The following is a 72,089-nucleotide window of genomic DNA, read 5'->3' as shown; positions in this document are numbered from 1 at the left end:
CCTCTGGTAAATCTTGTAAATACTTATATGGATTCTCAGTATGCCTTTGGCAATGTGCATGACTATGGTCTGCTTTGGAGGATTTCTTCATGACAGGAGTTTCTGCAAAGATTTTCCTTAATGCTCTGCAACCTTTTGCTATTGCTCTTATTAGATGGTAACCCTACAGGTTACCAGTAAGCATGTCTTGACAGCTACAAAGATCTCTTCCTCAACTCAGGACACACCTTTGTTTGCTTCTCTTATTAAGAGCCAGCCTCCTGTAGCAAGTCTTGAGGATATTGCTATTCTCTAAGAACAGGTCTGAGAAAGATACTTGAAGACTGATATGGTAACCATTTTCCAGAATAAGTTGTAAAGTAAATCTGCAAGGCATTCAGTATCTTCAGTGCCCATGTCTCCAAGTCTGCAGGAGCAGAAAGATAAAACTGAATTCTTAAAAATAAAATAGCTCTGATTTGTGTTGAACCTGGACTTAGGTGCTTTTTGCCCACAGCTCTTGAGGTACATGAAGTTTACCAGAAGTCTGAACTAAAATCCCGTTTTCTACAAGAAGCTACTTCCAACCTCTCTTAATTCTAGTGTCTTCCCTCTCTCAATTCCCATTCATCCTGTGTGTAGCTTGTTTTTACATATTTATTTGCTTGTTGTCTCCCCCATTAAATTGTGAGCTCCTTGAGGACTGACTTTGCTTCTGTTTCTACTTATTGTAACAACAATGCTGCTTGCAGCTGCTGTGGAGCTGTAAGGACAATAACACCAGCACACAGGAGGGCTGCTAGCACAGGTTCTTTGATCTGCTTTTCTAAGGAAAGCAACTTTAAGGGGTTTACAATCTCACTTTAATTAAACATACATATATGATTCACTTAGCTCAGGGGAAAAAAATCAGCACCCTGAACTTCAGAAAAAAAAAACAAGCAGAAATTATATGAACAGAGAAAATAACACAAATCAGCAGACAAGGCTTCTAACTATCTGTCCAGAGTAATACAAATATAGTTATCAGATAGAGAAGCACCAATATCTGGGTTTTCAAAGCTGGGGAAGTCCTTAATGGCTACCCAGAGTCTGGCCAAATTACACAAACACTCTTCCACTGAGTGAGCCCCAAAGCAAAATGCTAACCTCAGAATATATATATATATATATATATATATATATATATATATATATATATATATATGCTTCTTTAGTGTCAGAGGTCATCACAACCATGTGACTCAAACTCACGTGACTTAGGCTTTCGTGACTTAAGCAAGTCATCAAAGATTCTTGATTCAATCAAAGGCAAGGCTCAATCAAAGGCACTTGGTTGCCTTAGTGCTGAGAAGCACACCGAAAGAAAAAACAGTGAAAAGTCTCACTTTGCTTGCCATTACACTTATATCCCCATCACAGATGCCTGCAACTTTCTATATCACTGGTGTCAACCATATTTTCTAACCTGGATCTTGTTGATGACATTGTTTTGAATCATTGAAAGGTACCAATGAAAGGTGTCAAAGCTTTCTGTAACACAGGCCAAGCCCAGAGAATGAAAGGAATCCTGCCATTCCACCCCACTCAGTGAGATGATGTGATGATACACTAATAAAACCCTCTCTGGAAGAGCCTATACAAAATTCTCCTGACACTGAAAAAAAAGTGCCAAGTCCTTCTAACTTGGAAATGCTTCCTACTGCAAAGCAACGATTCTGCTAGACTCCAAACAACCATCATTGATCTCATTTGAAAGAGTCCTGTGCCAATGGACAGCAAAACTGTATTAGCCTATTCCAAATCTAGTGATGAGCCAAGAACCCACTGGAGAAGAGGACTCGCCACTCCACAGCAAAGGGAAATGCCATCTGGGAAAGTAAATTCTCTGCCAAAACTAGTTCCTAGAATGGTCAACTTTTGACCTTCCCTACCAGGATTAGCATGAACTATAGATCACAGACTAACCAGAATGACTCCTACTGCCTCAAGCAGATCATGTATTCTGAACACATTCTTCCAATTATTACATCAGTATGCTTGACTTGAATATATAAATATGAAATGTTTTCATGTCCTTCATTGTTCCAAAAGCAGTACTCCAATGCTAGCTTGGTCATACTTGGATTTTTATGCCTTTGCAAAATACATGAACTTTAACTTGACTGAAATTTCTCTGAATAGAAACTTCACTGACTAATATCATTCAAACTCAAAACAAAAAACTGCCAGCGCCCTTTCTGATTTGTCTAGACAGGCCATTGATCCTTCCTATCATGCTCAAAATAAGTTGATCCCACTGGGTCATAGTAATTACAATCATAGTGTAACCCAGAGGTTATTAAATATGAAATTTTAAAATATTTTGATAACTATATTGCAATATGACTAGTTTCTTTTACAATGCTATGTATTTTATGCATTTAAAAAGCATTATTCTGAGAAGGGGTCCATAGGTTTCACCAGATTGTGAATGAGGTCCATGACACAAAAAAAGATTAAGAACCCCTGCTCTAACCTGTTTTCAATCTGTTAATATCATGGGATTGAATTGTTCTCTGAATTCACCAGCAAAGTTCTTTCCGACCCTTAAGGGTACCTAAATCTGTAATTGTTACCTGCAAAATGACTGAGATCCTGTTATATTTGGCATATGAGCCAATTATGTGACACCTTCCCAAATGACTATCATTGAACATTCCCAATAAGAGTCTTCACTGAGTTGGCCACTTCAAGGGCATAATGGTTCCAATATATGGGTTTGGCATTAAAGAAGTACGATTCTTGGGGAGAAGGCAGTGGTAAGAACAGAGATAAAATAGCGATGAAACATTTAAGAAATACAGAGCAGAAGGCAGTTCAGAAGGAGTTATAGAAAATAGGGCAACATTGGTACTACCATCTTAAATTTAATCTACATTTTTTAAAAACTAAAGCATGTAACAAGAGATTCTTCACCATAACCCTAGCACAAGCTCAAAGTCAAAATGGTGGCTATCAGAAAAAGAGTCTTCCAGAACTGGAAGGTACTAGACTTTATCTTAACTACCAATGGGGAGAGGGGCATATGTCATTATCAGAAAAGCATTGTACCTACTTAAGACTCCTGACAAACCTGAGAATCTCATGTTTTGATAGAACATATTAGAAATTCGATGACCAAACTCCATCAGGACAACTTGTGCAATTTAAGATTTTGGTTAAGTTCTATTTTGGGATCCCTTGATTCTACCATCAAACATCGAGTCTTAATAATGATTATTGTACTTCCTGGGAAGTATATCTGCATGTTAATAATTTTATGATACTATTCAAATTATGTTATACATCAAGTATCAGTGGATTTTAACCAGGAATAAAGGATAGTATGTAGACTGATTTAAAAAAAAAATACAAACTAAGAAAAAAATAATCTGATGTATATTAGGTTGGAGGAAAGCTTGTGCCAAGTAGTCACAAGAGGGGAAAATGTGGAAGGTATGGAACATACTTCAAATTTCAATGTGTATTTGACAATAGAAAAGAAGGGGGAAGCTGCATTTTATTTGAAAAGTTGAAGTTAAAGGAAGAGCTATAGCTGTTTGATTAGAATTTCAACAGCCAAGGATTTACAAAGGGCACTTCAGATAACTGTACCCTTTAATATATACTGTATATTAAAAAGGTTCCTTGAATTTTTAAACAATCATTTAAGGGCTTATGCCAAGCACTGAGCTAAAAGCTGGGTATACTAAGAACAAAAAATTAGTCTCTCCTCTCAAGGAACTTACATGTAAAAATGTAGACAACATGTAAGTAAATAGGTATGTATAAGATAGGTTTGAAGGGAATGACATTTGAAGAAAAAACACTAGTGGGATAAACAAAGACCCCTGCAAAAGGTGGCATTTTAAATGAGTCTTGAAAGAAGCCAGGTTCTAAGAGGTGCAGGTTAAGAGGGAGAGAGTATTCCAGGCATGGGTAAGTCAATGCGAAGTCAAAAAAAATAGGAAATGGACCATCATGTGGGAGGAAGAGCATATATGATAATATGGTTGGACTGCAGAGAACACAGAGAGGGAGCAATGTTTAAGACTAGAGGTAGCAAGGGGCCAATTTGTAAAGTGCTTTAAATGTCAAACAAGAGGAGTTAATATTTGATCCAAGAGATAATGGTGAGGCATTGAAGTTTCTGTCTTGATCTGTAACATTCTACACATTGGTGTTTATCCAAAATAATCCACTTCAACTAATCTTATGTAAAAGAGCTGTCTGAGCCTGTCTTTCTCAGTTGAGGGGATTGGGTAACCTGAAAATTTTCCTTGCTGCTGCATGAAAATAGGATGAGCTTCATTGATTATGAGCTTCATAATTACCACATTAAGCTGTTTCTTCAACACTCCTCGCCTAGCTCCACCTTTTCACTGAAAACTCTTATCAAATTACATGTGATTTAACTTGGGAGTCTTAATGAGTTCTTCATAGAATTCTTTACTTCCTCTGATAATAAATAGGCTGTCCTTATTTTCATGATCTTTTTGCAACTTCATCATGAGCGCTGCAATACTAGATGACCAAATATCCTAAGAAATATCTTTGAACCCAGGACAAAACCAACTCTGCCAACTCCTTTAGTCCATGAACCACCTTTCCATTTAGCTGCAATTTCTATCTTTAGGCTTCATGAGAATATAGCAGAACTGATACAATTCAGTTCCAGGCTTGTCTCTGCACAAATATTTCACATTTAAAGTACCAATAGTTGTTTATAGAAGGACTAAAATTAATTTAGGGAACTTATGCCCCTTCCCGCTTTTCTGCCTCAGCTACCACCACTGAAGAATCAGAAGGGAGCCACACAAGACCGAAGCCATTTTGCATTTTTCTGTTTCATGGATTTCCACGTCAACAGTCTACTATTGATGAGCCTCTCCACTTACCCTGGCTAGTCTTTGAACAGTAGAGTCCAAGGACTCTACTCCAAGCCATTTTCCAGCATGGTAGAATCTGCCAGAACTTGAGCTCCACTGGAATAGCCTTACAGAACCCAGCAGCAGGCATAGCTAGTAGTTTACAGATCATCATCTCTAAACATAGGATAAGTACCTATATACACACATATATATATACATACGTGCATCTAATTATACACATACATATGCCTGTGTATATATAGATTTCCTGCTAAATGATACATGTAAGTTTGTACATACTTAAGATTTGTTGAGTTCAGTAATTTAAGACATCTTAGTCATATCTATGATGTATTTGATTTAGAGCCCTCATCAGAAATGGATTCTTCCTCTTCCTCCAAAGTTCCTCTGGACGAGTGTATTCTTACTGATAGGTTCCGAACTTTGAGACAGCAGGCAACACCAATCGGCAATGCAAAAGCCCAAGATGCAAAGTGCTCATGCTGGAACCCAGACATGAAAGCTGATGATTCATCACCATTACCAGTGGGGGTCTATAAGCAAGTAATGTAGGACAATGAGCACATAGTAGGGATATTCCAGGAGCTCAATATGAGTCCTTTTACAGCAGATGCCTCATTTCACTCAAACTCAGTGTTAGATGAACTTCTGCAGCCTTAGATCCACACCACAGTCATCATCAACAATTGATCACAGAGGGCAAAGCCAAGATGGCAGCTTGAAAACAGGGACTCAGGGGCAGCCAGGTGGCGCAGTGAATACAGCACTGGCCCTGCAGTCAGGAGGACCCGAGTTCAAATCTGGCCTCAGACACTTGACACACCTACTAGCTGTGTGACCTTGGGCAAGTCACTTAACCCAATTGCCCTGCCTTCCCCCCTCAAAAAAAAAAAAAACAGGGACTCACTCAAGCTCTCCCCCAAATCCCTCCAAACACCTGACTCTAAACAAATTCTAGAGCGACAGAACCTACAAAATAACAGAGGCAAAAAAGTTCTCAGCCCAAGATGGCCTAGGTGGTCTCTGGGAAGGGTCTATCACACCATGCTGGGAGCAGAGCACAGCCCAGTGTGGGCCACACCAGGACAGACCAGTCTGGGAGTAGACCCAGTGGAGCAGGCCTCGAGGCCCTGAAACACTGAGATATGGCAGTTACCACACTTCTCAACCCACAAACACCAAAGACAACAGAGCAGGTCAGTGGGAAAACTGCTGGAGCTGGGTGAGGGACGTGCATGATCCAGCCTCAGCAGGAACAGCAGTGGCGGCTGCTTCTGGAGCCCCAGGCCCACAATCAATCAGCTGATCGAACAGGAGTGCAGAAATCGCTTGGCTGGCACTGAGGCAAGGTTGTGGTCCTGGTTGGCAGTTCTTGGGGGAGGAGGAGCTTTGTGGTAGCTGTGGAGAGAGTCCTCCTGGTGGTTACATGGCAGAAAGCAGTGACTGTGCTCACAGACCAGAGCACAGTCCAGGAAAGGAGCATCATACCACCTCAGAATAGAAGTAGCTCTGAAAACAGTAGCGCAAAACCCCTGAAGCTTGGGACAAAGCACTCTCCACTCTAAAAGCAGTCCTACTCTGACAAAAAGCTCAAAAGTCAAGTAATTGGCTGGGAAAATGAGCAAGCACTGTGAAAGGACTCGGACTATAGAATCTTTCTTTGGTGACAAAGATCAAAACATAGTCAGAAGTCAACAAAGTCAAAGATCCTACATCAAAAGCCTCCAAGAAAAATATGAATTGGGATGTGGAAAATCAAGTAAGAGAAGTAGAGGAAAAGTTGGGAAGAGAAATGAGAGTGATGCAAGAAAATCAGAAAAAACAAGTCAATGACTTGCTAAAGGAGACCCAAAAAAATACTGAAGAAAACAACACCTTAAAAAATAGACTAACCCAAATGACAAAAGAGCTCCAAAAAGCCAATGAGGAGAAGAATGCCTTGAAAGGCAGAATTAGCCAAGTGGAAAAGGAGGTCCAAAAGATCACTGAAGAAAATACCACCTTAAAAATTAGATTAGAGCAAGTGAAAGCTAGTGACTTTACAAGAAATCAAGAATAAAACAGAACGAAAAGAATGAAAAAATGGAAAACAATGTGAAATGTCTCATTGGAAAAACCACTAATCTAGAGAATAGATCCAGGAGGGACAATTTAAAAAAAAATTATTGGACTACCTGAAAGCCATGATCAAAAAGAGCCTAGACATCATCTTTGAAGAAATTATCAATGAAAACTGCCCTGAGATTCTAGAATCAGAGATAAAATAGAAATTGAAAGAATCCACAGATCACCTCCTCAAAAAGATCCCAAAAAGAAAACTCCTAAGAATATTGTAGCCAAATTCCATTGTTCCCAAGTCAAGGAGAAAATACTGCAAGCGGCCAGAAAGAAACAATTTGAGTATTGTGGAAACACAATCAGGATAACACAAGACCTAGCAGCTTCTACATTAAGGGATCAAAGGGCATGGAATAGGGTATTCCAGAGGTCAAAGAAGCTAGGATTAAAACCAAGAATCACCTACCCAGCAAAACTGAGCATAATACTCCAGGGCAAAATACAGACTTTTAATAAAATATAGGACTTTCAAGTATTCTCGATGAAAAGACCAGAGCTGAACAGAAAATCTGACTTTCAAATACAAGAATCAAGAGAAGCATGAAAAGGTAAACAGGAAAGAGAAATCATAAGGGACTTACTAAAGTTGAACTGTTTACATTCCTACATAGAAAGATATTTGTAACTCATGAGACCTTTCTCAGTATAAGGGTAGTTGAAAGAATATACATATATGTAGAGGACACAGGGTGAGTTGAATATGAAGGGATATCTAAAAAAAAATAAAATTAAGAGGTGAAAGACGAATATACTGGGAGGAGAGAGAGAGAGAATGGGGCAAAATATCTCAAATAAAAGTGGCAAGAAAAAGCAGTTATAATGGAAGGGAAGAGGGGGCAGGTGAAGGGGAATGAGTGAATCTTGCTCTCATCGGATTTGATTTGAGGGAATAACATATACACTCAGTTGGGTATCTTACCCTACAGGAAAGTAGGGGGGAAGGGGATTAGGGGTGGGACGATAGAAGGGAGGGCAGATTGGGGGAAAAAATTTTTTTTCACAAATTTTTCAAAAAATCAACGATTACAAATTTTCCAAATAACAGGTCAACACGTGAATCCCAAAAACTCCCCAGTGAACTATTACTGGATGGAAAAGTACTGAGAGATCATACTTGGTTCACTGAACCATGTAGGATCCTGAAGTTATCTCCTGATCCAAAGGTCAAATCACTTCCAAGGATTTGGAACCCAGAGTCTGGCCAATGGGCAAATGACCTGCCTCTAGATGACAAATTAGAATTGTGTTACCTAGTGTCCAGCAGTAATTGCATTACCTAGTGAACAGCACAGCGCATATCCAAACCAGGGCATTCTATACACCCTTGATTTGCCTTTTGGCATTTGCCCTCCAAGGTGAGATATCTCCTCAGAAATTAGAAAAATTGAAGAGCTGAAATGATTACTTCTGATTCTGACTTCAATACTTAATGCTGATGAATTCGATCTCACTGAAGAAACTGAACACCTGATCAATGATGGCCTCTATCCTACTTCTCATCCAAAGATGGACATTTTACCTGCCAGCTCCTGCCATCAGGCTCTATGTCATTATTAAAGCACAAGCTACAGGACCAGGACTAAGAAGTCTGGACGTGAGTGCTAAAGTAATCCGTGAACATCCACAATTCCATTGGCATTACTATCAGAGACTTTATCTCCAAGAGTAGAAAAATGCAGTTAGCCCTTCAGAAAACAGGATACAACCTATATTGTGGGGATCTACAACTAGTTATATCCACCAGGTTTAAGAAATTATCATGGGCATGAGGCCAACTTCTCACACAATGTAGAGACCAAACACTGGGAAATTACCATGGATTTGTCCTGGATGTAGTCAATGAAGAAAGGGTGAAAATAATCATTCAGTATTAACTTAAATCCAACATGGACCAGACTTATATGTTGATCCTACTGAAGATGAGCTAAAGGGAATGCCTGCCTTAAAAGAGCTTACTGCTCAACATCCTGCAGTTGTTTGACTTTCAATGTTACCAAATGGGAAGTTAGCTGCAACATGAAGTGATGACATCAGTGGGGACAGGTCCAATCAAACCTGCCGAATTTGCGATTGGCACTGGAACCCCCTTAATTCCAATTTTTAGAAATTTGAAGTCACTGTAGAAATTTTCATAATAGATGTTCTTAATATATACCCTGGACTAATTTTAACTCTTTATTTGGATCCAGGATCCCCACTGCCCAGATGCAGAATGCTGCAGGTTCCAAGTAACATCCTAGTACCATTCCCTAGAGAAAAAGATAACAGGGAAGGTATGCAATAATGGCGAAAAGGAACCATTATTTCTTCTAAAGGCCTAAGTGTCTGAGAAATAGATTTAAGGTTTCTCTGTAACTGGTAAAATGTCTGTTGAACCAACAGGTCAGGACATAACTTATACCAGGTCCAAACATGAACCTCCTCCATTAGCTCCAAAGCAACAAGTGAATGTTGAATGTCAATCAACAAATATTGAAAATCAATTGGTTGTCATGGGAAAGAGCACAGAAGAATACTTGACCTATCTCTGCAATGCCCATACAGCAAGGATTAGGATGAAAACCCACAAACATCAAATCAGAGTAGGGACAAAAAAAACCTAAATTCTTTGAAAATAATCTAAAGAGCATTTATGTAATATATATGTATATGTGTATCTGTGTATACCCACACATACAGTTTCCATAAGTATATTAACATGCCTTTCAAAACCTGTAAAATGTATAACTAAAATTTGGCTCGTTATTTTAGCCTGTTAAGATTTTTTCCAGTTTTAGATGTCATCCATGTTGGATATCTTTCCAAGCTTAGTTTCACAGGATCATAGGAAATCAAATTTGACCACTGCACATATTTTATGTCACTATCCAAGTCATTGCTCAAAATTGTTAAAATAGCATAAGGTCTTAACAGATCTCTAGGGCACACTACTAGAGAACTCCAAGTTGGCATCAAGTCCTTGATGTCTTAGTCTTTGGAATCTATCATCCAACCCATTCCAAATCTACCTAATTGCTATCATCCAAGGGCCTACCACTTGGTAGCACTTATGTTCCCTTACTGTATTTCTGGGCATATTTATGGAGCAAAGTGAGATGAGAGAAATGTGATTTGTATCTTCTATGATGCTGGGAAAATTACTTAACCCTTCTATCTTAACTTTCCCTTTAAAATGAGATAATAAATTGAAAGCACTTTGCAAACCAGAGCATCATATAAATGTCAGCTATTATCACCTAGGCCACATGCTTCACATTTTCTACAAGCACGGCAGTATGACAGTTTGGTAAACAAGGACAGAATACATTTTGGCATAGAGAAGATAGAAGGTAATTATAGGCTAATAAAGATTCCAAAGTAAAAATATGTCAGGGAAAGGGAAGGTTAAATAGATTTGCTTTCAGAATATGGACTAATTGAAGATGTTTGAAATCCACATATAGAATAATGATGGTAAGTGGCTATGAAAATGAATTGGGGGGTGGAGCCAAGATGGCGGCTGGTAAGCAGGGACTAGAGTGAGCTCTGTACCCGAGTCCCTCCAAAAACCTATAAAAAAATGGCTCTGAACCAATTCTAGAACGGCAGAACCCACAGAACAGCAGAGGGAAGCAGGGGTCCAGCCCAGGACAGCCTGGATGGTCTCTGGGTGAAGTTTATTCCACACGGAGCTGGGAGCTGGGAACGAAGTGGAGCAGAGCCCAGCCTGAGCGGCGTGGACCATCCAGACCAGAAGCCGGGCGGAGGAGGTCCTAGCGCCCTGAATATGTGAGCTGCGGCAGTTACGAGACCCCTCAACCCACAAACACCAAAGACTGCGGAGAAGGTTAGTGGGAAAAGCTGCGGGAGTGGAAGGAGTTCGCGGTTCGGCTTCCAGCCCCGGGGGTAGCGGAGGTGGGGCAGCTACAGCTGTTGTTACTTCCCGCTCCAGGCCCACCTGGTGGGAGGAATTAAGTGGCGGATCAGAGCAGGAGTGCAACAGCCTGCTGAAGGTCTAAGCCCGGTCTGGACTGGGGGTTCTTGGGGAAGGAGCAGTGCGGGTCTGACAGAGCTGGCACCTCCCCCCCCAAACATGGAACATAGAACTCGTTAGTCTACAAGCAGTCATACCCCACTGAAAAACTCAAGGGTCAAGTTAGTTGGTTGGGAATATGGCCAGGCAGCGAAAACACGCCCAGATTCAGTCTCAGACTTTGGATTCTTTCTTTGGTGACAAAGAAGACCAAAACATACAGCCTAAAGAAGACAACAAAGTCATAGAGCCTACAACAAAAGCCTCCAAGAAAAACATGAACTGGCCCCAAGCCATAGAAGAACTCAAAAAGGATTTGGAAAAGCAAGTTAGAGAAGTAGAGGAAAAATTGGGAAGAGAAATGAGAAGGTTGCAAGAAAACCATGAAAAACAAGTCAATGACTTGCTAAAGGAGACCCAAAAAAATACTGAAAAATACACTGAAGCAAACAACACCTTAAAAAACAGACTAACTCAAATGGCAAAAGAGCTCCAAAAAGCCAATGAGAAGAATGCCTTGAAAGGCAGAATTAGCCAAATGGAAAAGGAGGTCAAAAAGACCACTGAAGAAAATACTACTTTAAAAATTAGATTGGAGCAAGTGGAAGCTAGTGACTTTATGAGAAATCAGGATATTATAAAACAGAACCAAAGGAATGAAAAAATGGAAGACAATGTGAAATATCTCCTTGGAAAAACCACTGACCTGGAAAATAGATCCAGGAGAGATAATTTAAAAATTATTGGACTACCTGAAAGCCATGATCAAAAGAAGAGCCTAGATACCATCTTTCAAGAAATTATCAAGGAGAACTGCCCTGATATTCTAGAGCCACAGGGCAAAATAGAAATTGAAAGAATCCATCGATCGCCACCTCAAATAGATCCCAAAATCTCCTAGGAATATTGTTGACAAATTCCAGAGCTCCCAGATCAAGGAGAAAATACTGCAAGCTGCCAGAAAGAAACAATTTGAGTTTTGTGGAAACCCAATCAGAATAACCCAAGATCTGGCAGCTTCTACATTAAGAGATCGAAGGGCTTGGAATGCGATATTCCGGAGGTCAATGGAGCTAGGATTAAAACCTAGAATCACCTACCCAGCAAAACTGAGTATCATGTTCCAAGGCAAAATATGGATTTTCAGTAAAATAGAGGACTTCCAAGCTTTCTCAGTGAAAAGACCGGAACTGAATAGAAAATTTGACTTTCAAACACAAGAATCAAGAGAAGCATGAAAAGGTAATCAAGAAACGGAAATTGCAAGGGACTTACTAAAGTTGAACTGTTTTGTTTACATTCCTACATGGAAAGATGATGTGTATGATTCATGAGACCTCAGTATTAGGGTAGTTGAAGGGAATATGCATATATATATATATATATATGTTTATGTATATAAGTGAACGTGTATGTATGTATATATCTATGTGTATATGTATGTATGTGTATATATATGTGTGTTTTTATATATGCGTGTATATATATATATGTAAAAGAGAGAGCAGACACAGGGTGAGTTGAAGATGAAGGGAAGATATCTGAAAGAAAATGAAATTAAGGGATGAGAGAGCAACATACTGAGAGAGGGAGATAGGGAGAGATAGAATGGGGTGGATTATCTCGCATAAAGGTGGCAAGAGGAAGCAGTTCTGTGGGAGGAGGGGAGAGGGCAAGTGAGGGGGGAATGAGTGAACCTTGCTCTCATCAGATTTGGCCTGAGGGGGAATACCATACATACTCAGTTGGGTATCTTACCCCACAGGAAAGAAGAGGGCGGAAGATAAAAAAAAAATAAAAGGGGGAGGATGATGGAGGGGAGGGCAGATGTGGGTGGAGGTAATCAAAACAAACACTTTGGAAAGGGGACAGGGTCAAGGGAGAAAATTCAATAAAGCGGGATGGGTTGGGAAGGAGCAAAATGTAGTTAGCCTTTCACAACATGAGTATTGTGGAAGGGTTATACATAATGATACATGTGTGGCCTAGGTTGAATTGCTCGACTTCTTAGGGAGGGTGGGTGGGAAGGGAAGAGGGGAGAGAATATGGAACTCAAAGTTTTAAAATCAGATGTTCAAAAACAAAAAAAGTTTTTGCATGCAACTAAAAAATAAGATACACAGGCAATGGGGCGTAGAAATTTATCTTGCCCTACAAGAAAGGAAGGGAAAAGGGGATGAGAGGGGAGGGGGGTGATAGATGGGAGGGCTGACTGGGGAACAGGGCAACCAGAATATAAGCCATCTTGGAGTGGAGGGGAGGGTAGAAATGGGGAGAAAATTTGTAATTCAAACTGTTGTGAAAATCAATGCTGAAAACCAAATATGTTAAATAAATAAATTTAAATTAAAAAAAAAAGAAAATTAATTGGAAGAGGTGAACCTAGGTCATAGAATCCAGAGTCCTATGGGATCAAGAGCTAGAAGGGGTCTTCAGAGATCTAATGCAAACTCATTTTACAGATGAGAAAACTGAGGCCCAAAAAAGGTGAATTAATTTGCCCAATTGCACTCAGCTAATAAGTAAATAGCAGAGCTAGGATTGATACCTTTTTTGATTTTTTGACTTGAAAACGAGTGCTCAGATTACCCCATCACTCTGATGAGGTAATCCATAGATACTGGAGACAAATGATGGAAGAACTAAAAAATGATTCTATAGTTCTAGTGCTATTGTCTGAAACTTAAGATAATTTCAGTATACAAACTGAGTCTGTACTAAGGATATTGTGGGGATAAAAGATATAAATTGGGTTAAAAGTCATGAAATAAGAGAATGAGAGCTAGAATCAGTAGAATAATTTGTCCAAGTTAGAAAACCTAGCATAATTACAAATATTAATGGATAGTACTTCAGTATTTACAAAATGCTTTCTTCACAAGAAGCCTATAAGGAAGGTAGAATGTTATCCTTATTAAATAGATGCATAACGTGAAGCTCAGAAAGGTTGTCATTTGCCTGTGATTACGTTGCCAGGCTTTAAACACAGGTCTCCAGATTCCCAAATCCAGCCTCTCCACATCACAGCTGCCTTAGGATGAGGATAATCAATAGTTTCTGGCAATGTCACCAAAAAGGTCAAGGAAACATTTTAGGTTTGGCCAAATTAACCAGACAAACTGGGTGGGGGCACTGCACTTCAGCATAGGTCAATGAAGTAACTGGGATCAAAGTCAGATTTCTCAAATCACCCAATATTTATTAAACATTTACTACATGCCAGGCACTTTGCTTGCTGACTTGAGATAGCAAATGGATAGAAGTTAAATGAAACAAAAAAGATGTGAACAGTTCTCCAGGAAGGAATAAAGTAAGTTTTTGGAAAGGATAGTAGATCCAATGAGGATTTCCAAGATTAGAAAGTGAGATAGATTTAAAAGTAGAAGATGCCAAGTTATTTATGTTGGCAAGGAATGGGAATGGTTCTCCGAAGATAAATGTCAACTTGAGAACTTCTGCATGGATACAGTGATAAGCAGGGCCACTCACAGCATTTCATACAAACAGAAAAAAAAAAAGTGACCGAGAAAAAATGTATTTAAATGCCAAAGTCGTCTTAGTCTTTGCCTCCATTTTCAATTTTTTAAATAGGCTAAGCTATAAAAGACAGTGGCTGGGACATAACTTGGAATCCTAAAAGGAAAATGAAAAGTTTTAGATTTGGATTATTAATTCCAAAATTGGTCAGAGATGGGGTTAAAATAAATTCAGAATTAGATTTAAGGCTGGAACAGATTTAGTCAGAAACTCCCCGATATGCATACACAGCATTACAACAGAGAACCATATATAGGGAACCCAGGGCCTTCTAGGTCCTCGGGTGAAACCTTTTGACTGAGACCAAGTTTTCAGAACAAATCCTTTTACTAAGAAAATCTGTTCTGTGAAGTTTGGATTCAAAGAGCCACACGGGGCCTCAAGGCTGCAGGTTCCTCACCTGTTCCATGAATTGGAGACAAAGGGTGAGGGGAAAAGGGAAGAACCTCATTTACTCTGGAACTACATCTCTTCAAACAATGTCTTTTGGCAACTGTCATTAACATCTATGGGCTATAGAGACTTAGAATTAAGCAAGGAGGACCCCAGCAGGTAGATACCATAAAAAGGAAGGGAAAATAATTATGTTGTCTCTTCCCTGGCAACATACACTTTTTTGTTTTAGTAACTTTTTCTAACACTGTGACATTCTCAATAGATCCCCAGACCGATGTCCCCATAGCCTTTCCCAACCCAAAGCAGTTTAAGTATTTTATTTACGTGAAGACCTGATCCTGTCAGAGGGAGGGAGAGGGAGGAGGAGGAGCAGGGGGAGGGGGAGAGAGGGTGAGAGTGTGTGTGTAAGTAAACAGGTTTACAAGATGAGTATTTAGAATTCTCTGTAACGTAAAAGATTCTCACCAAGGCCATATGCCAGTACTCCTTTTTCCATCACAGATATGGCCCTCTCAAATATAGAATTATTCAACTAAATCCACAACTCTCATTCCAAGTGATAAGACTTTTTCATTTTCAGTACATTTTCTTTCTTTTTGTTTTAGATCATTTGATAGAAATTCTGTACAGAAAATTTATATTTTATCTTACATAAGGTGACCGCTACAGAACTCTAGACTGGTTAAAAGCAGGAAGCTAGAAGGTTAACAAGGGTTCGAGCCTGCAGACTGTCCACGCCTGAAGTCCTTTTGGGGTGGAGTGAGTAGGACATGCCCGGTTTAGCATTCCACTTTGGTGAAAGATCAAGAGGAGCTAGGAAAACACAGGCTACTGGATAACCAGTTTCCAGTTTCAGAAGTCATGCCAGCTGGTTTCCTGGTCAACGTTTTAGAATTCCATTAAGATATTTTCTTCCCCTTAGACACAAACTTATTAACTGATCCCCAACAGGTAGTATTACATACATCTTGCTCAATTTAAAGAGTATCCCACAGCTGAGACAGTTATTGCTCTATTCTCAGAACAATTTGGCTTTATGATTCACTATACAGCTTAGCTGCCCAGAGGGGGAAAAAAGTCAGCCTGGGTCCCTCTCTTCTGGTGAGGAACAGTCAAATTTTTCTTAGGGAAATGAAGAATTCGACCTCTCCCAAAGTCAATTTCTTCTCAGTAGCAACTATCAGCTGACAGAAATATGTTCTGGCTTCCCATTGGTGGCAACCACTCCACTTCCAGGTAATGGTGCAGAAACTGTGGTTTCTTCAGGTTTTCGGGATCCCTGTGGCCTGGGCACACCTACTGCAACCTGTACTTGGTTCTGTTAAAAGAAACAATATCTTGGTTAAGAATTCAGTCCCTAAATGAGGTAGAAAATTAACTTACTGAAGCTAATAAATAACAAAAAGAGCAAAATGTCCTGTGCCAATATTCTCAGAATATATTCCCTACCCAATCTGTACCCCTAGCCCTTATACCTCCTGACTACCATTCTAGCCATTTTCCTGTCATACCACCACTGCTGCTACACCCTTCAGATCTAATCTTCACAGACAATGATCTGGAGGAACTAAGTCACTGAACTTTGGAATTCCTACCATAGAATATTGTCCTGCTAAGAAAAGCCCACTTAAACTATGTCCAGCAAGCCCCAGAACCTACCAAGGGTGGGGAACCTGTGGCCTCAAGGCCCTATGTGGCCTTCTAGGTCCTTGGGTGTGGCCTTTTGACTGAATCTAAGTTTTACAGAACAAATCCTTTTATTAAGGGGATTTGTTCTGTGAAGTTTGAATTCAATCAAAAGACCACACTTAAGGACCTAGAGGGTCACATGTGACCTCGAGGCTACAGATTTCCCACCCCTGATCTAAACCATGCTTCACTTCAGCTATCTTCCTGCCATACCATCAGACACATTGTTTCTCCTTACTTCCTACCTTTCGTACTCTGGAAAGAGTAATAAAATAAATATTACCTTTGCTTCTCGAAAGTCAATCAGCTTCTCAATTGTCCCACTCACTACCCATGTGCCTTCTATAACTCTACCCTTCTAAAGTCACCATCTCCCCTGGAAGGCAAGGACAGTCTTGCTTTTATATCTGTATCCACAGCATTTAAAACAGTGCCTGGCACATAATAGGCACTTAATAAATACTTCTGCATTCCTTCCTTAATTTTTTGCTTCACCATCAGACAGATGTAGAGCCCTTGTGCAGAGAACTGCTTGCTTCTTTGAAAGTTCAGCTCAAATACTAGTTTCTATGCAAGACTTCCTCTGATCCTCCCAACTGTTAACATGTTCCCCCATCAAAATTTATCTTATATCTATATATACTTATAGTTTATAAGTTATATAAGTTATATATATATATATATATATATATATATATCTATATGACCCGTTGTCTCCTTTGATAAGACTGTTAAGCAAGGCAGCTAGGTGGCTCAGTGAGCAGAGCACTGGCCCTGGAGTCAAGAGGACCTGAGTTCAAATTTGGCTTCAGACACCTGACACACAGATTTTGTTTCTTCCAACTGAACTGGTCATTCCCCACTTAAGATATAGAATGACCAACAGACCATAGGGAGACATTCTTCTAGGCTCCTGTTTGAAACCAACAGTTACAACAAACCACTGGTCTTGATTCAGGGCCTGTCACAAGCATTGCAAAAGCTCAGATATTAAAAGAAGAAAATTTATTTGGTACTGTTTTCCGAGGATTTCTGTTATAATACTAATTTTTTTTTCCCTTCATATGGTGAAAGCCAGAAACAAACTAAGGATTTCTTATCTTTATAATCAGCCTGTATCCCTAGTCCCTCAAAATGTAATGTTCCAGTTCTGTCATGAATTGCTATACTCTATCTCAGGTAGCTTTATTTTGTCACTGTTGTTGTTTTCTCTTTCTTTATTTTTGCTTTTTGGTCTTTGATTTTACATCACCTTCATTTCTGAATATACTCCTCTGTGCTCAAATACCCAGTGAGTCAATCCCTTGTAACAAATAAGGGGGAGAAAGCATTTCAGCAAAACTAATCAACACTTACTAGCTGTGTGACCTTAGGCAAGTCACTTAACCCCAACTGCCCTGCCTTCCCCCCTCCAAAAAGAAAAAAGACCGTAAGCTCCTTGAGGACAGAGACTATTGTCTGTCTTTATATGTCCAGGGCTCAGCACAGTACTGGATATATAGTAGGCAGGTACATCAAATGATGTAAAAATTTTGTTGTAATCTTATCTTAAAATAAAAACGTTCATCCTATCTATATCTTCTTTACCTTATGTATAAAAAAACCTCACTATGTTAATTAATGCAGTTTGGTTCAAGTTATTCTTCAATTCCAATACATTTAGGTGTTAATAAAGCTTGTTTATTGAAAACTGATTTTTTTCAATATCCCATAATAGCACTCACACCACTTTGCAGTTTCTTCCAAATTAACCCACTTTCCCTCTTAAAGTTCTAAAACAGAAAGACGTTCCTCTAGACTCCTGCCTGAAAACAACAAAATTTCTAGCTATTGTATACTTTCTATCAAAGGCTTAAAAACTGGAGAAAGATCACATTACATACTACTGCTAACCTTCATCATCAGTGCCTGGTGCTTAATAAATGCTTGCTAATTAATGAATCAGTACTGGATCTTTCCCATTGTTGTTATTTCTATATTAAGCAAATTAAACAACAATAATATTTATAAAGTTTTAAAGTTTAAGGCTTGCAAAACACCTTACACATAATCTCATTTGATCTTCACAATGACTCAGTGTGGCTGGTGATATTATCAGCCCCATTTTACAGATGAGAAAACTGAGGCTGAGAAAAGTTAAGACTTGACCAGATTCACAGAATTAAAAAGAGTTGGAGGCAGGATATGAGTTCAGGTGTTCCTGACTCAAAGAACAACACACTATCCACTATACCATCTAGTTACCTGCCCTTAAAAGGTAAAAGGTGGAAAAAAATCCAGGGCTTATAAATCCAGGAGTCTCTAGATGACTAAAGAAAGGTAACCCAGCTAAAGAGACACACACAAAAAAAAGTTTTATGATTATAAAGTCTTTGAGAAGATCATAGAACAACTGTTTCATTTTTGTCTTTGGATTCCCAATGTCTAGCACGGTGTTTGGGATGTCTTAGGAACTTAATAAAGGCTTCTGGACCAAATAACTGATTAGAAAGGCAAGTATAATTAATACGGTAAAATTCATTTTAGGTGGCTTTGTACTCTACCTGTGATATTCCCACTCCCCAAGGTACAGGCTGGCCAGCAGAAAACGCTTTGCCTGGCTGTGTTACTGCATTTGGGACACCTAGCTAAGGGTGTTCTTCACTTGCCAGAATATCCACAGGAGCTTCAGCAATGTCTTTGATTGAATGATCCTCCAGGGTTAGTGAAGGGTCAAAGAGCAAGGGAGAAGGAGGGCACTGCATTCCATCACCCACCACATCCAAGTCCTAGGAGAGGGAAAAAAAATACCACAGACAAGTCTATCAGTAAAATGAGAACTGATACCATCTAGAGGGGATAGAATAACCTCATTTTAACCAACTGTAGTCAACTCCTAATTACTCTCACTGACTCTATTTTTCAAAAAGAAATAGAATTTATTAAAAATCTACCTCCCGCTGACTCCATATTGATTCCTCTTCCCAACCCAGCAAAAACGGAAATCAACAATAAAATGACCAAAAAGCTAAAAGGAAGAAAATCAGGAAGTACTGTAGATTAGACACTGAATTGCCTTTTCTAATTTATGATTTTGCTCAAGTTATATACATTTTACAAATACTCAATTCAAGAGACATGTATTAAGTGCCCTACATGTATCCCTTCCTTGGTGATAGGCAAGACTCAAAGTTTACAGGAATAATGACAATCCTTGTCCAGAGGACTTATTAGATGACACAAACACAAACATTATAGTACAAAAGAATGCCTAAGTGTACTGAAGAGATAAAAATAAAGTGTGAAGTGAGATCAAGGTGAATTACTAACTTTGGTGAAAGGTGGAGGGAAGGAAAGGCTTCCTAAAGGAAATGCCATTTGAGCTTCTATGGGTAGAAAATCAATAGCCATGCAGCATAGTAAGGAGAAAATGACTGGCACAGAAAAAAGCATAAGCAAAAGAAATGGAGGTAGAGAAGAAGGGGTATGTAGATGGGATGGTACAGAGAAAAGTATGAAATAAAAATGGCAAGATAAGATATGGAGGTTACAGAGGTGTAACAAGGATACTTAGTGGGGAACAGAAAAAACAATGACCAAAGAAAAATACCTGACGAGGAGAGAATAGAAGGGAAAAAGACAAATTAAGAAGTTACTGAAGTAAGCCAAGGTGGATGAGTAATGAGGTCCTCCTATACTGGTGTTGGTGGCAGCAGAAAGAGAGGAAGGTGGCCGATGCAAGAGTTATTAGGTCAAAATGAAAAGATTAGGTAATTGATTAGATATGTGAACAAGAATCAAAAGATTCTTAATTCAAAACTCAGGTTTTAAAACAGGCAACTGGGTAGTCCTATTAAGATAAAAACTGTGGAGTGAGAAAGAGGAGCAAGTTTAGGGGAAAATATGCAAAAGAAATTTTAAAATAGTTATATCACATTGCCTTAATGATGTTAACAAAAGCAGTATTTCTTCTATATGCCTGATAGATGTCACTCTGCATAAGAATAAATGTTTGCTTAATTAAATTATATAACTCCCTTATCAAGCTAGGATTTAAGTCCCACATTTAATCTTGATACAAACACTTTCCACAGATTTTGTTTCTTCCAACTGAACTGGTCATTCCCCACTTAAGATATAGAATGACCAACAGACCATAGGAAGACAGTCTTCTAGGCTCCTGTTTGAAACCAACAGTTACAACAAACCACTGGTCTTGATTCAGGGCCTGTCACAAGCATTGCAAAAGCTCAGATATTAAAAGAAGAAAATTTATTTGGTACTGTTTTCCGAGGATTTCTGTTATAATACTAATTTTTTTTCCCTTCATATGGTGAAAGCCAGAAACAAACTAAGGATTTCTTATCTTTATAATCAGCCTGTATCCCTAGTCCCTCAAAATGTAATGTTCCAGTTCTGTCATGAATTGCTATACTCTATCTCAGGTAGCTTTATTTTGTCACTGTTGTTGTTTTCTCTTTCTTTATTTTTGCTTTTTGGTCTTTGATTTTACATCACCTTCATTTCTGAATATACTCCTCTGTGCTCAAATACCCAGTGAGCCAATCCCTTGTAACAAATAAGGGGGAGAAAGCATTTCAGCGAAACTAATCAGCATATTACGATTGATAGTATATGCAATGTTTGATAGCCATAGTCATCCACCTCTGCAAAGAAGGGAGAAGCATTTTCTAATTTCTTGTCCCAAATGATTTTAAAAGAACCACTTTCTTTCAATTTTTAATTCTTTTAGCTCTCGGAAGTCACTTTGCTAAAGATGTGGACTCCCAGCATTTCAGCTAGTGAATGATATATAATGAAATGTTGGCTTTATGATTTAGATAAATTGACAGAAGTTTTCTCCTGCTTTTTTCCAAGTGTGCCCTAGCATATCACTGAAAAATAAGAACCAGAACAGCCAGGAATGGAACATACTCAAAAAGGTCAAACTGTGCTGGTAAAAATGTAGTTGCTTGGAAGCTTACAGATCTATGTCATTTTGCACAATGGTTTATACTAAAAAGAAACAGAGAAAACAGGCTCACTATGGTATCTTTTAATTAGATACCATAAAGAATAGCCAATATGTAAGAATTGCACACCCAAAAACCTAAGAAAGATGCCAGCAATTAAACCTGTACACAGATGAAAAAAAAAAAAAGTATGAGTAATAAAAAAATTACTAGGGAGACAAACATAAGAGGTCATATTTGATCTCAGAGATAGCACTGAAATTTGGGGAAATGAGTTACCATAACCAGAATACAATTCTTTAAGCATAATGTTATTCAAAAGAAAAAGAACACGTTAGATGTGGTGCAAATACATGAGGAAATTCAGGAAGCAGTGGAGTGTTAGAATCATGGTGGAGAGTATTAGAGGGAAAATCAATTAAGACAGCAATAGAAACAGTATTATCTTTAGAGCATACTACCAATCACAAGGACTGAGACAGAAAAAAGCATTCAAGAAGCAAATCCCAATTAGATACGATTCTCACCAACAATAAGTAATTGGTTGCTGTGGTGGAAATGATGGTGGGATTGGTGGAAATGAACCTTGAGATGAAAGCTCACCATTCTAGAATTTGCAATAGAGCAGAAGGAAATTGGGCACAGTCTAAAACATATCCTATATTTTTGGACAACATATCTCAAAAGGTTCAGAAAGGATAGGTAGGATCCCACAGACTAAAATTTTATAGGGCAAGTCAACCCAACCCCAAAACATCAATTTTTAAGACACAAAGAGAAAAGTAATTCTGATGAGAGAAAAAGGGAGAGCTACCTAAAAAGATCCATGTGAAAGAACAAGAATTTACCAACTTAAGATTTTTTTAAAAACACATACAAAAGATGGAAGGCAAGAATAAATAACAGGTTAAATATAAAAGAATGGCACAGTTCTGAAGGAACAGTACTTAAAAGTCGGAATGATATTAAGGTAGGTGAAAAAAACACACAGCAAAAATGGTTTTTTTGAAGCCATACTGGAGAAAAGATAGGGATCAAAAAAGTTACAAGACTGGTCCTCGGGGTGAAGAGGATGATAAAAATAAAACTATAGAGAGAATGCAAAATAGCCCAACTCTTAATTTTGCTTCTATTTTCTCTGCCAAGGAATATGAGCTTTCGTCAGGAAAGGACATAATAAAATAACAAAATAGAATAACTCTATTAAGAGTTGGTATCCAAGATAAGTAAAGGTTTTTAACCTTTAGCCACCTTCAAATTCTAATCAGTGTGTCCAAAGCAACTGACAAAACACACAGATAAGGCTGGTAAGCCACCATTTAGTGATCTTTGAAAAACTGTGAAGGAGAGGTACCACTGGATTTCAAGAGAGCAAAATGCTAATTTTCAAAAAAGATAGAGAACAGTCTGTAGACTACAGGCTAGTAAGCCTGACTTTAATTCCCAGAAAAATTCTACAATATATTATTAATAAGATGCTTAGTGAATACTTAAAAAAAAAAGGAATGAATGATTTTAAAGGGTATTTTAAATGGGTAGTTTTCAAAGGTATGGACAGGGAAGAACAAAGATCACAAAACAGAATGAAGGAATGAAGAAATCAAAAGCATTGCTTGGGGATACAAAAAAAGCAGGACAGTCCCTACCCTCAAGAAGCCTGCAATCTGGTCAAGGAAAATAATGCATACAAGAAGGGAGTAGCCACAGAAAGGTGCTTTGGTCTGGGAGAGTTAGTGAGTGGAGCCACAGGACAGTCAAATGATGTCCTTTTATAGAAATAATGGTAGGAATTGATCTGATTACTATTACCAGAGCAAGAAGTAAAGGAGGGGAGGGAGACACATTTCTCACGGCAAGATGGCCAGGGTACTGGTTGGATGGGATGTAAAGCAAGGTCTGGATCTGGGATCTAGACGTGGCTAGATAGAATAGATACAGGGGCCATGTGCATTGGGTTCTGGCTGACTCACCAATCAGAACAGCATGGCCCCAGAGCGGTGGTTCCAAAGCTGTGTGGATTAAGTCACCCAGGGCATGGTCTCAGGAGGTCCAGTGGTCCAGAGGGAGCAGCAGCAGGACAGATGGCAAGGAGATGGCCAGGGTGGACGGTCAGATGGGATGTGAAGCATGGTCTAGAGTCTGGGGCCACTAGATAATATGGGCCATGTACGTAGCCATTGACTGACTCACCAATCAGGACAGCACTGCCCCAGGGCCGTGGTTCCAAAGCTGAGTGGATTAAGTCACTAAAATAGATAATTTCAATTATATGAAATTAAAAGGCTTTTGCAGGAACAAAATTAATGCAAGTATGATAAGAAAGCAAACTGTTGACTGCGAAAAAATATTTGCATCAAATATTTCTGATAGGAGTTAGATACTGAAGATATATATTGGAATTTACAAGAACCATTCTCCCATAGATATGAATTCAAAGGATATGAACAGTTCTTTTAACAACTGCAAACTATTAACAACTATATGAAAGATTGCTCCAGATTACTAAATTTTGGTTCCCCACCCCACAGGAGGTCAAAAATCTCTTTTCCTATGGGAAAGTATCATATACACCAAAATATTCATAGCAGCAGTTTTCTGATAGCAAAAAGCTGAGAAAAAACTACGTGTCCATAAATTAGGGAATGACTAATTATGGTATGTGAATGTAAATGTAATATCGTTTTAACAAAGGAAACAACATACATAAAGAATTCAGAGAAGCACTGGAAGGTTTGTATAAACTGATGAAGACTGAATTTAAAAAAAAAAACCACCGGAAAAATCATGTAGACAATTACAACTGTATAACAGAAAAGACGAAAACAAAAAACTGAATACCAGCCCTAGAAAATTCACTTCACTTCCTTTGTTGCAGGGATGGGAGACTACAGGTATACAATATTGTATACTTTCAAATACAGAAAATGTCTGTTGGTTTGCTAATTGTTTTTCTTTTTTAATCTTTGGTACAATGATGGCTCAATGGGTAAGGGAGGGATGTATCTCAAAATAAAAGTGATATTAAAAAAAAGATGTCAATAAATATTAAGGGGGGAAGAGATGAAGGCCCAGCATGGCTTCGTCAAGAACAGGGATCTGTGTCAGACCTTGTACTATTTAACATTTTTAACAATGACTACATAAAAAGGTATATTGGCATCCTTAACAAATTTTCAAATAACACAAAACTAGGACAGATAAGTAATATATTAGGTAACACTATCAAGATTCAAATCATTTTTGAGAGGCTAGAACACTGGGCCAATTTTAATAACATGACACTTAAGAGGGATAATTGTAGAAATCTTATTCTTAGATTCCAAGAGTCAACTTCACACATACAAGATAATGAAAGTATGGCCAAAACGACGTTCATCTGAAAAAGATCTATGGGTCTTAACGGACTGTTAGCTCAATGTGGTACAACAGCAAAAAAAAAAGTAATAATGAGATTTTAGAGGATTACACTCTATAATGGCCAGAATAAGGTCAGATCACATCTGCTTGGTTATGTGCAACTCAGAGTAGCATTTTTTAGAAAGAACACCAAATAAGCTTCAGAGAATCCAGAACAGGGAAACCAGGATGGTGAAAGGCCTTTGAGATGAGGCCATGAGTACCATTTGAAGGTTAGCTTGATAACAAGAAATGCAGGGGAAACAAGATAGCTGTGTCTAAATATTTAGACTTAGACTTGAACTATTTAGTTCCAATTAAGCAATCAACAAAAATTTATTGTGCAACTACTATGTACTAGATGCTAGACTATGTGCTTGAGAAATGACTGAACAAGAACAATAACCAGAAATGAAGTAGAATAATAAAAATGAAAATTGTGATTAACTTAGGAAGTGTGAACCTAGGAAGAAGTATAATTAGGAAGCAATTGTATAGTTGTTTCCAATATTGTCTAATTCTTAATCTGTATTTTAATCTGGATCAACAAGAATAGGACAATTTATACATGTTCAATCTGAACAAAGCATTCTGATTGTAAAACTCGAGGTGTTCCAAAAGTCTCAGTGTAGTTCTAAGCTATTTAAAGCTTTAAAAATTGAATGATTATATGGAATTATAATAACCAAGTTTGGGCCCAAAGATGAGATATAAGAAGTGCAGGGGCTCCTGGATGTATCCAACATTATAGATAACTTTAGCATTTTTCAATATGCTAGTTAGTTTTTGCTGAACTGGTTTTTTTCCCTTCTCATTCTTCATTATAGGATGCCTCTCTGGTAGGGGTCAAGTAGAAGACTAAATTAGGTATAATAAAAATGTAATTTTTTTAAACGAAGAAAAACAATTTTAAAAGGCAGAAATAAGGAAAGAACAGTACCTTCCAGACCTCAAACTCAGCCTCACATTCACTCTCTCTCACACCCCCACATCCAAGCTGTGGCCAAGTCCTATTGATTTCACCTTTGCAACATCTCTTGAAATATGTCCCCTTCTCCATTCTAACACTGCCACCACTCTAGTACAGGCCCTCATCACTTAACAATAGCCTACTGGTGGGTTGGCCTGCCTCAAAATCTTTCCAAAGCATGGGTCTGACAATGCACTTCCCTAGTCAATAAACTCCAATGGCTCCCTATCACCTCCAGGATCAAAGTCCTTCATAACCTACCTAACTTTTCCAGTCTTCTTCTAACTTATTTTTCCTGTTAGATACTCATCTGTACTGACCTCTGCTGTTCCACAAACAAAATACTCCATCTCTCACAGCTGGGCATTTTCTCTGGCTATCCCCCATGCCTGAAATGCTCTCCTTCCTCATCTCTACCTACTAGCTTCTCTGGCAAAATCCCATTTTCTACAGGAAGCCTTTCCCAATCCCTTTTAATTATAGTACCTTCCCTCTTTTAATTATGTCCCATTTTTGCTGTATGTGGCTTGTTTGTACACATTTGATTATTTTCTCCCCCATTAGACTGTGAGCTCCCGGACAAAAGACAGCAGGGGCTGTCTTTTGCCTTTTTTTGTATCCCCAGAGCTTAGCAAAATGCCTAGCAGATAGTAGGCACTTAATAAATGTATATTTGACTGATTTGATTATTATGCAATTACTATGTTACTAGAGAGAGGAATCAGCAAAACCACTTGATATTAGCTTAAAAAATAGAGAAGTAACTCAATGGAACCTACTAAAGGGAGAATCAAAAATAATAAAACTCAATTAACACAGTGTCTGATAAACCTGAAATCATAAATTAATTAGGAAAGAACTCTCTATCTGATTAAGCATTTCTGAGAAAACTGGAAAGCAGTTTGGCAGGAACTGGGCTTAGACTCTTACAATATCTACAAAACTGGATGTATGACCTTAATATTAAAGATCATACCATGAAAATATGTTTATTACAAATGTGTATGTAGAGCTTATATCAGATTGCAGACTGTCACATTGTCTTGGGGATGGGAGAGGGGAGGGAGCAGGAGAAAATGTAGAACTCAAAATCTTATGGAAGTAAATGCTGAAACTAAAAATTAATGAATTTTTTTATAAAAGATTATACCATAAAAAAATTTTAAATCATATATCTTTCAAAGTTTCATAGCTATAAGTAGAAGATGTTTTCTTGACCAAAGGACAGAAGCAATTACAAGATAAAATAAAGAGATAAAAGACAAGTTTTTGATTACATGAAATTGTTAAGATCTTGCACAAACAAAATTAATACATCTAGGATAAGAAGAAAAGGAATCAAAAGAAGGGAATAATCAATGTTTTAAGGATTGCTGAAAGAAAGGTATATATAAATTTTTGGTAGAGTTGTGATTTAGTACAACCATTCAATATGCAATTACACAAACCCAGAGATTCAACTACTAGGCATGTACTCCAAGGAGGATCATGATAAAGTCCTCATATACTCCAAAATATTTGTAGCATTACTTTTTATAGTAGCAAAGAATTGAGCACAATGTAAAGGTTCATCAACTGGGAATGGATGAACAAACTGTGGTACATGGATGTAATGGAATGTGCTATAAGAAATGGCAGTTACGATAACCAAAGAAGCATGGAAAGACTTAAACATGTAGAGTGAATTAAGCAGAGCCAGGAAAACAATATATGTATAATAAGAACACCGTAAATGAACTGAATTGAAAATGAGTGCTGAAAAATTACAAAACATAATCATGTCTCCAAAGAAGAAATAAGAGAAGACACACCTCTCCCCAACTCTTCTGTTTTTTCTCTAAGCAGTTTGACTGGAAGTCTACCATACCTGAAACAGTTTTCCCTCCTCACCTCCACCTCTTAGCCTCCCCACATTCCTTCAAGTCCCTGCTAAAATTCAACCTTATATAGAAGTCTTGTCTAATCCTCAATTCTAGTGCCTTTGCTGTTATTATCTCCAATTTATCCTGCATATTGCTGATTTTTGTACGTATTTGTTTGACCATTAGGTTGTGACATCCTTGAAAGAGTAACTGTCTTTTGCCTTTTTATCCCCCACACATAGCACAGTGCCTGGAACACAGAAGGACCTTAATAACTATTTAACTGAGGTCCATGGGTGTGGAACATTGCATATATTCTCACCTATTTTCAATGTCATCAGTTTTGCTAACTGTTTTTTCTCTTCTTCCTCTTTTTCATTTTTTTTTCCTTAAAAAATATTCTTTGTCATATAGGATAGCTCTCTGGGATGGCAGAGGAAAGAGAAGGTACGGGGGAATTTAGGTAATATAAAAACAAAAGATATCAATAAACTTTTTTTTAAAGAAAATAATCTTTCCAATACAGACTGAATTTAAATTTGTCTCCTTGAAAGAGAGAATAATAGTTCATTACCTAAGATAAAAAACTGAAAAACTACTAAATTAATTTTCCTATCCAAAAGGTGAGGGAACTCTCAACAGGATAAGCAGAAAAGTAAACAGTCGGCAAATACTGATTTCCTGGTAGAATAGTAAATTGTTATTCTGGTTTATAACTCAGTCTCCTTAAGAAATTGATTTGCATGAATAATTTTTCAGAGAAGTAAAACTACTGAGATCCCAAATATAAACTGTATGACCACATGCCAGAGCAAAAGTGATCATTCTTGACCATCCTGAAATCAAAAGTAAAACTAAATGAACAGTTAATTTCATCATACATCACCATCCACTTAAATTCCTGAAATAAAAGCAGTAAAAAGTTAGATGGAGTTTAAGGAAGTTTCAGGAGAGTTTTAAAAGGCAATTACACAGTTTGGCAGAGACAAGCACATTCTCCATGGTTTCTACTTAATCAAGAATTCCCAATCATCGTAACGTACCCCTACTAACCTATACAATCGCCACCCCTACCTGCTCCCCCATAAGCACCAATATGTACAGAAACCCTTCATCACAGGAAACAGCAAGAACCTATGTTATAAACAAAATCCTTTTATTATAAACTTCTAAAAAATTATATAACCATGGTATATAGAGGAAAATATGACTAGGGAAGGGAATGAAAGCTGATTTAGGTTGATCAACCTAATTGATGGACAGGAGATTGGTTAAGCTAGTTTAAACAGGAATACTGATCCTTAGACTCAACTACATAGTAGGACGATTGGCTTACTTGGACAGGTAATAATCCTAAAAGCAGCTGTAAATGATAACACCAAGGATGTGAGTCAGAAAGTTATATGAGCAAACATACAGAGATCAAAGTTCATAACAAAGATATCACATGTTCAGAAGCAGAGCTCTATAAAACTATAACAAATTTAAGATACAGAACAAGCTGAAACTAAACTGGGTCATCTCTTAGTGAAACAACTTCTAGGTGATCAAGCTACACAATAAAACTCATTACTTTGGATGTATATGTGTATACTGTCAAAAGCTGACCACTAAAAGAATTAATTAATATAAAACATTTTATAAGCCTTAAAATGCTATGTGAATTCAGCTACCATAATCTTTATTATCATTATAAGCAAAGTTTGTATTGGTAAAATTCCAGTGACTTTTTCACTTTTCTACCTCCATTCTTCTTTACGATCCTTTAAGATCACTGACTTGTTTTTCCAAATTCCCTCAAACCTAAAAATGTGCCTTCTTCCCAACCAAAAAAGCATACAAACAATATATTAAAGTAGTTGGCAACATTTTCTAAGTGTTTTCAATAGTTGACCTTAGCATGATCAGCTGCCTGAGTAGATTCCAAGTTACAAATATCATGTTATTTTAAAAAAAAAAAAAACTTCCTTAAAAAAAATATTGTCCAGATCCCTAGTCTGAAAAAGCCTAATTTGGATGGCTTAAAGGAAAGTGGAGAAAATGTTCACACAATCCAAATCCCCAAAAGTTTCCTTTAATATCTACCCATTAATTCTTACTATTTATGAGTAAACAACTCAAATAACTAGCCAAAGAGATTTAAATCCATATGTTAATGGCTACCTTATAACCAGTTTTTTTTTGACCACAAAGGATAAAATCTTCTCCACAACAGCAAGGCTTTATGGAGAAATGGCCAAACAAAGCAAATAGTTTCTCCAACTTACATCACTGAACTCCAGAGGTAAACTCTCTGTGGGCTGAAGTTCAGCAGCACTCAAGTACATATCCATGGGGACAGCCTCCAATTCATCTGGCACAGAGAGTATCTGCTCAGGCTTATACATCTGTGGTGGCAGCTGGAAATGCAGCGGGCAACAGGGATCTTCTGAGAGGCTGACAGGAACTGGTTTGTTGCAGGGTACCTCCTCAGAGCCCTGACACCATTTGAAGAGAACCTGATTGGTATCCTGACAGATATCTGTGAAGAAACAGCAAAGGGAAACAAAGTAGAAAGCAATGAATATTCAAAATACTGAAATACATCCCTTAAAGAGTTGAAAGTTGTCCAGGAACAAGAAACAATAGAAACTGGGCTACTCGGAACAACTATAGTTATACCTGATAACAACATACCGAAGTTTTAGCCCAATAAAACCTATTAAGGTAGAGTTTGTAATTCCAGCAAATGGTTCTCTATCATTGCCTTCCAACACAATCAGCTAAGAAATCACTTTCCTGAATAATCAACTTAACAAAGATTCTGAAATCTCAGACCACTAATAACTACTCTGTCTTCCTCCATCAAAAAGTAACTAGTTAAAAAGTATAGTAGAAGTCTCAATGATGCTACATGAAGCCAAAAATATCTACTTCGCATGCCTACTGATATACAAGAAACAAGAATACTACTTGTCTTTTAAAACTAAGTTCCTAAATGCAATACTAAGTGAAGAATGTTTTTTTAAACGAATGATCATGAAATTACAGATCTAGAGGTAGAAGGGACCTCAGAAGCCACTTTCCTATTTTATAGAAAGTGAGAACGAGGATGGGTACACAGCTTGTCCAAGTTCACTCACTTTGCTCTTAAATCAAAGTCCTGATTCAGAGCTGGTGCTCAACCAGAAGATACAAAAATGGTTTAAAAAAACTTTATGTTTCTGTGATTTTATAAACATAATCACAAAAAATAGCTGTTAATGCACAATTCCTCTTTATCTGATCAATCATTCCAAGCTACATTGAAAACTAAACACCACAACGGCAAAATTTCTATCATACCTACCTGCCATATATACAACAGACAAGCAACAATTGATGGTATGGCTAACTTCTTAGCGTAAACATAGATAAAAGGGATTTCTTCCTTCATCTCAGCTTGTCTCCTTTCTCCTAACACTCCCCCTAGAGGAACTATGAATGAGAGGAACAGATGCAAATCCAAAAGAACAGGACAAGATTCTGAAGCAATAATTCATACCTATTTACAACTAGGATACTTTAAGGATATTACTGTTACTCTCACTACTACTGTGAGAAAACTTCAACAACTATGTTTAAAATTTATTCTATTATGTTATAGTTAAACCAACTTCAGAATGAATCAGCTTCTTTGAGGTTGAAGAAGCACATAAAATCTGCTAGGCAAAGAACTGGAAAAAAGTGGATGCTAAATAACTGGGGAATAAACTGTAGTGCATGAATGTAATGGAATATTACTGCACAATAAGAAATAAGGAATATGAAGAATTCAAAGAAGGAAAGATATATAGATAAACTGAGGCAAAGTTTGCAATATAAAGAAAAAATGTGTGTGTGTGTATGTGTGTGCGCGCGCGTGTATAAAATGACTGCAACAATGAAAACAAAAAGAATGCTGTGAAATTATAATGCCCAAGCGTGGCCCTGGGTAAAATCTGAGAAAATACAGTGGGCCATATGGATTATACACACATCATAATGCAGAGCTAATGTTGGATGGTTTTGCTGAACTCCTTTCATCTTTATTCTTTGTTATAAGAGAGAGCTTGCTGGATACTTAAAAGGGGAGGGGAATTCTCACAAAATGAGGCCATTAAAAAAACAAGATATCCCCAATAAAAATACATAATTTTTCAAGATGCTGCATTTTTAAAAGAATATTTTATTTCTTTAGCTAGCCAAGATCAGCCTTCTCACCTTCCCACCCCAATCATCCTCCTCATCCCCCCCCAAATTGGGAACACAAGGAAAACAAAATCCATCATAAGAGTGCATGGTCTCATTCCTATTAAAAACACTAGAGAACACAGGAATAAATGGAGTCTTCCTTAAAATGATAAGTAGCATCTAGCTAAAACCATCAGCAAGTACTATGTGTAATGAGGATAAGCTAGAAGCATTTCCAGTAAGATCATTTCCAATAAGATCAGGGTGAAACAAGGATGTCCATTATCACCACTGTTATTCAATATGGTACTAGAAATGTTAGCTTTAGCAATAAGAAAAAGAAATTGAAGAAATTAAAACAGGCAAAGAAGAAACAAAGCTATCATTCTTTGCAGATGATATGATGATATTCTCAGAGAATCCTAGAGAATCAAGTAAAAAATTACTTGAAATAACTTTAGCAAAGTTGCAGGATATAAAGTAAATCCACACAAATCCTCGGCATTTCTATATATTACTAACGAAGTCCAACAGCAAGAGATAGAAAGAAACATTCCATTTAAAGTTACTGTACACATCATAAAATATTTGGGAGTAAACAAACCCAGAAACTATATGAACACAATTACAAAACACTTTTCACACAAAGTCAGATCTAAATAATTGGAAAGACATCAGTTGCTCGTAGGTAGGCCAAGCTAATATAATAAAAACAACAATTCTACCTAAATTAACTTACTTATTTAGTTGTCATACCAAACTACCAAAAAATTACTTTATAGAATTAGAAAAAATAACAACAAAATTCATCTGGAAGAACAAAAGGTCCAGGATATCAAGTGAATTAATGAAAAGAAATGATGGGGAGGATGGCCTTGCCATACCAGATCTTAAATTGTATTACAAAGCAGCAATCATCAAAACTACTTGATACTGGCCAAGAAATAAAGTGGTAGATCAGTGGAACAGGTTAGGTACACAAGACACAGTAAACAATGACTATAGCAATCCACTGTTTGATGAACCCAAAGACTCCAGCTTCTGGGATAAGAACTCACTATCTGACAAAAACTGCTGGGAAAACAGTATGGCAGAAAGTGGGCATAGACCAATATCTTACACCTTTTACCAAAACAGTCAAAATAGGTACACGATGGGGCAGCTAGGTGGCGCAGTGAGTAGAGCACCGGTCCTGGAGTGAGGAGTACCTTAGTTCAAATCCAGCCTCAGACACTTGACACACTAGCTGTGTGACCTTGGGCAAGTCACTTAACCCCAATTGCCATGCCTTCCCCTCTGCAAAAAATAAAAATGCAAAAAAAAAAAAAATAGGTACATGATTTAGATATAAAGGCTAATACTAGAAGCAAACTGGGAGAGCATGCAATAGTTTACCTCTCAGATTTATGGAGAATGGAAGAATTTATGACCAAACAAGAGATAGAGAGCATTATGAAATGCAAAGTAGATAATTTTGATTACATTAAGGTGAAAAGTTTTTGTACAAAGTCAATGCAACCAAGATTAACAGGGAAGCAGAAAACTGGGAAAGAATTTTTACAACCAGTATCTCTGATAAAGGCCTCATTTCTAAAATGTATGGAAAACTGAGTCAAATTTATAAGAATACAAGTCATTCCCCAATTGTTTAAATGGTCAAAGGATACGAGTGGGCACTTTTCAGAGGAAGAAATTAAAGATATCTATAGTCATGTGAAAAATGCTCTAAATCATTATTAAGAAATGAAAATCAAAACTCTTAGGTATCACATCACACCTGTCAGATTGACTAACATGACAAAACAGGAAAACTATAAATGCTGGAGAAAATGTGGGAAAATAGGAACACTAATGCATTGTTGGTGGAGTTGTGAACTGATCCAATCATTTTGGAGAGCAATTTGGAACTATGCCCAAAGAGCTATAAAAATGTGCATACCCTAGAGGCATCTAGGTGGCACAGCAGTAGAGGACCAGCCTTGGAGTCAGGGGGACCTGAGTTCAAATCCAGCCTCAGACACTTGACACACTTACTAGCTGTGTCACCTTGGGCAAGTCACTTAACTCCAATTGCCCTGCCTTCCCCTCGGCAAAAAAAAAAGTGTATACCCTTTGACCCACCAATACCACTTCTAGATCTATATCCCATAAAGATCATATAAATTGGAAAAGGACCCATCTATACAAAAATATTTATAGCAGCTCTTTTTGTGGTGGCAAAGAATTGGAAATTGAGGGGATACCCATCAACTGGGGAATGGCTGAACAAGTTGTGGTTTATGAATGTAATGGAATACTGTTGTGCTGTAAGAAATGATGAGCAGGAGGACTTCAGAAAAACCCTGGAAAGACTTATATGGACTGATGCTGAGTGAGGGGAGTGGAACCACGAGAACATTGTACACAGTTACAGCAACATCGTGTGATGACTTTGATAGACTTGGCTCTTCTCAGCAATGCAAGGTCCTAGGACAATTTCAAAGGGCTCATGATGGAAAGTGCTATCCATATCCAGAGAAAGAATTACAGAGTCTGAATGCAGACTGAAGTATACGATTTGCTCTCTTGTTTTGTTTTGTTTCTTCTTTCTTGTGGTTCATTCCATCGGTTATAATTCTTTACCACACGACTAATGTGAAAATATGATGAATATGAAGTATATATAGAGCCTACATTAGATTGCATGCCATTTTGGGGATAGGGGAGGGGAGGGAGGCCGAGAAAATTTAAAACTCAAAAGCTTGTGGAACCGTATGTTACGAAGTAAAGATAAATAAATTTTAATCAGTAAGTGGAAAAGGCTCCCCCCGCCCCCGCCAAAAAAAGAGAGTGCATAGTAAATCAAAATATCCACACTGGCCTAGTCCTTCATCACTCAATGAGGAGGTGAGGAACAAGTTTCCTCATCAATCCTCTAGAATCCTGATTGACCATTATACTGATATAAGTTCCGCACAATAGTATTTCATCATATGTATCACAGCTTGATTAGCTATTATTATCTATTGATTATCTATTTCCAAATTTATACTCACTGCTTCAGATTCACCGTCATATCAAAAAGTTCTAAGAACTTTTGTACCTCTTTAGCATGTTTTGCTTAAAAATAATCCCTCCCCTTAACTCTTTCTCTTGCTCCCCCTTCCTTCTTTTTTTTGCTGTTGAGTGAAATTATTGTTTTTATTCACGTGTGTGTGCGTGTGTGTGTGTGTGTTGTTCCAGTTCAGCTGGGAGTAAGGTTCAAGTGACAGCCACTCCCCACACCTCCTTGTTTGTATAGATATCTACTTGTGCAACACACCAATAACGTGAGATAATTTCCCCTAACCTTCCTTTTCTTTCCCCAACCCTACGTTTGTATTTTCTTAAGATCATCAGGACATACCAGAACTAATCCCAATCCTTGTCTAATTGGACTTCTATAAATCTTGATGATGACAGGATTCAAAGGAGATAGATATCTTTTCGTATCTGAATATAAGAATTTATCTTTGTTTAGTCTTTTATTATGTGTTTACCTTTTTATATTTCTCTTCATTGCTATATTTAAACTTCACAGTTTCTCCCCAGCTCTGCTCTTATCAGAAATACTTAGAAGTCCTATATTTCATTTTTTTGTTGGTTTTCTGTTTTGGCTTTTTTTTTGGTGAGGCAATCAGGGCTAAGTGATTTGCCCAGGGTCATAGAGCTAGTGTTTGAGGCTGCATCTGAACTCAGGTCCTCCTGAGTCCAGGGCCAGTGCTCTATCCAGTGCACCACTGCACCACCTAGCTGTCCCAGAAGGCCTATATTTCATTGCCTATCCTCCCCTCCCCTCTCCCAACTAGTATTCTACTCAGTTTTGCCAGATAAGTTTTTCTTGAATGTAAGCCCACATACTTCTGCCTTCTGGAATACTGTAGTCCAAGTTATCTACTCCACTGGCTGCTAAATCATGTGTGATCCTGACTGCAGCTCCTGGGTACCTGAATTCTTTCTGACTGCCTGCAGAATTTTTTCTCTGACCTGGAAGCTCTGGATTTTGAAAATGATGTTCCTGGGAGTTTTCATTTTGAGGTTTCTTTCAGGAGGTAACCAGTGAATTCCTTCTATTTCTACTCAGCCCTCTAGTTCCAGAAGATCTGGTCAATTTTCTTCTAAGGTTTCTCAAAATATGAATATTTAGTTTTTGAGTTTGGTCATGGTTTTCAGACAGTACACTGACTGTTAAATTTTTTCTCCTTGATCTATTATCCAAGTCAACTGCTTTTTCTGTAATACTTTACATTTTTTCCCAACCTTTTGGCTTTGTCTTAATATTCCTTGTCACCTCATGAAGTCATTGGCTTCTATTTGGTCCATTCTAATTTTCAGAGAATTTGTTCCTTGGGCAAAGTTTTGCACTTCTTGTGCCACATTGTTAATTCCCATTCCAATTCTTTCTCCCATAGCTCTCATTTCTTTTTTGAATTTTTTCCTCTAGAGCTTTCAGTCCACTGATTAAAAAAAATTTTTTTTTAAACTTTTTTCTAACTCTTGCTTCATCTCTTCCAAAAATTCTAATTGAGCCTAAGCTATGGTTTCGTCTGAGGCATTGATTATAAATGTTTGAAATCATTCTCTTCTGGGTGTTTGTCCTGGGTATCCCTGCCACCATAACAGTTCATTATGGTAGAGTTCTTTTGTTTGTCTATTTTTCCAGCCTACTTCTTGACTTTAGACTTGATATTAGGAGTGGGCTTTGTCATACTTTTAGAGGGAAGATTGGGCTGATCCTTTTCCTGGATTGTGGTGGAATAATCCAGGATCTCTGAACAGGCTGAGGACTTACAAACTTTCAGTGACCTCAGAAAGGGTCTGAGGTCTGATCAAGAGCCAAGTTTGATTGCTGCCTTCCTGGTCTGAGCTCTTCAAGTTCCTGACCTAGATTTGGTTCTGAACAAGAAATAGACTCTTGCTCGAGTCTGCCCCATGAGCCAGCTGAAAAGTTCTGTTGATTCAAAATGGCAGAATTGTAGGCTGCCCTTTGGTCTGGGTCTCCAGCCTTGATTACTACTCTACAAACTGGGCTAGATGCTGGAAGTGCTACCCTGCTTTTGCACCTGATATCGGAGACACACCACTGCTGTTGCTATTTTCTGAACTTTCATTCTTTCTTGGTACACTGCCCAGGGCCTAGGTGGTGTGCAGGTCTCCTCAATCTGCCCTGAATCTGTGACCTAGGATCAGTAAAAGGCGATAAATCTGCCAGCTGGCACCTATACCCATGGCAGTGCCCTAGTATGGGTCTGGGACCTCCTTTTGTGCTGGCATGCAACCTATCCTTGGGCATTAGAATCCTCCATGTGCTTTGTGCTCCTGCCCCAAATCCGTCCCCTATATTTGCAGACCTGTTTCCCCACATCAACTCGGGCCAAAGAAAGAAATCACTACGACTTTTTCTGGATTCCTCTCCATTAGGAGTCAGTCTGGTGCATTTTAGAGATCTGTCTGGAGGAGTTGGGGACAGGATCCCAGATACATCGCTTCCTTCTATGACATCATCTTGGCTCTACCTCCCTCCCTGCCCCACTGTCCTAAGACCCTGCTTAACAAAGAAACTATGTAAGGTAAATGGATCCATTAGTCAGAAAGAGTAGATTACCAGGGGAAAACTAAAAGCCCTCATCAGAAATATTCAATCAGGTATCTATATCCTAAGACTGGAAGGGAACATACCCCATTTAGCTCCATATTCTTCAGCACCTGACAGTGCAGGAAAGGAAGCGAAAACGTCTGCCTACAAAAGAATCACCTTGAGAGCCAAGTCCCTCAACAAATTCTATGAAGTTGCAGAGAGACAAAAAACAACTAAACTGTGCAGACTCTCCAACTCAGCAACACCACTAGAATGGCAGCAGTTGCTGTAGTTAGCTATTACATAGTCCTAAAAAGTTTGCAAAGCACTTTATAAATACCTCATTTGATCCTCACAACAAGCCTGGAAGGCAGATGCTATCATTATGCCCATTGTACAGATGAGGAAACTGAGGCAGAGGTTAAGTGACTTGCCCACGGTCACATAGCTACTAAGTGTCTGAGGCCATATCTGAACTCAGGTCTTCCTGTTACAGGATCCAATGACCACCTAGCTGCCTCAGTAATATGCCTAAATAGAAGAAAGAAGGAAAGGACCCATATGTTCAAAAACATTAACGGCAGTTCTTTTTATAAAAGCAAAGAACTAGAAACTAAAGAGATGCCCATCAACTGGGGAAGAGTTGGAGAAATTTATGGTATGTAAGTATAATACTATTATTATACCATAAGAAAGAATAACAGGGATGGTTTCAGAGAAACTTAACAAGACTTATATGAAATAATGCAGAGTGAAGTGAGCAGAGCCAGGACAAAAACTTATATTATTCTTCTATATGCGATGAGAAAACGTCAGAGAATCTTGGGTAGTATGAATTGATGCAAAGGGAAATGAGCGGAACTAGAAGAACAATTTATACAAGGATGACAACATTTTAAATAAAACCAACTTTCAAAGACTTTTAAGAATTTCTATCAATGCAGTGATTAACCATGTCTCTAGACCTATTCTGAAACATGTTAATATCTCTAACAGAATTTGACATGCCCTGTATGTGGATTTGTTTTGCCTGTTACGAGGGTTTTGTTTTGTTTTTCTTTTCTTTCAATTTGGAGATGGAGGAGTGGGAGGGAAAGAAAATAAAAGCTTGGTAATTTTTTTTAAAATCAGAAGTTTAAAAGCTGCAGGAAAAGGTGAAAGATGATACAAAGGTTCTAAGCTGGCAACAAAATCGTAGGAGAACAAAAATTGAAAGCGAACTGATCTAACTGGTTAACAAAACCAAAATTTAAGTTAAATCGACATTACATTATTCTTAGCTGATTTTAAGTCTTACTCCAAAGGGTATTTTTTCCTCAAATTGATATATACATGTATCACGTTTAATTATTCATACCACTTGTTCTAAATAAAAATTCTTTCTATAGAACAATTCAAATCAACTGCCTAGATTATGTGCTTTCTCTTACCTCAGTAACTCACCTCAACTCAGGCAAAAGCTTGAAGATAGAGTTAAGCTACAAAGGCTGCATTCAAAATGCAAGCTTTAGGCTCAGCAATTAGATTTGCAAGCATAGTACAAAAGACAACAGGATTAGTTTCTAGGGAATGTATTTAGCAAAACCAACCAATTTCATCAACAACAAATATAATCATGAAAGCTTTTCTTTTGTGGCACTGAAAAAAACCATCATTCCCTGTGTTATTTATTACAACATCTGGAGAATACCTACCTTCCCACCCCCTTGCTTATGTATATGCAAGTAATGAACAACTTTCAACCTCCTTTATTTTCAATTTAGTGCTCTACCCATCAGATGATTGAAAAGAAAAAAGTTAACTCATAACCAAAGATAGTCACATATTTCTAGGGGATAAGAAATTAAGCACATAGGTTAAAAATGAGTACATAACTTCTTGTTAAAAAGGACTATAGCAGCTGAAAAGTAGCAGAGTATTGACTACAGAAAGAAAATTACATCCTATTTCATTTTTTAAATAAATTTTGATAGCCTTTACACTTTACCAAACAGGCAGTATCTAGCAAAGTTTGTCCCTTATACGTAAAAGAAAACTATAAAGCAAAATTTTCTACCCCCAAGTATTTCCATTATAAAATTGGAGGTGCATTCTCAAAGAAAACGTTTAAAACTTAGCTAAGAATTTTTGGTGAAGAGGTAAAATGGGAAATGTAGTTTCCCTGGCCCACTTTCCATATTCCTTTGGGAAGTGGAAGGTCAAACTCCAAAAGAAAAAAAAAAATCTATCTCCTAATTTTTGGAGCATTAAGTTCTCAACAAAATGAGCATTATATTATACATAATGAGAAAAAGTTCTATACCACACTACTGCATAAAGATAAATGGCTTCCCTAAGCTGGCTATGAAAAAATTCAATGTCACCTAAGAGGTTTTTATCTATCCACAATGATTTTACGCAATAATTTATCCATTCAATAATAGGTTCAGCATTCCATTAAAAAAGGAACAACTGTTTTATTAATATGCAGACCATTTCATTTCCAATAATTCAAGTGTTTCTTCCCAATGAACTGACCACTCTCTCTAATGCTCTGAAATGGCCAGAAGACCGTAGGATGACATTTCTTTAGGCTCCTGTTTGAAACCAACGGTTCCAACAAACTGTTGGTCTTGATTCAGGGCCAATGGAAAACCGAAATCTTGAAACTAAGAAAACTGGTAACCACTAACGCTCACTCCATCTGGAAAAATCATTAAGTCAAATAGACAAGATGAAAACATACGATTCAGACAATGTCTGGTCATCGGGAGGGACTGGTTGGAACAACGAATGTCGTCAACAAAAGCCAAACACCTCTGACTGGAACGAGTAGTATGTGCCTGAAATGAAGAAGAAAGAATGATGGAATAATGCAATGTCATAATAAAAAACAGAATAAAATTACATGAATTAAATGAAATGTTCCTCCTAGACACTTAAAAATTCTAAATATGGCTAAGAATTGTGTTATTCTATTTATGCACACTATTAGTAGAAATGCCTTCTTTTGAGGGAAAGAATACAAGTTTTACCTCAACCAACAAATCAGGAACTAAAAATATTGATTTGGGAATCTCTCTGGGAACAAAAAGACAGTAGCTGAAGCCAGAGAAATGAATGACTTTGCCAAGGAGATAATGCAGACAGAGAAGAAAAGAAGGTTAAGGACAACCTCTGGAAGAATATCCACATTAAGGAGCGAAAGAAGACAGATGACTATTTAGAGAGGTAGAAAAATTACTAAAGTCTAAAATGGTTCCAATTTTCTATAGTTCTTAATCTACACTCTGTGTCACCTTTTAAAAAACAGATGAAGATGTTTGGCCTCTCCCTGAAGTACAATCACAGAATCATAAAATGTTATGAAAGAGACTTTAAGATCTTGTCCAAATTCAGTTAAGAAGATTAAGGAAACTCAGACCCAAACAAGTTATTTGCCCAAGATCACACAAAATCCAATGTATCCCTATACTAAACTACTAGGGGGTATTTTCATTCAGTATGTGTAACTTGAAGTTAATTTGTACTACTAGGTATCTAACTGGAGTCACAGATACAGAATCTGTATTGTTCTTGGTGAAACATAGCATGGAATTAACATTAAACTTAAATAAAACAAACCTAAATTAAAAGTGCCAAAACAAAAAATCAGGTCTCCGGGCTTTCAGTCCAGTAGACTTTCCACTTCATCGTTTGTCCAGTAAGTCAAATTTCAGCACCAAGGTTAAAATGCAATACTCTGAAGATTATTATCTCTTAAAACCATAAAATGTTGCATGTGAAATGGCTCATATTTTCATTTACACTTGTTTTATAACTCATCTTTTAAACTTGAGAAGGGCAATATAGCATACACATATACATGACTACAAGTATTAACACTTACTCTTGGTCAATTGCACCCAATTTCACTTTTCTGGGTTCTAAAACTGTAAGCAGAGAGACTCAAATTTATCCCCCAAATACATGAATCTAGACGGTCAAATAGGAAACACACTTTTTTATACCATTCAAGCTGGCATTAGGAGACTCACACCTGGGTTTCTCAAGTCAATATTCTATCCTTACAGTTTCTTTTAAAAGGTCAATTAAAAGCTTCAGTTGGTATTGAAAGCAGCGTCTCAAATTCTAATACATGCCCAATCATTTTCAAATGTAATTACGGTGCTACCTTTAAGCCTTAAAATGGTTTAAATGCTACTTATCTTATATCTGTGAAAAAGTTTCACATGCAGATTTCAGTTTTTTAGTTTTTCCAGATTTTAGTTTTTGGCTGCTGCCTATCAGACTCAACAAAAAACTGTCCTTACAAAACTCTGCTACTTCATCAAAAATCCAAGGTCAATAAAAGTGCTCATTCAATAAACACTAAGGGCCTAGAACACCAAGACAAACTTCATAAAAATAAGATCCCCATCATCATGGAATGTACAGTCCTGGAGGTGAATGAGACACAAGGAGTTTATCTTCTAACTAAGGAATACAACACGCATAGGAGATTGGTGGGCAGGGAAGGAAGTTTTAGTCTAAGGAGACACAGCAACATGGTAAATACATATGTAGAGCAGTTAACTAGCATGTACTTTCCAGAAGTAATCGTATCACTGGCTCACTGGGCCTAAACAAAAAGCATTACATGGACAAAGGGAGACCAAGGAAAGACTTTAAAAAGAAGGTAATAACCAGATTAAGTTTTGAAAGTATGGACAAAAATTCAACAATCTAAAAAGTGGAAGGTAAGCAATTCCAAGCCTAGGAAACATGAGCAAAGGTCTAAAAAAGGTGGGGGGAGGCAGGAAAGAGTCTAGGAGGTCAGAATAGCCCAATAGGGCTGGAATGCAGAGTGTACAGAAAGAATATGAGACTAGAAAAATTAGACCGCATTCACTTGTGAACTGTTAGGCAAAGGAGTTTGACTTCTACTAAGCAGATAAAGAAGCGGCCACTAGATTTCTGAGCAAGAATGATACAATTAGATCAATACATTAAAAAAAAAAAGATTATCTGGAGAATCCTATGAAGGATGGATGGAAAGATCATACAGGCATAAACTGTTAGGATGTTATTACACACAGTAGTTTAAAAAAGGCATAAAGAGGGGGTTGTCTTAGGGGTGGTAGCAGTGGGAATAGAAATTTTATTTATTATATTAATTATAAATATTGAGTAATATTTATAAATAGTAAATATTATTCATTATTTTTATTATTTATTTGTTTGTTAGAAGTTCAGTCATGTCCAATAATTCATGACCTCATTTGGAGTTTTCTTGACAAAAACATTGGAGTGATTTGCCATTTTCTTCTCCAGGTTATTTTACAGATGGAGAAACTAAAGTAAACAGGATTAAGTGACTTGCCCTGCTAGAAAGCATCTGAGGCCAGATTTGAACTGAGAGAGAGGAGTTTTCCTAACTCCAAGCCTGGCACTATATCCACTGCACCTGGGAACAGAAGACAGATGTGAAATTTTATAGAAGTAGAATTGGCAGGACATGAAAGGGAGGGAGGGGATGAGCAATAAATAGCCCCAAGATTACAAACTTGGGAGATAGCAAACAGTTGTGCCACAAGCAGAAATAAGGAATAGAGCAGATTAAATTTAGGAGAAAAGACAAGTAGTTAGATTCCAGATATAGTGAATTTGAGGTGCTGGTGGGAGCTGTAGTCACAAACAAACTTAAAACAGAAATACAAATCTAGAGCTCAGAAGAAAAGTCAGAACTAGAAATAGAGATTTAGGATCTCTTTGGGAACAAAAAAGAAGTAGCTGAAGTCAGAAATGAATGAGACTGCCAAAGAGACAATGAAGACAAAAGGGCTAAGAACAGACTCTTGGAAAACACTGACATTAAGAAGACCATGAAGACAAAGAGGTGATTAGAGTGGCTAAAGGAGAAACAGAACAGTATGGTGTTACCAATGACCACTGAGTTTGGTGATCACCTGGCCACAAAGTTATAAAAGAAGTAAGAGGCCATCTAATCATTTCACAGAGGAGGAAACTGATTCCCAAGAAGGAAACTGACATGCTTATGGTAAGGTGCAGAGCCAGAACTCACATCTAACAATTCCAAATACAGAGCTCTTTCCACTGAATCATACTATGTCCTTAATGACCTTTGAAGTGGCAGTTTCAACAGAGTGGGTAGGGGCAGAAGTTAGAGTACAAGGAATTGATATGATAAGAGGTTAAAAAAAAGGTTTATTACTAAAACAACCACTTCACATTTATATAGTTCTTTAAAAGTTTACAAAGTGCTTTCATCTCAACAATCCTGTGAAGCAGATATTTAAATCATTATCTCCATGTTACAGATAAGAAGCCTGAGGTTGTAAAAGTTATTATTTACTCATGGTCATACAACCAGTAAACATCTGAAGCAGGTCTCAAATCAAGCTCTCAATTTCATATCTCATACTCTATCCATTGCTACATGATGCCTCCTTTCCCAAGAAGTTTAGCAGGAGAGAGAGAAAAAAAAAACAGCTGAAATAAGATCAAGGGAATGCTTTTTAGGCTTGGATATACTTGTCTATTTGTAGACCAATGGGAAGGATTCAGTGGAAAGAAAAACTGCAAGTACATGAGATTGAGAAGATGAATGCTAAAACAAGGTCCTGTAGAAAGTGAAATAAAAGAGTCTTAAGGGTCCTGCAATAGGGCTATTCTTTCGCCAATGACCAAAGAAAAGAGAATGATTTCCAACTCTGTAAGAGTCTATGATACTGATTCAACCAGTTCTGTAACGCTCTAGTGAAATGTAACCTGCCATTTTCCTTTAATACATTTCTGTAATTATAAAATAGAAATCCAATATCTTTATCACCTCCCTAAAGCCAAAACACACTACTACTACAAGTTCCACATAAATTATTTAAACAAATGCACAAAGACTCAGTTCAAACCACTCATACCAGAAGGCTACTCAAATACCCTAATATTCTAAGACTGAAACTCAGGGTTTAGAGGAATCCATCTGTCAATCTATCATTTCTCAACCCATAGTGGCCTGGATGGAAAGATCTCCTATCTCCAGAGTAGGGAATAACCTTTTAGAAATTGGGGACACAAGTGAAAAAATTCACAGTTATAGGAGTTTGATATCCTCCTGCACAGAAAAAGCTCTATGCACTGTCTCCCCTTATTAGAATGTGAGCTCCCTAAGAAGAGGGACTGTCTGATTTTTCTATTTGTATTTATATTGTACTTAATAAATGCTCTTCCATTCATTCATTCATTAACCAGAACAAAAACGATGGGTGTTAATGCTATTAAGTGATGTCCAGTTAAAGAATAGAATTTTTCCATATCTTCCTAGCTGTCATGGCCTGACAGAGCCCATCAATATTACATCACAATCAAACTGCAAACCAATTTATTTTTATAGCAAAGTTTACTGTTACTGAATTCTCGAATTTGGGAACAAAGATACCATAGTGTAACAGTTTCTATTTTACAGGCGTATAGTTTCAAAGGGCATAATAAAAGTATTAGTAAATATGATATCCAAAATTAAAGAACAAGGCAATAAGACTGACCGTGGTAACCACATGTAAATTTAACTCCAAAATAAGCAATAAGTACCTGTTGGGCAGCCCCATCTGTGGCCAGCATTCTGCGCTCTTTTAATTGTCGGTGTAGCAGGGCCTCCACACCATAGCGTTGGCGGTAGCGCCGAAGACATTTCAACTGCTTCAAGCTTTCGCGCTCTTTTGTTAAAAGTCCCTCTGGACCTGTCAAAAGGCTACTACCTGGAAAGATACAAGAGTCAAAAGACATATCCCCTTTGACCCTGCCACCCTAGCGTACCTTTGAAGACATGACCCTAAACTAGCAAGAGTAAACAGAGAAACTTCTGGCAAAGAAGAACTAGAGTATTTTTAAAAAGTTATTCTGTCACATATGCCCCCAAAAGCATTAAGACTGATTGTAATTACTATACATTTCAGGAAAAGAAGTTCAACTTGTTGGGGTTGGCATATTACTTGCCTAAAGCTTCATGTTCTGCCTTGCGATTATGTAAATAATGACGTTTCTTCTCTTTCAACAGATGCTGAAGTCGTTTGAACTGGTCAATGTATAAAGACTGTAAACGAATCAGTTTCTCACGCATGATCAGGGCCACCTCTTCAGCTGTGTAGACACCAGCATGTCTGGAACAAAAAAATAACCAAGCACAGAAAGGGTAGAATGGCAAAGCACCAAAACCCAATAATCTTTTTTTGGGGGGCGTGGGAGTGCAGATGGAGAGGCAAGACTAGAAGAATGTTATATCCCTACATCTGAATTGTTATGTCATTTTAATTAAGTCAGCTGTCCAACAAGCACTTATTAAGTACGGAGTAAACTATAGGCCAGGCACTGTGCCAAGCACTGGGAACACAAATATAAGCAAAAAGAATGATAGCCCCTACCCTGAAAGTGAGAGCAGGAAGCATGATGAAGTCCAGCAAGAGATAAAAAGATAGCTGGCCAGGGCACCCTCTAAAAGGAGCTATCCAATCAGGAGGGGCCCAAAAGGGTGGAGAAGGTACTTCCAACAAGATGTGAATTCCAGGGCTAAAGGTATTCTGGGATAAAGACTATTCTAGAGGGACCATTTTTTGCCTTTCAACTGCATTTATTGGTGCTGCATGGCCTAAGGGCATGCGCAGTGCAAAGTGCATAGGCTATGTGTTCAGGACCAAGGCTGCAATGAAGTTGCATGATCCAACAGAGCAAGCACTGCCAGAAACACCTCGGATTCACTACACATATGATTTTTAATTTTTGGTCACTGTTCTAGAGCATGGTAGCTAAACTCGTACATATTTATGAACTAGTCTTCTCTAATTTAAAAAAAGAAAAGAAAAAGGAGGCAGCCAAAGTGAAGCCAGGTAGAAATGAGGAGGAACAGGAGTTCTGCACTGCCACCTGCCAAATGTTTGTAGGTGGCCTCAGAACACAAGCAAAACATTCTGAGACTCCTCCCCATCACCAATGTCAGGCCACCATGTATGAAGCAATGGAGGAACAATTAACAGACACTACTAAGAATGGCTGTGAAGTTAGTTACCCTTAATGAGGAGCCAAGGACCAGAAAAATTTCAGGGCCAGAGCCCCAGATAGGAGCCAGAGACCCAAAGGAGATCAGATCATCAGTAAGAAAGAAGAGGATGCAAGAAAAATGTCTTTAAGTGGCCTCAGTTGGGAAACTAGTAAAAAAAGACTTGAAAAACTATTTCACCAAGTCTGGTGAGGTGTTTGCATAATAAAGATGGACTCTAACACAGGAACATCTAGAGACTTGGGGTTTATCCTCTTTAAAGAATCTGCAGTGGTGACAGCATTTTGGATCAGAAAGAACGCAGCTTAGATGGACAAATTGAACAAAAAATTTATGGCCATGAAAAAAAAAAAGATTCTATGAAGAGGATTTTTGTTGGAAGACTTAATCCAGAAGTATCTCAGAGATTTTGAAGATACTGAATCCATCAAACTTCCAGTAGATCCAAAGACAAACCAGATAGTTTGTATTCATTGCTTTTAAAGATTCTGTTAAGATTTTAGAAAGGAAATTTTGTAACATTGGTGAAAGTAAATGTAAGGTAGTCCAATTAAAATAAGTATCCCAGTGGCAGCAATACAGCTCTGGGGGCAGTAAAAGAGGCTGAAGCAGAAGGAATTGAGAAGATGGCAGAGGCGGCAGTAGTAATGGCAGAGGAGCTCAAAGTCAAAACTGGAATCAAAATTATGACAACTTTTGAATCAAGGATAATGGCAAAGAAATATCGCCAGGGCAAAGGGTTACAGCAAATTCAAATACTCTTCTTATGGTTTTATGGCCATGGACTGACTAGGTAGGAACTAGTCAAATTATGGAAATATTTCAAGATGTGATTGTGGTCATCAGAATAATAATATGCCACACTGAGACAGTTCTATGTGGTATGCAGCAGCAGGCTCAGTATGCACAGGGAGTACAAACACTTCATAGGGAAATGCTCTAGGTGGACATTAAAATAAACTGTGCAAACTTCATAATGCTTATTCAATGTGCATCTTATTTACAATTTCCCCTTGAAAAATGTCTTCTATGTTGAATATCTGCAAATTTCTAGTTGTTGTGGTGTATGATATGGAAACGTAAATCTTTAAAAATATATTAATCAATGATTTAATAGATTAAATAGCAATGATTTTATGGGTTTGCTTAAAGCCTACCTCAGCTTCTTTGGCTCAGGCACAGCCTCTACAATTTTCCAGTAATACTGATGAAAATACTTCCTTTTTTCACCTTTTAATTTCATATTGTTTGTGGGATACATTTCTGGAGACAAAACCATTAATTTTTGGTACCTTTTGGGGCACCTTTTGAAAATCTACTACATTGTGGAGTACTTTGTCCTGATTACCATGAATGGATTACAAGCTTTTCTAGTTCTTGAAAAAAATTTTCAAAACACACCTCCCCCTAAAAAAACCCACTTTGCAAGTGTAACACTATAGAGTACAACCTCATAAAACAGGTTTTAACACCATTTGGTGGTGGTGTCATATCAGTCATGTCCAACTCTTCATGACCCCATTTGGGGTTTTTTGGCAAAGATACTAGAGTGGTTTGCCATTTCCTTCTCCAGCTTATTTTACAGATGAGGAAACTGAGGCAAACATGTGACTTGCTCAAGGTCACACAGCTAGTGTCCAAGGTCAAATTTGAAATCATGAAGACGAGTCTTTCTGACTCCAGACCGAGCACTCTATATCCATTGCACCACTTAGTTGTCTCATAATTACCTCCTAAATTTTCATATATTTTCACTCCAAGATAGATGAGGTCATGAAATATCCACTAACACCTCTTTATAAGCCTTTGACACTGTTTTTCCATTTCTTTTTTTTTTTAAAAAAGCAACTCACTATATAGTAGCACTTTTTGTAGCATTAAAGAACTGCAAACGAAGCAGATGCATTTCGGCAAACACCATTACACTGCTATCTATCCCCCTTCTCCTTCTTTAAAAACTGAGGAACTATGAATAAAGAACACTGTATATGATGCCCAATTTTCTTTTGGAAAATTTTTTAAATTCTGAAATTAAACTTTAAACAAAATGAGGACCTCCATATACACAAAGAAGAAGAAAAAGAGGTCTTAAATTCTCTATTGTCATATTGCTAATTTTCTTTTAAGTATAACATAGCTAATAATAATAAAGTTAACATTTATACAACACTTTAAGGTGCTTTACATATATGTTAACTTGTTTGTTCCTCACAACACCCCTATGAGGTAGATCCTTCTATTATTCCCATTTTACAAATAAGGAAGGCAGGATCATTTTGTCTCTCAGCCCTATCCTTAATCTACTGTACTACCTAGATGTCCCAAAGCATATAATAAATTCAACATATAACTTCCAAAGCTGTTCTACTTTCCTGTTTTTCCTTCTGACCTTTCTTCTGTACACTTTTAAAAATGCTTCAATAGCCAAGAGTTAAGCATCTGAGTGGAAGGTACCAAAGAGAAATGTTTGTTCTTCAGGCACCAAGCTGTTCTCAAAAGATAACTGCTTTACACCACTGGCCCCAAGGTAGGGCATGCCTTACAGTTAAGGAAACCGTCACTGACTACAGAAAACATTCAAATACTATAGAGTTGCAACTTACTTTAAGGGGTCTTCTTGATCACTGTCTATGCTATCAGCTTCACTGTCAGGATCACCTCTCCATGTCTGATCCACAGTAATGGGCTCCTGATCCCCATCACTCCAGCTGTCTTCATCTGAGACAAGAAAGGGAATGCAGTTATTAAAATATCTCCCCTCTGTAATTCCATTACAACAGTAATATCAAAAGGCCTAAATGACTTAACAACCCAAACTTCACAAAATAAAAAGATCTTATTTAGAATTTTGATACTGTAGGTTATTTTGGAACTGAGTGAACAAAGTCACCAAAAATACATCTAGGTTTAAGTCGGAGAAGATTATTTAATATTGAATCATATAAATGGGTTAGCCACACTCTGAAAAAAGACAGGAAAGCCAACTTCCTAATTAATGTTGTCTTCTGAATTGACCAACTTTTTTTTTTTTTAACAAAACTAGCAAAGCATTAAAAAGTTGCTCCTTTATTATTAGTTTAATGAAACAGACATGAAGAAAATCAGTTTAATCACATTCAGTTATACCTCTTCAAAGTCAAAGAAGTTGGTAACTCATAAATCAACCTTTAAATTCTTATCAAATATTTGCTAGTCCATGTGCAAGATACTAAACCAGTAGTATGAGCTCAATTTTTTTTTTCCACACAATCAACCCACCTCCCTTTGACTCTAGAAGGAAACCCTTACCCAGGATTCGGCTAGCTTCACTGCGACTACTCTCTGGGGTCTGGGAACCCAATTCTGTCTTAGCATATGAACTCAGTTGGCACAAAAGTGTTTCACCCATGGGTCCAGCGTTGTTTTTCTTCATCTGAGCATGAAGTGCCAGGGCATTCCTACGGGCATGTTCTGCACAGAAGGACACACTGGAAGATAAAATAAAGAGAAAAAGTTATCTCTGTAGCTTCCAAAACTTTTAGAGTAAGTCCTGGAAAGTTACAGTCCTTCAAGAAATCAGTATTTGACAAAAACTGCTGGGGTAACTAGTTAACAGTATGGCAGAAACCAAGAATAGACCAACATCTCATACTGTATACCAAGATAAAGTCAAAATAGGTACATGATTTAAACAAAAAGGGTGAAACCATAAACAAGTTAGGAGAACAAGGAATAGTTTACCTGTCAGATCTATGAAGAATTTATAACCAAAAAAGAGAGCATTATGAGATGTAAAATAATTTTAATTATATTAAATTAAAAGGTTTTGCACAAACAAAACCAACACAAAAAAATTAGAAGGAAAGAAAGTATCTCATTTCTCAAAAATATAGAGAACCAAGACAAATTTATACAAGTCAGGCAGTTTTCAGAAGAAAAAAATCAAAGCTATCTATAATCATGTGAAAAAATGTTCTAAATCACCATTGATCAGAGATACAAATTCAAACGACTCTGAGGTACCACTTCACACCTATCAGATTGGCTAATATGACAGAAAAGGAAACTGATAAATGTGGGATGTGGAAAAACTGAGACACTAGTGCACTGCTGGGTGAAGTTATCCAATGGTTCTGTAGAGCAATTTGGAACTATGCCCAAAGTGCTATAAAACTCTCCATACCCTTTGATCCAGCAATACCATTACTAAGTCTGTATCCCAAAGAGATTTAAAAAAAGGAAAAGGACCTATTCATACAAAAATATTTATAGCAGCTCTTTTTGTGGTAGCCAAGAATTAGAAACTGAGGGGATGTCCATCAATTGGAGAACGGCTGAACAAGTTGTGGTATGTGGTCATGAAGGAATACTATTGTGCTATAAGAAATGATAAGCAGGATGATTTCTGAAAGACACAAACTGATGCAAAATGAAGCAAACAGAAGCAGGGTAACAGTAACATCAATGATGTACAATAATCAACTGTGAATAAACTTAGCTATTCTCAACAGTACAACAATCCAAGACATTTCCAAAGGATTCATGATGAAAAATGCTATGCTCATCCAGAGAAAGAACTAATGGAGTCTGAATACAGATTGAAGCATATTATTTTCCACTTTATGTTTTTCCTGGTGGTTTTTTGTCTTTTTTCACAACAGGATTAATATGGAAATGTTCTGCACAATACATATATAACCTATATTAAATTGCTTACCCTCTCACGGCAGGGGGAGGACGAGGGAGGGAGAGAAGGTGGAACTCAACATTTTTAAAAAGCAAATGTTAAAAAATTGTTTTTACAGGTAATTGAAAAAAGAAAATATTATTAAAGTAAAAAAATTATAGTGGTTGAAAAAACAAACTAGATCAAACTACTTAGTTACCATTTTAACCAAGTTTTAAAGTCCAATTATTATTATAAATGGCCTTCTACATATAACACCATTCTCTGTATGCTATATACATTTTAGCCTTATAGATGTATTTCAGAAGAAAATTTAACAAAACACTAAGATGCTCATAAATTTCTCCCTTACCAAACATGTCTAACTATTCCTGGACTCTTCCAAAACTGTTATTACAAAACTACTAAAGATATGCATAAATGCATACACATATACATACACATAATGCAGGAGCACATGCACACACACAGAGCTCCAATCTTTTTCATTAGAAACTCACAAAAGTCCTCTATTAAATTTTCAATTTTCTCCCCTGTAGGATTATACTCGGCTTTGTAGTTTCTCTTGGTTCTAAGTCTGTTTCTTTTGTCTTTTGGAATATAGAATTCCAAGATCTTCTGTTTATGGTAAAAGCTGCCAAGTGCTGTGTGGTCCTATGTGGTTCCTTGGTAACAACTGTTTCTTGCTGCTTTTACATTATATTTTCTTTGACAGGGAAGCTCTCTACATTTTGGCTATGATATTCCTGGGACTTTTACTTCTGGGGTTTCTTTCAGGAGGTGATCAGTCTTCACTTTGCCCTCTGGTTCTATTAGATCTGGATGATTTTCACTTATGATCGCTTGAAATAGTGTCTAAGCCTTTTTGGTTGTTTTCCTAGGAGTTCAATGATTCTCTCCTTAACCTATTTTTCAAGTTAGTTGTTTCTGATAGAAAAAGATATTTTTTTCTAGTCTTCTGATTTGATTCTAATATATCTTACTTATACACATAAGAGTCATTGATTTCTATTTAGTGTATTCTCATTTTCAGGAAAGTCATTACTTGGGTAAGATTTAGCACTTTCTAATTTAAGCTATTTATTTCTCCTTTCAATTTTTGCCTTCAGAGGTTTTATTTCAGGATTTTTTTTCCCTCCCCTGCTTCATTTCTTCTAGTTACGCATGTAGTCCTTGTGGAAAATCCATTTTTTCCTTTGAATCTCTGTATGCAATTACTGAATTACTTTTTTTTTTTTAAGCAGATCTCTAGATCTTATAGTATAACTTTCATGCTGATCAGTCTCTGGTTCCTGAATTGGGGCTTTGTTCCAGGACCACGTTTTCATCCCTGCTGCACTTTTGTATGGAGAGGCTGGCCCTCAAACTATGTCACCTGGGTTCCTGTGCTTACCTCTAGTTCTTAGAGTTGGGCCCCTACTTGATCTTTGATATTCTAGAGCAGGGCAGTCCAACCTTAGGTTTTTATTGAAACAACAGACAATGTATTTTGATCTGCCATTTTTGTGAGAGCTCAGTGGTAGCATGGCTTCTTTACTAAAGCATTTACATAAATTTCTATGCTTGTGGGTGGGCAGACCGCATTTTGGACAGGCCCTTTGTAGAGTTCTGGATCTTAAAGGCCTTTGCTAGAGTTCTAAGATACAGCATTAGGAACCTTAGCCAAGGACAACCCAAGGGGGCCTGCAGCTGTGACTCTGACACCCCCACTCAGGAATCTTGCAGAGCTAGAAGTGGGAAGAAGTTAGGAAAAATCCTAGACAAATAATAAATACCACAGAGCCAAGTAAGAAAACCAGCTTTGCCATACATTCTACAAGAATTCCTGGAAGAAATGAAGCAAGTTTCATAAAAAAATATATAAATGAAATGCAAGGAAAGAAAGGGAAAGGAGAATAAATAACTTAATATAGAAGGTACAAAACCTTACTCTAGTACTAGATTCCTTGAAAATTAGATTAAAACAAAGATCAAAGAAAATACTTTTATAAAATCAAAAGACTTGAGAAAAATCAGGAAATTTAAGATATTTCCTATTAAAACTAACCTGGAAAACAGGTCATGGAGAAAAGAACTAAAAATCATCAGACTATCCATACAAATGTCAAATCTGATTGTCTTTTTTTTTAATTTTATTACCTTTTTTTGTTTTTTTGTTTTTTGTTGTTGTTGGGGGGGAAGGCAAGGCAATTGGGCTTAAGTGACTTGCCCAAGGTCACACAGCTAGTAAGTGTGTCAAGTGTCTGAGGCTGGATTTGAACTCAGGTCCTCCTGACTCCAGAGCCAGTGAGTCACTCACTGTGCCACCCAGCTGCCCCAAATCTGATTCTTTTCTCAAATTTCATACTTCTTCACATCTCTCTATAACATTAGATACTGCTAAAAACAGTGAGATTCAGTATCCCCTGAATACTCTCTCCTCTCTGGATTTTGGTCACACTCCCCTTTCTCCTGGTTCTGCTCCTACCTGTCTGAAACTCTAAACCAACTCCTCCTCCAAAACATCCCTATTTCTGCCAATGGCACCACCATTCTTCCAATCTCTCAGGTTAATAACCTCGGTGACATCCATAACTCTTCACTTTTCCTCACATAAGTTGCAATTAGTTGCCCAATCTTACTATTTTTACCTCCACAACAGCTCTCAAATCTGACCCCTTCCCTCTACTCACACAACAACCACTTTATTTCAAGCCCTCATTATCTCTCACCTGGACTACTGCAATCGCTTCCTAATTAATTTCTCTGCCTCTACCTTTTCCCCACTCTAATATAATCTCTCCATTGCTGCCAAAGTGCTTTTCCCTACATCACTCCTATACTAAATAAAATCCACTGACTCCCCATAGCCCTCTAGGATAAAAATCAAACTTGTCCATTTAGTTTATGAAAGCCTTTCAAAATCTGGCCACAATCGATCTTTCCAGACTCACTATACCTTACTCCAGCTCACTCTCCAATTCAGTCAAACTGGTCCTCTCTGTTGCTCACACACAGAATCTATCCCATTTCTATGCCTCTGCAATGACCATCCTCCTTTCCTAGAATGCACTCTCCCCTTCCCCCACCCCCCAACTCCTTCAAGACACAGCTCAAGCAATATCTTCTACAAGAAGCTTTATCTGATCCACACCCCAACTGCTACAGTGCCTTCCCCAAATACCTGGCGTTCATTTGTATTCAATTTCTTTATACTTATTTGTACATACTTAAATGGAAGCACAGTGAGGTCCCTCCTGTTTCTACTTTAAGCTACTATTATAAAATAAGGAGACAGCTAGATAGCTCAATGAGTGCTGAGCCTGGAACAGTATTTTTCAACCGATTAATCACCACCATCTTAATGCAATCATCATAAGCTAAGAAAAATAATTATAACATTCCATCATCACTAAATGACGCAATTAGGCCTTGAGATGAATGGACAAAAAGACAGGAGAAAAATAATTTTAAAGGAGTACATAACTAAAAGAACATTACTGATTAACAAAGAAAAAAAGCAAATGAGGATAAAGAACATGGAGCAAAGCTGGTTGTGTGGGTTGGCAGTGACGAGTTTTAGAAATGAAGAATTAATAACGGTACTTTTTTTCTTGTTTTTAAAGTGTGGCCTAACAAGCTGGACACTGAAACCTTGCCCTCAATCCCTACCCCTGGGGCTTTTCAGTCATGTCCAGCTCTTAAGGTTTTCTTGGCAAAGATACTGGAGTGATTTGCCATTTCCTTCTCCCAGTGATTTTACAGATAAGGCTTCCAAGGCAAACAACTGTCCAGGGTCACATAGCAAGTATCTAACTCCAAGCCCATCACTCTGTCCACTTTGCCACCCAGCCTGAACTAGGATAATACCTAAGTGGAGAAGAGAATGGATGCAAGAAATGTAATGGTAGAATCGACAAGACTTGGCAATTAAATGGACTTGAGGGATGTTGAAGGACAGTAAAGAGTTGAGAGTCAGTCAATTAATCGACAATATTTAACAAGGGCTTGATAATATGCCAGGCATGGTAATGAGAGATGGCAAACCTGGGTGAACAGATTATTAGTGCCCTTGACAAAAATAGGGATGTTAAGAAGAGAGCTAGATTTTAGAGAAATTAGTTGTTTTGGAATACAGTATGCCTCTCAGCCATTTAAAAATGTCCAGTTGCTAACACAGAGACTACAGCTCATGAGAGAAACGGGTATAAGAATCATCTGCAAAGAAACAATTGATCCCTAAAGAAGCTGACAAGATCACTGAAAGTATATAGAAGGAAGAAATGAGGATGGAGGACAGAGTGGGGGCACCCTCAGAGTTTAGGGGTAAGGCAGAGATACCAGCTAGAGAGGGCAGGAAGAAATCCAAAAGAGGATAGTGCTATGGAAACCCAGATTAAGTAGTGTCAGTGCTGCAGTGTCATCCTGCAGTTAGTGCTACAAAGAGATGAAAGAGGAGGACTGAGAAAAGGCCCCAATATTTGGGGCCCCAGTATGTCCGTGCATGTGTGCGTGTGCACAGTCTCTTCCGAAGTGAACTACTGTGGGCTCTTCGAGGGAAGGAACTGTGTAATTCATCTTTACATCCCCTACATCATCTAGTACAATAGCTTATACCTATTAAATGAATGAATGAGAAAATCCTACTCAGAATGAATCTTGTCAGAAGCCTTTCTAAACTGGCTCTATTCCACTTGTATTTATGCATTTTTATCTTGCCATTCTGTACTTGCTGACATATTACTTGGTAATTACTCTCAAATTATTTACCTTTTATTTGCCACATTAAGATAATAAAATCTTACAGAGCAGAAAAAAGAACTTCTAATCCCTTCATATCCTACCCAAAGTGTGAATGTGTCATTTTTCACAGTAGACACTCAAATTCTAATTACTGTTAACTAATTAGCGGAAGAGAATTGAGAGGAAATGATCTGAAATTACACTATGAGAAAGAATGTCATGAGAACCAAGAACAGATGATATTAAAATAACTCCTAATAACAATGTTTCATTGTGGTGTAGAAGTGATTCTGATTTTCCAAAAACATGCCTTTCATAGGTCAATATGCCTTTCAAGTTGGAAAATAACGGAACACCTCCACCTAGCCAGTGAGCTATGAAACAGACAAAAATACTATAAAGGTCTCCTTGGTCCTGCAAGATTCCCTTTCACTTCCTATCCACATGACCCACGTTGGGGACTTCCATCACATTTTGTCTTGACTACTGCAATAGCCTCCTATTACAATCTTCCTGCCTCAAGCCTCTTTCCATTTCAACCTATCCTCCATTAAGCTGCCCAGGTGATTTTTTTTTTATAAACACAAGTCTGGTATGACCATATTATAACCCCCTTGCCGGCTCAATGACCTCCAGTGGATCCCTATCTACCTCTGGAATCAAATATAAACTTCTGTTTGCCATGTAAAGCATCTATTCATAACCAGACTCCACCTTTCCAGGTTTCTTTCACCGGCCTGACCTACTTACTGTTTTTCCAAGGTGATGCTCCATCTCCTACCTCTGTGCCTTTGTACTCACTGTTTCCCATGTTTAGGAATACTCTGTCTCCTCACCTTAGCCTCTTAGTTTCCCTGGCTTCCTTTCAGATGTAGTTCAAGTCCCACTTTCTTTAGGTGGCCTTTCTCAGATGCTTTGGCTACTGGTACCTTCCCTGAGGCATAACTTTCCACCTACTAGGTACAGTAAATATCTCCTAGGTGCATACTTATTTACATGTTGTCTTCTCCACTAAAATGTACACTTCTAAAGGGTAGGGACTACTTTCGCCTTTCTCTGCATCCACAATATTCAGCACAGTCCTTGGCACACAGAAAAACTTAATAATGCTTCTTGACTGATTGTTCAAAACTGCCCTGAAAACATCATTGCAAAGTGACTTTAGTTGATTCATCATAAATAAACCCCATTAAAATTCATAACCATTTAAATACCATTTCCATGTAACTAACTGCCCCACCATGTTGTTTCATCTAGCTTGGTGTTTACACAGAACACTGCATAGTTTACATTAGTGCATTTTTGTAATTTTTATGCCAAAAATACCTTCCCACCTTTTCCACCCCCCTCTTCTTCTCCATTTCTTGATTTAAAAAAAAAATCACCTTAATGATATTTCCTGCTTTGATTATATCTATAAAATATTTGCTTCTTGTCTTTATTAATTACAACTTCAACAATTTCAGACAACACCCCACGCCCCATGCTAAGCACAGATTAAAAAGTAGCAGCTCTGAGAAAGGGGTGGGAGCAAAGTAGAGCCTTTGCAATTAGAAAAATAGTATTATCTCAATAGAATTATGCTATGGGTGAGTGGCTGGTAAAGTAATTTTCAAGGACTGATATAAGTGCAAGTCTCTGGACAATAAAGGAAAATATATGGCAATAAAAAAATCAAATGGTCAATTTTCATAAAGATCACTTAGCTTCACCTGATGGTAGTGAAGCCCTATGCAATGACCAATGCAAACAACTAATCAATAAAGACTGGATGAACTGTGTGGCTGAATCTATACAAATTAAGTAAAACTTGGAAAAAAGATACTTATTTTGCTATAGATGAAGAGAATTATCAATATATACAAATAAGACATCTCCATCGTAACTTCTGAAAAAACACGTAGTCTTGATAAAGATAATTAGCATTTGGAACGTACACAAATAAGGCACTATCCATATATATGTGTGTGTGTGTACAAAAACATTTTGAGCACGATATTTAATTTTACTGCAATCATCTTATTCTTCAAAAAGACACTGTCCCAGTACCAACCTGAGGTTTATTTGATTCAATCTTTTAGAAAAATACCTTAAAATTCTCTCAAGAATGTGGCGCTGTTTCTTTTAATCAGCTTGCCATCCCTATGCGCTACCTCCTAGTAGGACAGACACTGAGTAAAAATGTAACAAGTGGACTACAAAGCCTGGACAGAAAAATAAGGTAAATTCGACAAACCACACCAACTACAAGTTCTTTACCATAAGCTGTTACCGGCTCACTAATATATTTACATAACACCTTTCTGGGAAAGAGTTCAAAACATTTTCTCACATTATTTCTTATGAGGCTAAGAAGTGAATGTTACATGGGTGTGAAGACACGCAAAAGATGAACGTTAGTCATACAGGTTCGTTATTAACAGCGTTAAAGTTTGAGACAGCGCACACTCAGTCCATTTAGCCTTTACAAAACATTCTGCATTACCTAACCTTTAACTGCTTCACTGTCACTTTTAGAAAATGACAAATTCACCGTGGTTAGTAATAGCCGGTACGCACCACCTTCGTTCGGCCCACAGCCTCTACATCCCAATGAACCACAACGAAAAAAAAACCACCACACGCTCCCTAGTCATAGAACCGTCCTATCCCAAAATGAAATCCGATCAAAAATCGAAACGAAAAAAAAAAACCCACATACCCATCTTTCTTCTCAGGTTTAGGGCCAGCGTTAGGGCATCTCTTTCCATTCTTGGTGGATATGTAGCTACATTGCTTGAAAGGCGCATTCCTGTCTTCGAGGATATGCTTAATGCAAAACTCCTGCCCTTCGAGTCGGGGCTGAGAGCATGGACGGTGTGTGAAGGAACAAGACAGGGGCTCCTGAGACCTGGGCACTGGGTTGACGCGCCCCCGATTCGATGGCAGGACGTGGATCCGAATTCTGTTCATACCAACACCTGCGGGGGGGAGAAGGGAGACACTACGCACTGAGAGGTCGGGGTGCTCCACAGCCCTTCCCCCACTCGCCGCCAAACCCAGCCCAACCCCGACGTTCAGACCGCAAGAAGAACCGTTTCTCTTTTTAAGGGGAAAAAAAAAAAGAAAGAAAGAAAGAAAAAAGGTGAAAGGACAATCTCACCTACCCTAAGTTCGCCTACTAAGGGCCCTAGGGATGGTTCCTCCTCCTGCCCCTGGAGCCTCGCATTAACTACCGGAAAGCTCGGCTTCTCCCGCGGCTTCCCTTTCTCTAGGGGCCTCCGGGGCCACGCTTGCGCGTCGGCTCGGCTCCCCTGCCCTCACTCTCCCCAGGTCCCTTTCATAGGAAAAAGCCAAGGAGGCTCTCCAGGATCTCGCCACCCCACCCCCGCTTCCCCTCCCAGCCTCGCGAGGCCTTCTTCAGCACCGCGCCCTCGGGCTCCCTCCCCGTGGCTTTGTTCCGCCCCCACTGCCGAGCCCGACCCTCCCCCCACCCGGCGCCCAGCCTGCTCACGGAGACTCCAGCGAGCGCCATTTTGACCCAGGGATCAGGGCGTCCAGAGAATCCTTTTCCAAGGGGGATGGGGCAGGTATGGGAGGAAAAGAAATTTTAAAGCCCCGTCAAAGGTCGCTTCCACTTAAGCTCAAGCCTCGGCCCCCGGTGGAACCGAAGGGGAAAGGCAAAGGCGCCGCCCGGCCACCAGAAGAGCGAATGAACCAGCGCCGCCATCTTACCTCAACGGCCTTGCTGCTAGTTCTCAAGCGGCTCCCCACCTACCTCTAGTTCAGCTCACCCCGCCCCCTAGCTACGGATTGGCTCCTTAGCTGGAGGATGCGGCCACACCATTGGCAGAATGCTCACGTCCTTTCTCCGGGAGGAAATGGGGTGGGGGGTGGGGTAGCTGGCATGGATCCTCTATGCAGTTGGAGCTCATGGGAGATGAGAGACAGGATCAAAGGTTCGCGGGCTTTTTATGGTCCTGGCGAGGCCGCGCAGTGACTTCCGTTTGGATTTTACCAAAAGGGAGACGGTAGATTGTAACTTCCCCTTGGCGCCACGTGAGCCATAATAAAAGTTGGCTGAATGATGTTGGTTGGCGTGATCATCCACCCACCGTGAGTCCGGGATAGGCAGCCTCGTGTAGCGGATAGGGAGCTGGTCTTAAAACCTGGAAGATCAGGGCACAAGCCCCACTCCTGACATTTTTGCGTGTGAGCCAGGGCAAGTCGCCCAAACTCTCAGACCTCTAGGCAGTATAAATCACGAAAAAGGCCATTTCCCCACACTGGCGTGGTCCCTATCCACTCTGATGCTCGGTTCGGTTTGGTTTTTAAGTGGATTCTATTATACCACTCTGAGTCTAAGAACAAACGCTACAGGTCCTCAGTAAGATCCAGGGGCACTCAAAAAAAAAAAAGTGTAGGATAAAACCAGGAAAAAAACATGTAGATAAAGAATGCAAACTGTATTAATGATAACATTTCTACAGCCTGACGTATTCTCTCATTTGGTTCCCACAATAACCCCATGAGAGGAGGTGCATCATTACCTTCGTTTTACAGGCATCAGTGAAAGAAGCGATGTCCTCACCACCGGACCCCGGCTACCCTTTCTTTCCGGGGTAATTGGAATACTCACTCCCCTTTGCCACTTCCAGGCTCTCCTTCTACCACTATCACTCAGCAACCTCTCTTTTGAGGTTGATTCAATCTATGTCACCCAAACGAGACACTGGTGACTGCTGTCTTCTGACCTCCATAATAACACTGGGCTTTTTTCCAGGCTCCAAGCCTTTCCTTCCTCAGCTCCTGCCTCATACTAATGAACTTAAAACATATTGATGTTCCCTTAAGCACCCTAACCTCGAAATTCCTCGATTTATTCCTTTCCGATGACCCCTACACAGAGATATAACATCTATTCATATAACATAAAATCTGTTTCATTACCCAGAAGTTTCCAGTATGCTGCGTTTTGCCTCAAATACAAAGAGGTCGGGGGTAAACTTAGATGTAAATATGACATTAGGCAGAACTCCCAACCTCCTGCCTAAATGTTGGGAGTTTTCTTAACTGGAGCCTCAAAAGGATAATAACCGAATTTATAAATCTTTCTTTAAAGATGTACTACACCTGAGGGCCCATTGCTTCCTGGCCTTGAAATAAGGTTATCATTGTAACAGTGTGTTACAACATAAAGCTGTTCAGTATCCCTCCCACCAACCTAATTAACTTGTATCTAATGTGTAGGTATGTATATGTGTAGGGAAGCACTGGAGATCAGTTGATGGTGAAGAGATAAAACGTTGAGGGGTGCTGGGCACCCCAAAATATTGACTCACCGGGTCCGGCCGAAAGAATTCGACTCAAGCCTTCTCAGCCAAGGGAAAAGAGAAAGTTTATTAGGGATTCACCATAATGGGCTGTCTTAAGAAATCCCCCCACCTTGTGACGCCTGTTTCCACAAGCGGGCCAGATTCAACCTACTGCATTAGATTGAATCTGAGCACCTTCATGGAGGCAAGATGGAGATTATATACACAAAGATTGTAGGAGGGATTGAGGGGTGGTCTGGGGTGACTAGAGGAGGGGTTTAGGGAGGGTCTTGAGGGGAAGTCTAAGGAAGATAAGGTGGGGTCAGAGTCCAGGAACCTAGAGAATGGAATTAAGGATGGGAAATAGCTGAAGGCATGGATACTGATATATCAAGGGTGGGGAAGTAGCTGGACAATAAAGGGTGAGGCTAGGTAGAGATTTGGGCCTAATGATAATGTGAGGCTTGTGGCCTTAGGGGAAGGCCAGATCCAGTTGGAAGATTCAAGGACAGTTCAAGGGGGCTCCCAGAGACTGTATTCCAGATTCAAGGGGGTTCCCAGAGACTGGGCCCTCATCAGATGGTGGTGGATATGAAGTCCCCACTACCTATCTGTATGAGCACTTTTTTAACATTTTTTATCATTTTTTTCCTCCACTTGGGCATTTAAATATTTTATTAGTTCTTTCCACTTGCTTCTTTTAAGCAGAATTCTCTGGCATTATTGTTACTGAACATTTTATTTTTGATCATTTTTATTGTTCATTTTTCCTTTGATGCTTTGAAACAGAGTTTATTCTAGCTCATTGGTTTAGCTGTTATTGGGGAAAGTTGTCTGTTAGACTTTATAATTCTGACATGTTCCTCTTGTACACTCTTGTTTTTGTGATATTTTCTTTTCTGTCATTTGTCTTGTCTTTTTCTGTGATATATTCTGTGTCACTGAAGTTTATAGTTTGATTTTTGTTTTCAACCCTATTTCTATGTTCAGTTTTCTTTTTTTGCTACTATATTTGTTTTGTGTTTAGTTTTTTATTCTCTTTGTACCCTCTGTGCCATTCTTCTATATGTTGTATATACAATGTAAGTCTGCTATTTAATGTCCCTAACTGCAACATTTAGTGTTAGGTAGTTGCATGTCAATTTGCAAATGGAATGCTATTAAGGTCATTCCTGATAATTTGCATATTTGTTCTTTTACTATGCGCTACATATCTTAATTAAGAGGCAACATGGTGGAGTGGATAGAATACTGATCCTGCCTGACATTTACTAGCTGTGTGACCACAGGCACTTAACCTCAGCTCCTCATCTGCAAAATGAAGGAGTTGGACTAAATGGTTTCTAAGGTCTCTTTCAGGTGTAAATCCATGCTCCTATGAATTCCCCAGAGCATTACTTCGTAGTATTGATGGGTTGCTTGGGTGTCTGTGCTTGGATCCCAATTCTAAAATCACATTTGTCCCTAGCCTCAAAACACCTTCCCTATCAGTTTCTCTCTAGCAAAATGGGACAGCATGCCCTAACAAAATATTTTTCTCTCTTCCTGATACAGTGGCTGCTGCACCTATAGGATTTATTAGTTTAAGCCACTCGTGCACTGGCTGAACTAGCTGTGTACTGGTCATAAAGATAACGTATTTCCCCATGTATAAGACGCACCCTTTTTTGAAAAATTTGGGGTCTAAAAACTGGGTGCATCTTATACAGTGATTGTAGGGTTTTTTTATTTGCATTTTCTGCTTTTTCGTGCTTGTTTTTGTGCTCATTATTTTAGATTTTTTTACTTGCATTTCCCGCTTTTTCCCACTAGTTCACATTTGTTACCGATATATTAGGTTACATTTCGCTATGTTCTGCCCAGAAATGACTCAGAAAAGATTTTCAAACAGTGCTGAATTCAAGTTAAAAGTAATCCAGTTTGCAAAAGTGAATGGAAATCATGCTGCTGAACATAATTTTGGTTCTCCTCCAACTGGCTATCCAAGACTGGCTACAGGAAGAAGAAACCCTACTGAAAACGCCACGGCAGAAGAAGCCCATGAGAAGCAAATCAGCAAAATGGCCTGTTTTAGAGAGGGAATTGAAGATATGGATTGAAGAGTAAAGGGCAATTACTGGGAATTCCTGTGTCCACAAAGATGGTTCAGCATGAGGCAAGAAGAATTGCTGATGAAAAAGAAGTTACTGATTTCAAAGGAGGATACAATTGGTGCTTCAGGTTCATGAAACGGAATGGACTAAGCATGCGTACACACACCAGACTTGCCCAAAAGATGCCTGAAAGCTATGAGCAGATGAATAAAACTTGAGTTCAATAACTTTATGTAACACACTTTTTTTCAAATTTCGGGCCCCAAAATTAAGGTGTGTCTTATACGTGGGGAAATACAGTAAGAAGGAACCACTAGCATTTATTGGTAGAGATCATACCTAAGCTTTTGAAAAATATCCTCAGCAGCTAAGATAGAATGGATTGGGTAGAGACTGTGTAAAACCAACAACAACCAGCACACAGAAGGCTGCCAACACAGGTCCTTTGATCTGCTTTACTAAGGAAAGCAACATTAAGGGGTTAACAATCTTACTTTAATCCAACATACAAATATCATTCACTAAGTTCGGGAGAAAAAGCCAAAAACCTGAACTTCAGAGCAAATACAAACATACACAATATAAACAGACCAAATCACAATTCATAGTTACCAGGAAAGCATCAACATCTGAGTTTACAAGCCGGGGGCTCTTAAAATGGCTGCCCAGACTCCCACGCCACTCTTCCAGTGAGTGAGAGCCCCAAGTGAGAACTCCAACCTCTGGGTTTATATATCTTGTTCAGGGTCAAAGGGCATCACAATGTGCGACTCAAACTCATGTGACCTAAAAGCCTCTGGCATCACAAACATGTCACTCAAACCCATGCAAACCAGGCTTTCCCTTGAGGCAAGAAGGTCATCAAAAACTCCTAATTTAATCAAAGAAACAAAGGCCGGACTCATCAAGAGCACTTGATTAAGTAAGTGCTCCAAAAGAGAAAACAGTAAAAAAAAAAAAATAATAAGTCCTACCTTAATTGATATTACAGGACACCATTTAGAAGGTGGTTAATTCATGTGACTAGTCCATCTGACAGCCTGTACTAGCTAGGTTAGTGGTTGTATTAGTGGAGAAAAGGCAGCATATACAAAAGATGTTGTGAAGGTAGAAATGACAAGATTTGAGGACAAATTAAACATATAGCATGAGTATGAGGAGTCAAGGATGATACTGGGGATTTGGGCTGGGTCATTAGGAAGATGATGGTGCATACAGCAATAATAGAAATGTCTGGAAGAAGAGAAGTTTCTTGGGGAAAGATAATGAACTCTGTTTCAGTTGGAGATGCCTATGAGACATTCCCATTGAGATGTCCAAAAGGGAAGATACAATGTGATATAGTAGATGGGGCCCTGGACCTAAAGCCAGTCTTCTAATCCCATTTCAGACACTTAATTGTACTGAAACTTTGGGCGACTCAAATTCTCTATACCTCAGTTTCTTTATCTGCAAAATGAGGGAATTATACTTGATAACCTCTAGTGTTTTTTTTCCAGCTCCAAATATATAATTCTATTCATTTTGCTGCCGTGATGTATAATTCCACATGTTAAGTATACTATAGGTGATTTTGCAAGGGACTAAAAAATTTCTGACCCTAGGAAGGAATCTAATTAGGCCTTAGAAATCACTGTCAGCTAGCAGATATAAAGTCCCTTTTGCCTATCTATAAAAGCCTGTGGGTTTTTGGCGCACTCTGAGTTTAACCTACCATAATGTTTTGCATGCTCTGGCATAGCAGACATGCTTTGCTATGCTCTCTGAGTGAACCCAAAATGCCCCTTCATATGTCAGCCTCTACAAGGCCAGATAAAGCTGACCAGGAGCATTCTTCCGTTTATGACTACCAATGACCTTGAACCAGACACGATCTTGAATAATGGAACTTTTCTTATGCTATGCTATGTTATGTTAAATTATGTCATGTTAATGATAGAAGAAACACAGACATCCTGGAACTATAAATTTCAGTTGACATTTTGACATTTCTCCTATCTTATTGTATTTATGCATCTATCCTATTAAGAAATTCCTTTCTCATATTATGGTTAACACATATGTAGACTATAATTTGGGGTTGACATAGACAATCCTGAGTTGGGATTGCTATAAATGTATAAAGGGTCTCTTTCAGCTTCCTTACTTCTGAGTTCAGAATTATTTCTGACTCCCATGCAATGCATTATTCTCTGGCTTAATGAGCATAAATAAGCACATTATAGCACATATACAGCCTGATTGTTCCTTGGTCAAACCTTTGGTAGGGTGCACCCCATTCTGTTTGTTCTTGAATAAACCTTTGGTAGGGGGGAACCCCATTCTTTTTGTTCTTGAATAAACTTTCGGTTAAGAGGGACCCTATTCTGTTTGTTCTTAGGAAAAACCTTCGGCTAAGGTGGAAAGTAATTCTGTTTGTTTCTTTGGACCAAAACTTTTGTAAATGGTTGACAGTTTCTAGAGAGCAGAACTAGTACGAAATGAGTGAAAGTTGTAGAGGCAACTCAGGGTAAGGAAGTACTTCCTGTCTATTAGAGCTTTCTAAAAATGGAACGGCCTGCCTGAGGAGATAGCCCCCTATGACTTCAAGTCTTCAAAAGGAAGTTGATCAACCCTCTTGTAAATGACATTGTAGAAGAAATTTCTCCTTGGGTTATCTAGTTTGGACTAGATCAGAGCTGTCCAACCTTAGGTTTTTATTGAAACAATAGACAATGTATTTTGATTTGCCATTTTAGTGAGAGCTCTGCGGTAGCTCAGCTTCCTTTACTAAAGCATTTGTGAAATTTCTATGCTTGCAGGCAGCCGTGAACTTTTGGTGACTTAGTAAGGTTTCACAGCAAAAACCACAGCCGCAGGTAGCCCCATCCTTGGGCTATTTCCCAGTGAACTCTGGGTAAGATACCTTCGCAGTAGATACAAAAAGTGCATATTCCTTTAAGAATTGATCAACCCTTAATCCTGCCTTGACCACTGCCTAATCCCACCCCAAAACACCTAATTGACAGATTTCATCCTTAAATCTTGTAAACTTCCCCTGCAGCCCTGTATGGTTGCAGGTTCCCTAAGAACTCTTGCCCGCTGAAAAAGCATAATAAATCTTTGCCTCTTTGACTTAAAGAGTGCTTGGGTCCTCGAATTCATTCCAGGCGGCCTTGCCTTGGAAACTTTGGTTTGGGATTTCTACATCCCTGGGTTCACTTCTCCCTCAAGAAGTTTAAGAGAAGTCAAATTATATTTCACTGTTTTAACCATGTCCACTTTTGTATGTTTTCCAACTAATTTGGCATATTATCAGGAAAGTGTTTCTTCTTTCAATCTTGCCTTTTTTTTTTGAGGCAATCGGGGTTAGGTGACTTGCCCAGGGTCACACGACTAGTAAGTGTTTGAGGTCAAATTTGAACTCGTCTCCAGACTCTGGGACTGGTTATTTATCCACTGCCACCTGGCTGTCCCTAAATCACAAAGCATTGTAAAGCTGCATGACATAGTGGATTAGGAGTTCCCCTCTGAACCAGGAAGACCTGAGTTCAAGTCCTGCCTCTGACCAGTAGTAGGTGAGCATGGGTTAAGTCACTGAATGTTTCAGTTAACTCTCTAAGATCACAGATAAAGTGCACTGGTAGAGGGAATTTCTTCATTTTAAAGAGTTCCCCAATGAAATCATAGGTCCAGTCCCGATGCCTAATGTATTGTGTAGTCCCAGACAATCATGGTTATTGTGACCAACGTTAGAGGGGTCATTAAGAGGTCCAAAGTTTTTAATCCTCTTTGGAGTTATAGCACCTTCCTGTTTAGAGCAACAGTACAATTGACAGTGGCAAATTTTTCCACTTACCCTTCCCCCTTTATAGGTCGCCACTCAGTTACCCATCAGAGACAAGGGCTTCCCCACCTTTCTACTCTAGTCCCTTACAGATTATATAGAAGTTTAAATTCCCCATGATTAATTAAGATTGTTATCTCCTTGAAGGGCTGACCATTTTTTTTATCTGTTATTACCCCCAGAGCCTGCCTGGATAGGTAGTAATAAATATTTGTTGCAATGAGTACTTAATGCTTTGGATTTTCAAATGGAATTTATCCAATAATAGTCTGTTTTTCTCACACCAAAGATAAATGGGAAATGTAGATCAGATTACATAGATCGTTGGTATTAGTCACAAAATTTTCCTGTAAGATATTCGATACACACTTCAAGGATCTATGACTTCATCAATATGGATACACCTTCATTTACTTCAGCATCTGAGGCTTCACTAGATGCCATGGACAAAAAAAAATTAATGACCTAATGACAATTTTCTTATGATAAGCTTGCTTTGCTAGGTCTGTACTCTAAGCCTTTCCACTTTGGTAGGTAGGACCTAGAACAGCTTTGTATCCCCTTGGTAGTCTTTAAGAACCCAAAGTCGTATCATACCATGATAACGTGCAAGAGTAGCATTTACTGGAGAATCTTACACAAGAATAAATATACAGCATATAAAAATACAAGGTGGCTAGGTGGTATAGTGGATGGAGTGCTGGGCCTGGAGTCAAGAAGACTCATCTTCTGGCCTCAGACACTTACTAGATGTGTGACCCTGGGCAAGCCACTTAACCTTGCCTGACTCAGTTTCCTCATCTGTAAAATGAGCTGGAGAAGGAAATGGCAATCTGTTCCAATATCTTTGCCAAGAAAACCTCAAATGAGGCCACCAAGTGTCAGACAAAACTGAAACAGCCAAACAACAGAAATATAAAAATACAGAAACTGAAATAAAGTGGAAATCATGTCAAGATTGTGATATTTATCAATAATTAAAGACACACACGCACACATAAACAGCACAACCCGATTACTCCTTTACCTTTAGCATTTATTGATGTGGTGGATAAATACAAATAGAGAAACATACTTGACAGCAAGTTATCAAACAACTGATAGCCAGACTATAAAATGTATACAATTTAAAAAAAAACATTTTTTTTTGTACAAAGAGCCCTTACTATGATGGTCATCCTTGTCCTGTCATGCACATACCAGCAGAAGAGATACAAGGCATGACACCCCAACTGATGTACCCCATAGGTGGGCAAATGCAGCAGAGTATGCATGTGCTGCAGAAAGGGCTCTTGGGAATTATATAAAGAAAACACATAAAAGTCTTACCACAAAGTAGTACCTGAGTGACAAAGATCAGTGAAGTGTTGGTGGGGCATGGTGGAGGGGCTGTTTTTGTTTTTTGGTGTTCTTTGGTCTGATATGGGGGTGCTCAGTCAGGAAGAATCTGGGAAAGAACAGTTTCAAATCCAGAAACTTAGCATTAGGCTGTTGCAAGTCTTTAGTCTGCAACCTGAAACAAACTATTACTTCTCCCCAAACAATTCCAGTATACTCCAATCACTAACCAGTCAGTTCTGTAATTTTCCACCAAAAAGTACCCAAATATCTGAAGAAGCACATATTTGCTCTGGCATCAATCAATACAGCTTTCACATGCTGTCAAGCATCCCTCTCCATGCTCAGCATGGCAATATAAAAACCTGAGTCAGTCTTTTCTGACATTTCAGTCAACTATGGTTAACTCACTCACATAAGGGAAGGGAATGGACACCGTTTTTTGTTTGTTTTTTTTAGTAAACATCATTCTCTTATTCTTTCCCTCTCTTCCCTCCCCTCCCCGATTCCAAGTTTATATTAAATAGTTAAGAAACATTAAAATGGAAGGACTCTTTCACTTAAAAACTATCCAAACTCTCATCCCAAGCCTCCCTATATATTATGGAGAATTACAGTACAAAACTTGTTTGAAATTCAGGTCCACAGAGGGGCACAAGGACAAAATAAAAACCAATGGTGTGGTGCAACATGAATATTTTCTTAACATCAGAACCAAACATTTGAAAACTTGGGTGTTAAAAAGCAGGTACACGAGATTTCAGGAGGTATCAAAGTCACTGACAACTCAGTGGAACCATTGTATCTTTCTCACCACTGATGGATTGCATAGACCGTAAATTCCCCCACGCCCTGAAGAACATTTGTGACCCACCCTAAGAAGAGTCTCCCTTTCCTACAATAAATATCAAAAGTGCCAGCAAAAAAGAAGGATCAATCAGCTTCTGAGAGATAAAACATTGTTGCATTTAAATCTAGATATACTGTGATAGGGATGCCCCCTCTAATGCCATGCCCTGGAGTAAGGGTTGTTAAAGGGGCAAGAATTTGTAATTTAAGCTAGTTAAGTTTAGACACCATAGGAGATGTTATCATGATTTTTTTTCAATATCTTAATCTGAAGCCTTCAATAGAAGGCTAATTGTTAAGCTTCTACCCTTTTCATTACTGATCAGATTTCAGCACTGGTTAACCAGGAATATAAACTCAAAAAGATGTACTAAACTAAAACTCAGAAGCCATAAAAAACAATGCCAGTTCACCTGACAAAAGGAAAGTTATATGTAATTGAAGAATGGCAGGAGTTCTCAAAAGAAAACATATTGACGGCTAAGTGGGAAGAGTAAAATAAATCTCCAAAGTGTCGTCTACACCCAGAGACCACAAAAAGCTTTTCTCTAAGATGTTAGTTCATAAAGTAGCTTTAAGATGAATATTTCCCTGTAACTGCTATTATAGCAGCACTGAGATCTGGTGGGAGATTTCTTATGAATCACTTTGGAAGTCAGAAGATTTAGTGTACCCACACTTCAGATCTCACTTACTGATCCTTATAATCTTTAAAAATCTCAAGCAAATTAAAAAACGTCCAACATCCAAGTAATTTTGGATCTATAATTCCTCAGTCCGCTCTGTGGGTTAAGGGACAGAGGAGAAGTTAAGGCAATGAATGCAGGGGGTATGGTGTGGTTCACATGAGATGAACTTGGACTATTGCATAGATCTGCAAGCAGCTTTCACTGAAGTCAGGACCCAACAGGCACTAATACTTATAAAACTAGAAACAGTTCTAGAATGGCCTGTGTGAGCAGTGAGCTAATTTAGCACACAGCCAAGAAAATACAGTTTAAGGCAGAAGGATACGTCTATGGCCTTTCCCTAGATACTTTGTCCCAGTTCAGTTCTTATCAAAGAAGTCACAATAGTGTTACCAGGGTGCAGTGCTAGCAGGCTAGTGTGGATAGGTACCTCTAGTGTGGCACTGAGCATGGAAGTCTAATGAAAAACAAGAAAAGGGCCTAGCACAAACATTCACTTGCAAAGTTAATTTAGTGATCAATACTACCTATCAAAGCTGCAGATGCCAACTAGATGGTAAATGTCCTTTTGAGAAGGTTAAGAAGGGGAACGTTTTCCTCAATTCCCACACCCTCCCCAAAACCCTCAAAAACAAAGCCAAAAGAGAACAAAAAGAAACTTCAAAATAAAGTTTAAATAAATAATGCGCAAACACCTCATATGAGTAACACAATCTGAATTCCCAGAGATGGTGTACAGTTGTGTATCTGTATGTAAAACTAAATGAATATTAATACCTCTACTCATTGACTTGTTGGCTTACCAACAGCTTAGCACCACACAGAAAACACAACAAAACCAAAAAGCCACCAAGTGCCAGTCAAGTCGAGAAGCTTTACCAGTTTACAAGTCCTCAGAGTTCCTCATTCTACATTATATAGAGCAAGCAAAATTTAAACAGGCATAGAGAAACAACCCAAGATATTCCATACGAGTCTTTTTCAGTCTAATTCCTTCAGTTAGGGCTCATTCCTGAAATTTCTTCTACTGGGTCAGTGATTCTCTCTCCATATTTTCTAATCATTATCATATAAAGCTTTCACAACTGACTCCGAACTTGGACCAGACAAATCATTCCCTACAGGATTTCTTGGATTCGTAAGCCTCCTCACTAGGGTTATATATGTAATTCCTGTCTCCCTTGCCTGCTTCAATGAAAACAATTCTTCCTTAGGAATATTTGGTGTGAAGGATGCTACATTTAAAAATCCAAGATACAATGAAAATCTACGTTGCACCTTTGGTCAGACAGCTCTCCAGCAGGATATGAAAATTTTGTGACTAATCACTACAAAAATCTAGAGGTTTGGAAGATACTTGCTGGAATTTGGCTTTGGGTTCTTAATAGCTACTTGCAAATAAAATTTTCCTCTTCACCAAATATGTTCACTTTTGAAATATGGAGCTTCAGGGTCAGTAGGAATCTTTTTTTTTTTAAACCACCTTTTAAACCATTTGTCTTCTGACAAGTTCCTTCCAGAGTTCCTGAGCCAGAGACCCTGAGTAAGACCCGAATTGATAGGCATGACTGCCCATGGTACACGAAGGTTTATCTAAGTAACCACATCCAAATAGCACTCATTTGACTCAACTGATAAACTGACCCCATTTTCAGAAGTTCATTCAACATACATTCCAGGAAGAAGCTGTTTCCTTTCAACAATCTGGATGAAAAGCAAATTTCATATTCACAATACAGTTTAAAATATAGTTTTCTAAATTCCAAATCACAATTCCATTGTTTTTAATATCCTCCAGTATTTTCTCTCAGTCCTCAAATCAATATACATGGACTGGATTTTGCTAGATAGAACATGGTACTTACTGATATATTCCAGCTCCCACAGGAAACCACGAAAATGTTCACATGTGGAAGCTTTTCAAAACCTAACTTGAAAAAACAATTCTACTTGTTCCATCCCTCCCCCAT

General features: G+C 38.3%; 1 protein-coding gene and 3 non-coding genes across 7 annotated transcripts; all 4 read right to left on the bottom strand.

Moving 5' to 3' along the window:
* Positions 1 to 15,505: 15,505 nt before the first annotated feature.
* KANSL2 (KAT8 regulatory NSL complex subunit 2) lies at positions 15,506 to 59,798 on the bottom strand. Of its 4 annotated transcripts, none has more exons than XR_005010470.1 (11): positions 59,745 to 59,798; positions 58,732 to 58,990; positions 49,931 to 50,109; positions 49,246 to 49,360; positions 45,586 to 45,749; positions 45,181 to 45,347; positions 40,337 to 40,433; positions 30,092 to 30,345; positions 23,567 to 23,842; positions 19,188 to 19,412; positions 15,506 to 16,273 (listed from the first exon to the last, which is right to left on the bottom strand). XR_005010470.1 is itself a non-coding variant. In XM_036759808.1 (10 exons), the coding sequence occupies exons 2-10, from the start codon at positions 58,980 to 58,982 to the stop codon at positions 16,136 to 16,138; spliced, it is 1,485 nt and encodes a 494-aa protein (XP_036615703.1). In that variant the 5' UTR covers positions 58,983 to 58,990; positions 59,745 to 59,798; the 3' UTR covers positions 15,506 to 16,135. The 4 variants fall into 4 exon arrangements, 1 of the variants encoding a protein (XP_036615703.1); XR_005010469.1 differs by having other exon boundaries at positions 19,293 to 19,412; XR_005010468.1 differs by lacking the exon at positions 23,567 to 23,842.
* On the bottom strand, positions 17,473 to 17,608 carry LOC118852480. The gene has a single exon (XR_005010557.1). It is a non-coding gene; the product is annotated as a small nucleolar RNA SNORA2/SNORA34 family (small nucleolar RNA).
* LOC118852479 lies at positions 20,719 to 20,854 on the bottom strand. Its single transcript, XR_005010556.1, has one exon. It is a non-coding gene; the product is annotated as a small nucleolar RNA SNORA2/SNORA34 family (small nucleolar RNA).
* LOC118852482 lies at positions 40,104 to 40,238 on the bottom strand. The gene has a single exon (XR_005010558.1). It is a non-coding gene; the product is annotated as a small nucleolar RNA SNORA2/SNORA34 family (small nucleolar RNA).
* Positions 59,799 to 72,089: the final 12,291 nt, after the last annotated feature.

The sequence above is a fragment of the Trichosurus vulpecula genome, chromosome 5 (genome assembly GCF_011100635.1).
Source record: "Trichosurus vulpecula isolate mTriVul1 chromosome 5, mTriVul1.pri, whole genome shotgun sequence".
In the NCBI taxonomy this organism is placed as follows: domain Eukaryota; kingdom Metazoa; phylum Chordata; class Mammalia; order Diprotodontia; family Phalangeridae; genus Trichosurus; species Trichosurus vulpecula.
Note: the sequence above shows the minus strand (reverse complement) of the source record. Positions and strands in the feature narration are given on the sequence as shown.

Coding starts and splice junctions, on each gene's coding strand:
- KANSL2 (XM_036759808.1), bottom strand. CDS start 58,982: ATGAACAGAATTCGGATCCACGTCCTGCCATCGAATCGGGGGCGCGTC. Junction 40,434..45,180: donor CAGATGGGGCTGCCCAACAG/GTACTTATTGCT, acceptor TCTTCATTTCAG/GCACATACTACTCGTTCCAG. Junction 30,346..40,336: donor GACCAGACATTGTCTGAATC/GTATGTTTTCAT, acceptor GTTTCTTCACAG/ATATCTGTCAGGATACCAAT.